This window comes from Helianthus annuus, chromosome 17 (genome assembly GCF_002127325.2).
Source record: "Helianthus annuus cultivar XRQ/B chromosome 17, HanXRQr2.0-SUNRISE, whole genome shotgun sequence".
Lineage (NCBI taxonomy): Eukaryota > Viridiplantae > Streptophyta > Magnoliopsida > Asterales > Asteraceae > Helianthus > Helianthus annuus.
In genome coordinates, this window is record NC_035449.2 from 73602854 (window position 1) to 73669213 (window position 66360).

General features: G+C 35.1%; 4 protein-coding genes and 2 long non-coding RNA genes across 9 annotated transcripts in view; all 6 read right to left on the minus strand.

The window, feature by feature from the left end:
• Positions 1-231, minus strand: part of LOC110921703 — a 1580-nt gene extending 1349 nt beyond the window's left edge. The window contains exon 1 of the long non-coding RNA XR_002582550.2: positions 108-231. This is a non-coding gene — a long non-coding RNA (uncharacterized LOC110921703). The remainder of the gene's footprint in view (positions 1-107) is intronic.
• Positions 232-4857: 4626 nt separating this feature from the next.
• LOC110921704 lies at positions 4858-6465 on the minus strand. The gene is made up of 3 exons (XR_002582551.1): positions 6345-6465; positions 5735-5791; positions 4858-5194 (listed from the first exon to the last, which is right to left on the minus strand). It is a non-coding gene; the product is annotated as an uncharacterized LOC110921704 (long non-coding RNA).
• Positions 6466-11315: 4850 nt separating this feature from the next.
• Positions 11316-15275, minus strand: LOC110921701. The gene is made up of 6 exons (XM_035986573.1): positions 15127-15275; positions 14871-15014; positions 14490-14629; positions 13825-14035; positions 13268-13451; positions 11316-11521 (listed from the first exon to the last, which is right to left on the minus strand). The coding sequence occupies exons 1-5, from the start codon at positions 15127-15129 to the stop codon at positions 13284-13286; spliced, it is 666 nt and encodes a 221-aa protein (XP_035842466.1). The 5' UTR covers positions 15130-15275; the 3' UTR covers positions 11316-11521; positions 13268-13283.
• A 996-nt stretch (positions 15276-16271) lies between these two features.
• Positions 16272-40002, minus strand: LOC110924470 (amino-acid permease BAT1 homolog). Of its 2 annotated transcripts, none has more exons than XM_022168472.2 (7): positions 39780-40002; positions 37444-37704; positions 19077-19095; positions 18577-18978; positions 17802-18091; positions 16872-17001; positions 16272-16779 (listed from the first exon to the last, which is right to left on the minus strand). In XM_022168472.2, exons 1-7 carry the CDS (start codon positions 39914-39916, stop codon positions 16420-16422), a joined length of 1599 nt encoding a protein of 532 aa, XP_022024164.1. In that variant the 5' UTR covers positions 39917-40002; the 3' UTR covers positions 16272-16419. The 2 variants fall into 2 exon arrangements, with proteins under 2 accessions (XP_022024164.1, XP_022024165.1); XM_022168473.2 differs by lacking the exons at positions 37444-37704; positions 39780-40002 and adding exons at positions 20161-20421; positions 20533-20796 and having other exon boundaries at positions 16295-16779.
• A 3865-nt stretch (positions 40003-43867) lies between these two features.
• LOC110922221 (lipid phosphate phosphatase 2) lies at positions 43868-47285 on the minus strand. 3 transcript variants are annotated; one of them, XM_035986574.1, is made up of 8 exons: positions 47086-47285; positions 45834-46068; positions 45649-45736; positions 45461-45570; positions 44830-44923; positions 44552-44740; positions 44400-44459; positions 43868-44304 (listed from the first exon to the last, which is right to left on the minus strand). In XM_035986574.1, exons 2-8 carry the CDS (start codon positions 46047-46049, stop codon positions 44111-44113), a joined length of 951 nt encoding a protein of 316 aa, XP_035842467.1. In that variant the 5' UTR covers positions 46050-46068; positions 47086-47285; the 3' UTR covers positions 43868-44110. The 3 variants fall into 3 exon arrangements, with proteins under 3 accessions (XP_035842467.1, XP_022022219.1, XP_022022220.1); XM_022166527.2 differs by having other exon boundaries at positions 45834-46065; positions 47086-47284; XM_022166528.2 differs by having other exon boundaries at positions 45834-46059; positions 47086-47280.
• A 3443-nt stretch (positions 47286-50728) lies between these two features.
• LOC110924592 lies at positions 50729-53842 on the minus strand. Its single transcript, XM_022168587.1, has one exon. It carries the CDS (start codon positions 53840-53842, stop codon positions 50729-50731), a length of 3114 nt encoding a protein of 1037 aa, XP_022024279.1.
• Between the last annotated feature and the right edge of the window lie 12518 nt (positions 53843-66360).

Sequence of the window (66360 nt, forward strand, 5' to 3'; positions counted from 1 at the left end):
GTTCTAAAAAGCAATTCTATCTCAGATTTATCATATTTGACACAAGAAATCGAGATTAGGTTTAACCCCTCATTCTACAAATCATAATTTCAGAAAATTAAACTCACCACTTCACTAATTAGGGTTAGATTTTCAAAAAAGAGGGCTCATGCACCGAATTATCTTGTGATTTAGGCTTCAATTACTGGATTTCTTGAGTTTAGGGTTTTTCACCCCCTTTCCTGCTCCTTGTTCGATCGACCCAAACACCAGACGTAGGTGTTTCTTTGATTTACTAATTAAAACCCCTTTTGTTTATTATTTACACCTTAGCCCCTCCTACTTTGAGAGAGTGTTTTAATTTAGGCTTTACCAATTAAACTAGCTACCATTTAGTCATGTTTCATTAACCAAGTTACATTCTTTATTTATTTGTACTTATTATCCTACTAACATTTTTGGGGCGTTACAAGTCTACCCCCCTTAAAGGAGGTTTTGTCCCCGAAACCTTGCTCATTTCCACTGGACCATAGTCCTTAACTGACCGGTCCTTCTACGTAACACAATTCTGAAATATATTCACATATCTTTAAATTCCGAATTCTTGCCTCATGTTAGCTCCTTAGTGGTGTTCATCGGTGCACGTTTATTCATACATTTCTTTCAAAATACATACCTTCATGAATACATTTACACATGTATACACACATACATACATACATACATACATACATACATACATACATACATACATACATACATACATACATACATACATACATACATACATACATACATACATACATACATACATACATACATACATACATACATACATACATACATACATACATACATACATACATACATACATACATACATACATACATACATACATACATACATACATACATACATACATACATACATACATACATACATACATACATACATACATACATACATACATACATACATACAAACATACATACATACATACATACATACATACATACATACATACATACATACATACATACATACATACATACATACATACATACATACATACATACATACATACATACATACATACATACATACATACATACATACATACATACATACATACATACATACATACATACATACATACATACATACATACATACATACATACATACAGACAGACAGACAGACATAAATACATACAAGCTTTATTACTTGTGCACCTACAATCCCCTTTGACTCATACGTACGTACATTCATATATATACATTCATACATCTATTTACATATACCCGAAAACTTACTTGCAACATAACTACTATTTCATACTTCACCTTTCGTACTTAACTCGAGATACGTCATTACACTACGTTTGTTACCGACTTGTACTATGCACTTTTAATCCCATTTCTAGTTTCTTTAAAACCTTGGTTTGTTTGACCCATTTATAACATGTCAATGCATGACCGCTCTCTAACATATCATTTTCATTCATTTGACCTGTTCATGTCAGGTCATTTCATATTGGAGTATACATTGTACTTACTTCTAATCAGAGCATTCTTACAGCATGTCACTTCATCCTTCTTATATTTAACATCGATGGTTATCTTATTTCATTTCATTCTTTTGTTTAATTTAGTGTTTATTAACCCATAACTCCTTCACAAATTTCTTATTTGTATCAGCATTATTCTGTACTTGGTTCAAATAATATAACTTGTAAGACCAAAGCTTACATAATTGAGAAAACTTACATAATTGAGAATTCATAGGGATCTTTGTATTTAATATAATACTAGCCCTAACTTTCATACAATGTATATAACACTTCAATACTTTAGATATAATAACATATTCGTACTCATAAAACCCTTACAAGGTTCTCAATTGGTTTAATTTGTAACATAACGTAACTTTACCCTTTCCGAGATCAACTTCAATTCCTTATGCATCCAATGTTCTCATACTTTCATTACTTTGCTTTCTCAACGGGAACACGTTTAATAACGTTAATACTCAAACGTATCCATATCGTACATTCGCACATGCTTTTACACGTGCATACATACATACATTCATTCATACATATATACATATGTGCATACATTTATTCCTACCTTCATACGTACTTACATTCATTCATTCATACTTACATACATTCATATATTTTTGCATACCATCATACATACTTGCATACGTGCATATACTCATACATATATATATACATACTTACATGCATTCCTGCACCTCTACGTACATGCGTACATTCATACATATCCCTCATACCTTCATGGATGATAATTCTTTCTTCATGCATTTGTACATACATTCATGCCTACTTACGTACATATCCACATACGTTCATACATTGCTTCATCTTTACATATACACACACTCATCCATACATACACTCCTACATCTTTACATACGTGTGTACAATCATACATAACCTCATACGTGCATACCTTACTACGTAACTTCACACGTGCATATCTTTCATACATTACTTTATACTTGCATGCTTAAACGCGCATAACTTTTGGACCGCTTACCCGATTAACCTCCCGTTTCTTCCTACATGACCAAAATTTGGTCCTCTTTCATATGGACTTGAAATCCTACGTCCAGATACAGAAAATTTCTAGCTTATAAGTTCTTGGCTTAATAATCCTTATGAATTATTCGACTCGTTTAATAAGATTTAAGCACTTTGCCCGAATCTCGCTTGTACTTTTCATGCCTCCTATTTTCACACTAAGACTTCTTTCGTTTTTTCCACCACAACTATATCCATGGTGGATCTACCTTGCTAAAATCAAATATTCCACATTTTACCCTTCGGTTCGACAATTAACGGATTTCCATCCTTACATATCAGTACTTTTGTAATATCATTAGTTTATGTGAGCATACATACGACTGTTCACTTTCTTTCTATTCATACATTAATCGACTTTCGTTAGTAGAATTTTCATATAATTGAGACGTTCATTAATAGTCATCTCATTTCAAATCCATACAACTAAACTATCATCCATCATAACACGTAATTCATCTAGTACGTAACACATTAACTCTTTACTTAATCAATTGTGTCTAATGGCTATCTCATGATATCCCTTTACTGTTGACCGTCAGAAAGTCAACTGTCTCGTTTACATACTTCAAACCTTCGGACATGTGTTCATCTAACTATGGTAGGTCATAATAATAATACCTTGCGTCTCTCATACTCGTATTGTACGACATGTACAATTTACGTGATCCTCTAAACAATACACATATACATTCACATACATGTATTTTCACATGCTAATGCTCCATGATTCTACAGTTAGCAAATTTCATTCGAAACAACTATATAACGTAATTTCAACATATCCTTTACTAGTTAGCTCGTATGATTCACATTTAGCACATATTCGCCTCTTAATCCTACTAAAGCAAATCATTAAATACACATAAGCATCACTACATTCATGTACAAGGTACAAGCCTCAAATGCATAATTCTATCAAAGCATACATTCATCCGAATTTTCATACGAATTCCAACTCCACTTTATGCATTCATCATTCATTTCATGTCATTCATTCATTACATTCGACTTTTTATAAATTTTACGTTATCGTTGACGATCTACGTGATCTTGTTATATCTTCTTATGACTTGACAGGAACACAAAACGGGCATTTCTAAGAAGTATGGAAACTTAAATCATAATTTACAAGCTTCAGTACATCATAGTTCATTACTCCGTATTTACTTCATTCACATTCTCATATTTTCGACTTTACTCATTTTCATTTTTTTTTAACTTTCAGCGTTCATTTGTGTCATTCGACACTTTACTTTTGACTTTTACAAATTTATTTCCATCGTAACCACTAATTGTGGTTATATATATCATGTTAGGTCTTACATGGACCCTAAGTAAACGTTGAAGTGGCTTTCGGAAAGTACTTTTGGCTAAAACATGAAAAACATAAAAAAATCTGGCGGACTAGCTTAACACAACATCATGTTTCCGTTTAACACAAATCATAAGCTTTCCATATAACACATACTTCGACCTTTGTTTACTACACTTGTAATCGTGCAATTCAAAATCTTGATCATCTAAGGCTCATTTTTCAACTTATGTTATTCACATCATTACCTTTAATTCTTTATAAATTCTTTTTCATTGTGATCACGGATTGTGGTCATAAGTATCTTATCATCCTGCTTATAAGGACCCTATGCTATCATCTAATGGTCCTTTGAATCACACGGAACTCCCAAACATAAATACAATAAAATAAAAGAAATTTTTCTGCGGATCACATTTGTAAAGGCCGTCGGCGACGGCTGGTCATACCGTCGGCGACGGGTTCTAATTATGGGTCGTCGCCCACTTTGTCCGTAGGCAGGAAGTTTAGGCGTCGGCTGAATGGGGGCGTCGGCGACGGCATGAGAGCCCGTCGGCGACAGCTTCCCGAATTGCTGAAACGCTGCTGTGTCATTTTTTTTGTTACCTTGTCTATTTCCCGTGCCTATTTCCAGCCATACGGTTCCCGAATTCTCCGTATGACCTCCCTATCTATTCATCTATAAACTTAGCTTTAATTTTTGCATCCGAAACATATTACACATACCATTATTATTACTGAGAACTTAGCGTATTACCTCATTGGCGATCTTGGAGCGAGCACATTAGCACGAGCCATTTGGTTTGAGTTCGAGCGCTAGGACTCTTGCCCGAATCCCTCAAACCTTGGCTCTGATACCAACTTGTAACGTCCGTTTTTGCGTCTAGGAGAAATGACAACCAAAGACGCTAGAAAACATAAACTTTTAAAATATACGAATCTTTCACAACTCAAAAAGGTAAATTACTTACTAGAGTAATTTAAAGACATCAAAAATACAAACTTTGATACATAGTAAAATTTTTACAAAAATTCGGCATGACCCGTTCGTAAAACGAACGTGCCCCCTGTTTATAACATAATAAACTAAACAACATACTACGATCCGTTTGACGTTAAACTACTCAAAGCAAGACGACAAGCTTTACAATTGTACGACTACTAACAAAGTTGGACAAAATAACTAGTCATGGACCATAAAGATGAACATAAGCTAGCGGAAGCATTTGGTATAACATGACATGGGCACGTGCTCGCTCCATTTCGCCGAGTCGCCTAAGTTGAGGATTTACCTACATTCAACAACAATACTTAAAAGTTAGTCATCACACTTGTTAATTATAATTCCTTCGTTTTAGTTCCATCCGCATATGAGCTTTCATCTTTTTTACACATTCGACTACCCAAATACTTGGGTATGGCATAAACACTCTCAATGAGAGTTAAGCATACACATTCGACCCGTTTAGTTGGGTTATTTGCTTTCAACATAAATTCTTCTTTCTATCCGTATAACGGATTAAACTTCTAGCATTCGTTATAGCATTCAAAACCACCCATTCGAAACGGATGGTAGCATTATTCTTATTCGACTTGTTCAACTAGAACCGGTCGACTCGCATAGCTTATCATAACCTTCGTTAGCATAACCAAATCCGCAATGGATTTGCTATTTCGCATTCGTTACAACATAACTTCTAAACCCTCTTCGATATAATTCCTTACATCTAAATCAATTTTTAATCCACAACGGAAAATAGTACGAATTCATATTATCATTAATATTATTCATAAATCCACTAGTAGAGTAAACGAAGTTCATAAGAACTTACCGGAGTTGTGCGCTCCTATTGCCTTTGCTTGGCTTGATAATCCTCTTTTCTTCGACCCTATAAGGTGCATCACATTCACGTTTAGCTTTCACATTATACATTGCTTTCACGCATTTACATCATTACTATAATGTTCATTATTCGTATTCATATTTCATGCCATCATTAGATCATTAAAACTACAATTTCTCATGTTCATACATAACCAATTCGGCTCAAGCATTTCATCGAACACCTTATGTGCGTACAATCTTAACTAGCATAATATACAAGTATAGCAAACGCATCTCTACCAAGTCATTCTAAAATCATGGCAATACATCTCAAACACATAAATTCCTCAAATATTCAGATTATTATAACATCATTATGCATATATTAATCTTACCCATCATACTACATCAAGAATAAACACATGCATCATCATCTCTAATCATATCATCATAACTTCAAATGGGTTTTCTCTACAACTTTCATACAACCTAAAATCAAGCATGATTCTTGTTCTAAAAAGCAATTCTATCTCAGATTTATCATATTTGACACAAGAAATCGAGATTGGGTTTAACCCCTCATTCTACAAATCATAATTTCAGAAAATTAAACTCACCACTTCACTAATTAGGGTTAGATTTTCGAAAAAGAGGGCTCATACACCGAATTATCTTGTGATTTAGGCTTCAATTACTGGATTTCTTGAGTTTAGGGTTTTTCACCCCCTTTCCTGCTCCTTGTTCGATCGACCCAAACACCAAACGTAGGTGTTTCTTTGATTTAGGGATGAGATCGGTACGATACCGGTACCGTACCGGTACCGATACCGTAAATACCGTTACCGAAATTAAGGAAATATGGATACCGATTACCGTACCGTATTTATAGATTCAGTACCGGTACGATACCGGTATCGGTACCGGTATTTCGGTACTTTACCGCATTGGTACCGCTTTGGTGTCATCCGTTGTTTTACCTAAAAAAATATCACGTGCAAACCATCCATCCATTATTAACTGGACTATAGTAATATATAGAGGAATGTAAAAAAAGGTAAACATATTAAACATCCATGGGTTCGACTTTTACCCAATTCCGAGTCACCATCAAGTTTAACAAAAAGGGTTTCTTCAACAATAGTGTCGTCTCCTTACACAACCAAACACAAAGATATTAAAAATAGTAAGAAAAGATATATTGATAATTTATAACCAAACCATTAAAAAATTAATTTACTTCAATGGATTCTATGCTTTTTATCGATGATTATTAAATTCGGTATTAATACCGGTATTTACCGAAAAATACCGGTACCGATACCGTTTTTTACCGATACCGAATTTCGAAAAATCTATTACCGATACCGGTACCGTTTATGATAGGTGCGGTACGGCATCGGTACGGTACCGGTACGGTACCTGTATTTCGGTAAAAAATCTCATCCCTACTTTGATTTACTAATTAAAACCCCTTTTGTTTATTATTTACACCTTAGCCCCTCCTACTTTGAGAGAGTGTTTTAATTTAGGCTTTACCAATTAAACTAGCTACCATTTAGTCATGTTTCATTAACCAAGTTACATTCTTTATTTATTTGTACTTATTATCCTACTAACATTTTTGGGGCGTTACAGTAATGCTCATACAAATTTCAATAAGCACAAAGATAGATTCTGGAATACGAGTTGTCACATGGACAGCACTGAAGGGTTGGAAAAGTGGCAATAAAGTTATCTAAAAGAAATAGATGTTTTCTTAAATAAAATAGGGTGTATCTCTATGAAGATATGTGTAATGAAAAACTTGGGTTTTACCCATGTGTTTAATGTTATAAAATGTGGTGGTTTACTCTGATAAAATATTTCCTAACTACTGATGAAAATTTCCGCTGCCAAATTAGAAAATAACACGATACCACCGAAACTGGCTCGCGGCCGCCCGTTCCCGGGGATTAGGGATCGGGGGTTTCGACACGATACCCAATACTATTTGTTCATTTCTGACCACGGGTTTTATACGAACAATATCGTTACCATACAACTTTTTTGGTTGATTTTTTTTCAGTTATCTTTTAGTGTTTTTTTTCTACATTTTCTTTTTATTTTTGTCAGCAGCCCCGTTCGCAACGCGCTCATAGTGATTTCAAAATATATGTAAACACAGACTAAATAAAAAAAATTGCGGCGAATTTCTTTAAACGTAGTATAATATAATTTACAAACGTTTCAAACCATTCGGTTTGCTACAATATAATTATCATGTTAATAAAATAAAATAATTGTATGGCTGTATTATCCGCCTGAGATTAAAATGTTGTTATAACTTTCATCACTATTTTTTTAAAGTTTGACCTTTCTTTTTACCCTCTTATGTTTCACCTGAGATTAAGGGGTTGTTTGACAACTTCTGAATGGGTAAGTGTTGAATCTGTAAGAGGTCTGAACTATTAAGAGCCAGTATAATTATAATGCTTAACCGTTTAGAGACAAATGTCTGATCAATTCCGATAAGAGGTCTTAACCATTCAGACTCAGTATAATGCTTAACCATTCAGAGGCAAATGTCTGAATCATTAAGAAATCTGCTCGCGAAACAAACAGTCTGAACCATTAAGTGCTAAAACAGTAAGAGGTCTGAACCATTAAGAGACTCATTAAGAGCTAAATATACAGCCCCTAATATGTTGTTATAACTTTCATCACTATTTTTATAAAGTTTGACCTTTCTTTTTACCCTCTTATGTTTATGGCTGGAAACGAGCTAAGTTGAGACGAGCCAGGTTGGGGTAGGCTCGAGCTTGAAATTAAACGAGTCTGCTCGGCTTGTCTCGTTTATTTTATCGGGCTAAAAGTTTGAGCTAGCTCGTGGCTCGTCGAGTCGGCTCGCTAAACTCTTTATTTTTTTATTTTTTTTACACATATTGATAATATAAATGGCAAATAAATAAAAAAACTTTTAACATAAAAATATGTATTAATTTTTTAATATTTATTAGAGACTGAAAGAAAAATTCAAAATACGATATGTATTATTTCTGTTTTTTCCTATATTTTTATAAGTTATTATTGTTATATTAATACTTGCTGGTTAATTTAAACGAGCCAACGAGCCAATTATCAAGCTAGCTACGATCCGGGCCAACCTTGGCTCGTTTACAAACAATCTTTTTTGAGCCAAGTTATTTTCGAGCAAGTTTCGAGTAAGTCGTGAGCCTTTTGAACGACCCTACTAGTTATGTTATTCATTTCTTTTTATACAATTCCCTTCTGAATATTGATGTTTGGCATGAATGGATTATGGGAATTCAGAGTATCTATACCACGAACTCATAAATAAACAAAACACAATAAATATATAACTAGATAGATTATTGTGGGTCTAATTCACAACCATGTCAAAATGTTAAGGATGCCAACCACAATGTTATGTGTTTTTCCCCAACATTTCAAGCGAACAACACATGACCTTATCAAACATAAGATGAATTTTGAAATATGTGAAACATAAACTTAAGTGTAAGCAGGTGGTGGCGGGGAGCCGGATTCAGGTGGAATCATGCTACGAGGAGGGTTTCCCTTTGGCGACGGTGGAGTTCTTGGATCATTTCGGTCGATTCTGTAGTTCCCGCTTTGATCTACATTACCCCAATATCATTACCATGATAATATTCAAACAAACTTTAAAAACGAAATTCATGATATTTTCGAATAAAATAAATCAAGAGACTAAAACTATGTTCTTGTGGTCATCACACCATTAGGACTGCAAGTCATCACAGCCTTGCCAATACATATTAAGTAGACCTATGGTTTTGCTCACAAAAGGCATACAAATGCCGAACCTTTATCGGTTATATTTGTTTGTCTTCACGGTGACTTAAAAAATAAAAAAATATATATATATATTAGTTTTCTATTTTCTTTCTGGAATTTGATTTTCCGTAATGATAAAATCATTTTTCTAATAGTGTAGACTAAATTCTATTAGTGTAGAGTAAGCATACATAGAGAGATGTACTAAAATTCAAAACAAACCTGCGGTAATGAAAAGAAACTGCAAAATGAAGATAGCAACAATGAAGATGAATATGGAAACACTTCTCATATGAATGTAAGCCATGGAGACAAAACAGAACTTCATTCGTCTTCAAATGATTCAACGACCTTTTTAAGTATACAAGTCAACTGGAACATGGACCATTTGACATTTGATTCGAATATTTCTATTTATTTAATAATCATATTAATGATCCCTCATTAGAGTATTGAATGCATCCACACATAATGACGGGCAACAAGCATTTTATAATGTGATCTCTTAATTGCCATTGTCAATATTTATAAACTTATGTATAGTTTTAAATTAGGCATGAGTGCATGACATCTCATTTTATTGTGGTTTCTTTATTCTTTTAATTTAACCTATTACATTACATTACTTGATAATTAACAATTCTCGGTTTTTATATTTGATTCTTTCTTCTTTTAATTTAACCTATTACATTATTTGATAATTAACAAGTAAACTTATATTATACTTGAAAGATAAGTCATCTGATGTAGGCAAATTGGAAAATAATAATCCAACATTTCTGAAATTGACCGATAATAATCCCAAGTTAGTTAATAGCCAATAATAATCCAACCTCGTCCAATTTTTTTTGTAAAATAGTCTGTCGTTAAAATAAACTTAACGGAGTTAAGTGTTTTTCCGAATTACAAACCGATGTTTTAGGGCTTTTGATCAGAACGAGGATACAAGTCGATTGATATAAAACTTACCTCGAAATTGTGTTCGAAATGGCTTGAATTTTGTTAATTGGAAGTTAAACACCCGAATTGAAGCACCGTTTTCGTGGGTTGGGGGCAGTATTTTGAGGTAAGTTTTACATCAACCGACGCGTATCCTCGTTCTAATCAAAAGCCCTAAAAACATCGGTTTGTAATTCGGAAAAACACTTAACTCCGTTAAGCTATTTTAACGGCAGACTATTTTATAAAAAAATTGGACGGGGTCGGATTATTATTGGCTAATAACTGACTTAAGATTATTATCGGCCAATTTCAAAAAGATAGGATTATTATTTTCCAATTTGCCTTTGATGTAAAGGACAAATGATTTACGATAGTATGTATTATATTGATGAAAATAAATCATTATTCAATCAAAATCACATACACCTGACTTTGCGGTCAAGTTATGGAATTTGATCCATTCAACGAGGACAAAATGACAAAGGTAGTAGTGGGTAGATGACGGTTTGTCAAATGAACAAAGATTTTATAAGTAATGGTTTTGTCAACATCCAAATGTAAACATAAAATAGTGTCAAGAAGGACTAGTATTATAGTAATTGGACTATTTCAAATATGGTGTTTGAATAAATTATTTTAGCATAATATTTTGCATCTTAATCGAATTATTAAAGCTCAAGAGTTTTTAACTAAACTGAGGGTTTAGATTATAAAATTATTATGGTTTAAATTATAGAATTATTATGTATTCTTTTATAAGAGTTACTAATTTACTATGGGATGTTGGTAATTTTAGTGTTCTCAATATTATTTTAGTATAAATGGAATTACTGAAGACCAAATGAGAATTTGGAATAAACATTGACGGGCAAGTAAGCTTAGTAGTATGTTGCTACTGAGCAATGGAAAAATAAGCTCAATTGTAATTGTAAATAAATTGATTTAAGAATTCGAAATCGAAGCCATGCGACCAAAACAAATGACTAGAGAACAAGCAGTTTGTTTATGTTTTTGTACATTTCCAGAATTTGGGGTGAGGCTGCAAGTTGAAAAGGAGAACAGAGTTAGCATAACTAAATCAGATGATGATAGCAAAAAACTGAAATGAAACAGAAAACAGTTCGGAAAAGTTTGATGGTTGTCATATTAAGAGGGTGTTAGGGGTTGAGTTTTGAAGGAGCTTTTTAGATTATTGAGTTTTGAAATCGCAAATAATCAGTTTTTGAGTGTTTGGGTTAAAAAATTAAAAAATTGATTATTTGCGTTTAGAAAGTTACAAAACGCAGTTTTCCAAAAGCAGCTCCTCCCTACTGCAACAAAACGCAGTTTTCCAAAAATTGATTATTTGCGTTTAGAAAAGGATTTTCACTTGTTTATTTTTTTAAATATATATTTGCCAAACACTCAAATAGTTGAATATCTGATTATTGTGATATCAAGCAACATAATCAAATCCAAACACTATCTTTCAACATCCTGTTTTGTTACAATTAATTATCTGATTCTGATTATTCAAAACGCATAATCTATTTTCAAAACTCAACCCCAAACACCCTCTTAAATACAAAGGTTAAACATTTGGTTTCATAGTATGGAAACTATATATCATTCATCAAATCAAGCATGCTACTGTCTTATGTTAATCTCCTCCGTAATTATGGAAATGCTATCATTGCTTATATTTAAATAATAACATACCATTTCTTTATTATTAAACTATGATTTGATTTAAACCAGCAAGGGCCCGAAGCATGGATCAAACATTGCACAAACAATGTGTAGATATCTAATGTTTCTTTGACCAAACAAACAAAGATGTCCCAATTTGAGGTGTTTGTTGAGCATAGAAGCATTCAAAACCTATACGCTAGATACGATAAGCAAAATGAACAAAACCATCTACAATTAGCCTAATATACAAGTGAATCTTCTTCTAATCTTAATAAACTGGTTATCGGGTGATGAGTTCACAATAACAACTTTAGGCTGAATCTCAAACAAATAAATTGAATTATCAGTTAAAGGCTTTTTAGAGCGCACAATTTCACATCTGTTTGCTTTTAACTGAATTTCCATTTCTTCTAAGAGGCAATAATAGTGTAACAAAGGAGAAGATATTTTTGTTTTGCAGACCTACAGTGGCCTTGTAAGCATTTTATTACTAAAAGTTTCTAAATGGATTTTTAGATGCTCCATGTACTTACTACTTGAATAGCATTTATTTGCTATCACGTGTGCAGTGTATATCCTTCCTAGATGAAGATGCATCATGGGATCACGAGACTAATCATGCCCTAAAACTTAGAATTCATGTGCACATTTGGATTCATGACTTCAGACACCCCATTTTATGGAACCTTGCTTACCCAAATTTTTGTAAAAATTGTGTTAATTTACGAAAGTCAACACCTTTGACTTTCAGATAAAAGAATGGTAAACCTTTGGATATATTTAAATATTACTGTTAAACTTAAATAAAAAATATGGTTCCAAATGTTTAAGAATGTTACAAGTTGGTATCATCGTACTACTATGGGTGGGCAAAAGTGTTGTAAAGCCGCTCTTCTAAAGACTTTCTTCAACAATTTATGTTTTAGCTGATTGCACAAACATATTAATCGTGGCCCATATAGTTACTTTAATATTCTACAGTGCTAAACAAATGGTCTTATCACTTATGGAGGGGCATCTTTGGAGAGTCGGGGTGATTCCTTTTAGTTGTAAGTTGTATAATCGATTCAAAGAAAAAAAATACAAAAATAAGCATAACTCTTAAGAGACGTACATAGGTGGTACCTGGCTCAACTTGACTTTACGTGGACCTCAATAATATCATCATCTTCCAACTCCAGACTGCTAGGAGTAGCTGTGGGGCCCACTTTATCCCCATCGAAACAGAATACTAAATTTTCTGCCTTATTCTTCACTTTGTCAGCATACATTTTAAAAAGCCGCTCAAACTTATCATCCTACAAAAGCATCAAATAATCCAGAATACTATCATTAGTTTGATTAACATTTAGTAAATAAAGATACTATGTCCTTAGGGTGGGGTTCTAGAGTGAACACTAGTGTATTTGCGAATTGAGTGAACAAATCCTGGCCATTGATCTACACACGTGTATGGCCAGGATCTCATCATCAAATCGTAAAATACACTAGTGTATTTCAACATCAAATCCTGGCCATTGATCTACACACGTGTGTATGGCCAGGATTAGTTCACTCAGTTCGCAAGCTACACTAGTGTTCACTCTTGAACCTAATCCTATGCCCTTAAACACAACCAACTAGAAACATCTAAATTATTAGCATATAGATGTTTAGCATGAAAAAACTTACCTTGTAAATTCGAAACTGCTTCAAACCGTCTTTGTCTTGGATGGATATAACTATTTTTGGTCTTTCTACAGCAGGTTTTGAAGGTTTCTCAATAGGACTTTCAAATTCAGAATTTAATGAGGTATTAAGATCTCTTTTGACAGTTTCTTCAATGGTTTGGACAATATCTTTGGCTGATTCGGTGAATGATAACAGCTCCTGCTTCTTCAGCCTATAACCAAATAATCACAAACATAAAACAATAATAATAGAAGCATAAATAGCAAAAGCTTAAGAGTTAAGTCTTTGATAGATCATGTATTCAGCTGTAGTATGCATTACATGTCAAGATTGGTTACGAAACAAAAAAGTCAAAACTAGCAATCCAAACTCCAAATAAATGATTTCATACTTCTATTTTGTCATATAAAGTAACTATGAAATAGAAGAGCATTATACAGAAGAGCAAAAAAAGAAGACTTGAGTGATAGGAAATAGGATTTAGAAATAACATAAGTTTATACAAACTTCTTGTTCAATCAGTAAACAATCTATAACACCCTTACATCAGCACAATTAATTTCATCAAGGATAGAAAAAGGCCATCCATGGATAATCGAAAGAAAAATGAACTCCTAATCATATACACCACACAAAAGACAATAAATCTGATATAACAACTATACCTCAACTCCTTTATAACCGAATTCTCACATTGTTTCCCCTTCTTAACAGCTACCTTGGGTGACGCTAGCCAATCCAAATCATCATCGTCTTCACCATCATCAATACCAATCACTTCCCCTGTCACTTGCACCTTTTCAACCTATCCAATTATAACACAATAATAAACATTTAAGAACAATAAACGGATACTTGCTAAAGTATAACATGCTTTTTAACAACAATATGCTTAATAATTTCAACTATTGCTCATCTATGTTGCAAAGAGAAAATATATGATTCATATTATTTAATGATTTCAAGCATGATATAAATAAGAAAAATAACAATATATATATATATGATTATTTTTTATACATCAAAATTTCAAAAGAAGATCTTACAGCGGCAGACACAGAAGGTTTCCTGAATTTGGACGGAACAATTGAAGAGCAGTCATCATCATCTTCGCCGTCGAAGTAAAGGAGATCTAAGGGCTGAACACGAGTGTAATCAAACAACGGTTCGAGTTCTTCCACTGTTTCCGTCTGTTACGAATAATAGAACAGTTGCAAGTAATATTCAGATCAAATACGAAACCCTAAGAAGGATTTTTGTTTAGTAAAGTCTGTAAAAAAGAAGATGAAGGAAGAATCGCACCATTTTTTGTATATTGTTCTTGTGCCGATCGATCGCAACTGCTGTGGTGGAACGCTTCACTTTGGAAATCGAAACACGCACAAAAATTTGAAACTTAAGAACGTTGATCGGACAGGAGCGTTTTCTTGTTATGTATCCAGAATATCTGTTTCTAGCTGGGCCTTAAGCCCAAAATATGCTCAATAAGGCCTCAAGTGGCAATAAATTATTATTTATATACTTTTTTTTAACTACCAACGAAATAAGAGCCGGACTCATACGCCCGTGAGCGCAGACAGTGCTGGGTAGCCCAAGCTCACCACCTCCAGTTCCGGGGAAAACTTGCCATCCGAAGGCCCATTGCTGTAAAACCTGATTGATATCGGATTCGAACTTGAGACCTATGACCTTAAACCCAAATTTTCACTTTCCCTCTAATGCCAATTGAGATATAGCTCATTGACTAAAGTATAAACTAATTCTACTAATTTCACTACTAAATCACGCGAGGATTTATTTGAAAAGATCTTAACACTTCACTATACATAGTGGATGTGGAGGAATGGCGTGGAAGTCACTTCACACCAGGTAACACGCCGTAACGTGCGTGCGTGATTCATCATTTTTACGATTATTTTTTGTTTGGCTTAACGGTCCTGCTACTATTTAGTACTTGAAGCCTTGAACTCGATATTTAAGTTTAGGATTTAGTTATCCTATTTGATATTTAGTCAGCTTTACTTATTCACTAATCGACGATAGGAAGCTCTAGCTTAAATAATTTTGTTTCCAAATTATTATTATGTACTACAGGTTTTAAGATGGTACATGAGACATATTAATAACTACATACTAAGAATATGAAAAATAATATTTATATTTATATAAATAACAAAAAGTAAACGACCGGTTTAGTTTACACAGTCCGTTCCAAGTTTCAAATCGAATTGTTAAACCTGCAAACAACCGAAACCGAACCATGGCAAACCCTTTGGTTCTCAGATTGGCCAAAATAAGCTACTTGCTTTGGTTTAGACGGTTTAGTCAGTTTTATCTACTTCATTCATATAACATTTACTCTATGCAATCTCAAAACACTTTTGTGAACCAAGAGGTCAATTTGTCAAAATACGATAATCTAAGTATCTAACAAAAGTACATGAGTAAAAGCCCAAACAAGTAAATCTCGTTGACTAAAAAGTGTACTTTCTTTTTCAAATTCATTATACAAAGGTGAAAAAAACTATTTTCATTACTGATTCCCTACACGAATATAATTGCCACTAAAAAGTTGATATACAAATAACGGTAACATCATACATTGCTAGGGGTACCAACATTTGTTACAGGACCTTTAAACCAATATCGCGCATTCACTATCCAATAAGACACCACGATAATAAAAAGACCACCAACCGCCACAGGGGTATAGTTGAGAGTCTGATCAGTAATCGGGTACGCTACAGGCAAAGAGAAGAGCACCGAAATGGTAATGACCCAAAGAACTGATATCCAACCAATAACAACACCATACCGGCCCAAATTAAAAGGCCCGGGTACAAATGATTTACGGGCCAAAGTGACCCTGAAGAATATCGGTAACGCATAGGCTATGTACAAACCGATCACTGCTATTGATGTCATGGCTTGAAATGCCACTATACTCCCCAGAGACTGCAAAAAACATTTCTTTAAAGTTCAAACAAAATAATCTTTACATATTTTAGATAAATATGTACAAGAAATATTGATGAGTGATGACATACCGTAAGGGCCATGCAGAATGCTATGACCGCGGAGAGCCAAACAGCATATATCGGGACCTCCTGTTGGTTCACTTTATGCCATAACGATGACAACGGCATTGCTCCGTCTCTTGAAAATGCATATACCATCCTGCCAATTGCTTTTCCATGGTTAGAGTTGAAACAAATTTACGCTAGATAATACACAAAATTCAGAAATTATAATCATAATTATAATTATAATTATAAATATTATTAAAACACAAGTTTCGGTTACTGTAGCTTGCGTCACAACGGCGCTACAGTAACTTTCAATTTTTTTTGGATCTTTTTTTACTTTAACCCCTTAATTTTCAGTTTTTACGCATACACCCCTTTAACTTTCTAAAAACTTTATGGAAGTTCATTTTAATCCCCTTGAGTTTGAAGTGCTTATTTTTATATGTGTAGTACGGGATAAATTCAAGTTGGTTTATGTTTCGACGTAAATTTTGTTGGGTCATATATAATACGTTCCCGTGCATATTTTTATGTACGTTTTTCAGTTGGTCTACGTTTTGACGTAACTGCTGTTCGAAATGAGTCGGGTCAAATATAATACGTTTTCATTAGACGGTATAATTTCGCGTTACTTTACGTTTCGATGTTGTGCAACGTGCGGGAGAAATTTACTAGTTACATTTATATTACAAGGGGGGAAACGGAAAACAGTAATTATAGGTACCCTGCCTTTAAGACCAGAAATTTGGAGCTTCTTGGACCTATAACTTAGCTTTAGATTATGCCTAAGCGGACTTTTTATGTTTGGACCTTGTAACAGAAGTATAACTACCGGGCTCAACCCGTCAACCGGGTCTAAAGCAAACGGGCTTTTCAGTCCAGACCCAAGACTGTTTGCCATATGTGAATACTCTGTGTGTGTGTGAGTGATTATTTGATCCTAAAGGTTACCTTGAATTGCTTGTGAGCGAGCTCATGGCACAGAAGAAAATGGCAACAGCCACCACGAGCAAGCAAATGATACCTCCAGTACCACTCCCATACCGTTTCTTGAAAGCTTGATAAAATATCTCGGCAATTGCGTAACCGCCTGCATCGTTATCCGGGCTTAAAAGTTGCGGGATATCGGTAACCGCGAATGTTATTCCAAGCAAATAGCCCCATCCAACTATTATAGAGATGCCAATAGAACTAATGATTCCTTTCGGCCCATTTATATCTGCACTCTTTGTTTCCTCCGACTATAAGAAGAAAAAAACGAAAACATAAGCAAAGATATGCAACTCATAGTTAAGAGAAGAGTAGAATGCCATTTTTGTTCTTGAGGTTTGGCCAGTTTTGCGACTTTCGTCCGAAGGTTTGTTTTTTCGCATCTTGATCCAAAACTCGTTAACTCCATCCATTTTTCTTCGTTAAGTCAGGGGTATTTCCGTCTTTTTTGTTAACTTAAAGGGCAATTCGGTCTATACAGGGTTATTCGGTCTTTTTACATAAAGTGAAAAAGACCGAATTGCCCTCTAAGTTAGCAAAAAAGATGGTAATACCCCTGACTTAACGGAAAAAAATGGATGGCATTAACGAGCCAAATGAAAATGGCAAGATTTAAAATCTTTTGGATCCAGATGCGAAAAACAAACATTTGGAAGAAAGTCGCAAAACTGGTCAAACCTCAGGGACGAAAATGGCATTTTACTCTTCAGAAAATAACAAAGAAAAGAAAACTAACCATATGAGCAGAGGCATCATACCCAGTCAATGTATACTGGCTCATAAGCAACCCGATAAGAAATATGTACGGTTTACTACTAATTCCCGCGTCATTATCCGTATTGAAATGTGTAAACACGAATTCTGCGCTAGCCTTTTCTTTTGCAACCAGGGGTATACAAATCATTAGAAAAAAGACACCTAATATATTCCAGGCGGCTGCTATTTGTCCAAAGAAGGATAGCCATGAAATCGGGAGGCTGTTTATGATGGCATGAACGAGAAGAAGGCCAGCATGAATAACGAGAATCATGTATTTAGAAGCTACGTAACCACCTTCGTTTTGGCCACCGGTGCTCAGAAGAATGATTACTCCAATCAACTGAGCAAGTGAAAAATTAACACTTGTTGTCACAGCCCACTGCAGAGTTACAAAGTTTGTTAAACGGTTAGGTTTTTTTTTTTTTTTTTTTTTTTTTGAAAATACTAGGAGCACAAGATTTATGCTGTTTTAGTTACCTGGCCTACAATGTTGTACCTGCAAAAAGGCCAAAAGAGAAGAAAAAAAGACATTAGTGACCGAAAATACGTACTAATGACTTAAAATCTAAAATGAGCTCACAGTTTCAGTCATTGAATTAAAACATACATGAGAACATATGGACTTCAAACATGTATAACTATTGAACCATGAAGAGCTAAATACTTACACATCCACAAACAGTGCAAGAAAAGATCATAATGATGCTAATACAATCTGGCCCGGTCATCGGGGGATCGAATTTCAATGTTTTGGGCTCCATTTTCAACTTTTCCCTAACTTTAGAGACTTTTGTAGTTATCTTTAATTATCTTTTCGTTATATAAATCCATAAAATCAAGGGTTTTTGTCAACTGAATACAATCTTAGCTATAATTTCTCTTATCTAGATATTATTTTTTGAATTATGATTTTTGGTCAAACCTGTGAAAAACAGGAACATCCTTTAGACCATCCGTTATGGGCTAACTAACACCCCTGCAAGGTGGCCCTTTTGGGTGTGAAACACTGTCCCAGTGAGGCATAACCAGGGCGTGGTTGGTTTCTTTGTGAGCCGAATCACGGGCGTGGACATTTCACTTTTTTTCTCTTATTCAATTTCCATTCGAAACCATTACACACTTTAAAGAAAAGGTGACCGAAAACAATCACTTTATATTGAAACCATTACACATAAATACAAAATCTTATAAGGAACTCAGTTATGTGCCTAGAAAAGTACTCAGAAACATATTATTACTGCTCTCAGTACATGTGCTTCTATCTCTATCTAGCCCCACTACCTCATATAAACAGTACTGCAAGTTTCAGAAAAAAAAAAAAAACCTTAAAGACCCTTGTTTTGCACAAATGACAAATATGCACCAGTTGTTCAAATAAACATATACCCAAACAGGAAACAAATTCCACAAAAATGACATTCATGTCTGGTATCTTATCTATCATTCATTCAAATCAAACTTATATATTTATAACAACAACAGCAACAACAAGCGTACCCAGTATAATCCCGCCTCATACGTATATATTTATATATATAAAAAAATGAAATAGTTTACACACCAGCCAGTGATCCAAGAGGCAAAGGGAGCCCAACTATGACCAGCAAGTTTAGCACTCCAATAATACAAACCACCAGAAGTAGGATAAGATGAACAAATTTCAGCCATAGACAAACCCACAGCCATGGTGAACACACCAGCCACTAACCATCCATACACCAACACAACTGGCCCACCAAACCTCAACCCACTATTATACAATGTTGTTATCCCTGTAACCACTGATATTATCGAAAAAGAAAACGCAAAATTTGACAACACCCTGCAAATTCCCAACACAAAAAAAAAAAAAAAAAAAAAAAAAAAAATCAAGATTGAATAGGATAAAAGGTTTGATGAATCAAAAAATGAAAAGGGTTTGCGAGAATATTACGAAAGATCACGCTTGAGTTCTTGTTTGTATCCCAATTCGTTTAATCTTGAGTGACCGGAATCTTGTGGGTGTTTGCCGTTAATTTGGATAACATTTTGTGAACCCATTGTTGAAGATTGGATGAAAATTGCACAAGTGTTGTTGAGTGAGAATTTTGTGTAGAGTGTTATCAGCTGTTTGTAAGAAGTCTTTGTGGAATAATGGGGATGATTGATTGATATTATTATTAACTGTTGAGAATGAAATTAAATGAGTTTTATATCATCAATCTTTTGGGTGTGAAATAATATAGAAATATATGGATGGAATCTTGTTATTTAATGGGAGTATATGGTCAAACAATGTGAAGGGGCCAACTTGTGAGAGAGATGTCATGTGAGGTTTGAACATGTGCGTTGATCAACACGTTTGTTACTACAATAAAGATCATATCATTCTTGTGATTTTTATATAATATTTATATAGGGAAAAGATCAAATACAAATAATCTTAATATACTAAACATACAAATTGAAGGAAAACTCAAAAAGACAAGGTGACATTTTTTGTAATTACCACCAACTATCAAAGTTACTATACAAATGTGAACTCAACCAAAAATACATAAAAACACATTTTTTTAACATTTTTTATTAAAAAATCACTACATTTTGTTAGCAAAAAAAAGATTTTTTTTTGCTGCTACTAAAAGTATATTTGTAGAGTAACTTTGATAGTTATTGATAATTACAAAAATGTCACCATGTCTTTTTGAGTTTTCCTTCAATTTGTATGTTTAGTCTGTTAAGATTATTTGTACAAGAACTTTACCCTATTTATATAATATAATATGTAACTAGCTAACATTATTTAACTAGTTTTATAGATCTTTGTTTAACGGTATATTATAAACTCGTTTATTACATGCGTTGTATAAATAAAATATTATTTAGTAAGTAAACGAAGATTTAAAGATTAAATAGTGAACAAGAAAACCATGATTTGAATGTGGAAGAAAATAAGGAAAACGACGGTTAAATTGCACAAAGAATGATGAAACGACTATCAATTGCACAAAAAAAATGATGAAACGACTATTAAGAGCGTAGTTTTGTGAGGTTGGGGGTGTCTCAGCTCACGTCAATGTTTTGCTTAGTAGTGTAATTTTTCGGTATTTAATCCAAAAATTTTATAGATATTGAGTTCGTCCCCACCAATTATATTGCCTACAAATTTTCGGCCCCCACCAATTTTCTTGTCAAAAAATTTATACTTATTGTCGTATTGAATTATAATAAATCGTGTAGAACGGGGCTATTAATAAATTTTTAAACTTGATGATGATGTGTGTGTGTGGGGGGGGGGGGTGTAGGTCTTTTTTTGGTTAAAAATAATATATAGTTTTTTTTTTTTTTTCGTAAGAACTAGGGTTGTTCATGAGTTGAGCTGAGCTTGGGTAAGCTCGGGCTTGGCTCGATTATAAGTTTCAGTTTTTAACGAAATACAATATAAGCTCATTAGCATCTTTATCAAACTTAAAATATGTCATGGATATCCAAGTGCACACCTAATTACACACATATAAAAACAAACTTTTTACAATATATCATATCTATATAAAAATAGTATATATGAAAAGTAAAAATAATCAAAAGACAAACTGAGACAATGCGGCTTATTACGAACCGAGCCGAGCCAAGCCGAGTTAGGCTCCCTTTCAAACCGAGCTGAGCTAATCCGACTCAATTTCAGACCAAGCCATATTGAGTGAGCTTTTCCCGAGCTAAATCCGAGCGAGCTCCGAGCCACAAGCTTTTTGGACAGCCCTAGGCTAAGAACGGTCTATTTGAATGAATGAAGAATAATTAGATATTTGGAGTTATTATTGTTTGACGTGACCCAAACATATAACCCGAAGCATAGCGATAGGAAAGTATTTTTGGGTCTCATGACTTTCGGCCCCCACCAAACTTTTGCTCAAGCTCTGTCACTGATGAGTCTAGAATTTCAAAAGAAGCAGGACGCGAGTCATGGATCAAGTTAGGATAATATAAAAAGAACGAGAAAAAGTAAGATTAGAATCCTAGAATTATTTCAAGTGACATTATATATTATATACTATTATTTTGTAACACTTCTATGCAAGTTAGTGTTGTATTCTAGGCTTTATTAGTATTTTATGCAGTAAGAGTATTATACTTTGTGCTTTATTGCTTGTACAAATGGCTTTATTTATACACTCTAATTTAAAAGATATGTAAGTTTATGGTGTTCGTATTTCATGCTTCATTATGTTAAGGGTTTTGTAAAGTTTTGTGTTGGGTACACGTGGCTTATGAGGTGGCACTCTCTTCTACAGTTGTCCTCTATTTTAGGATTCATCTCCTCTTAGGTGGTTTCAATATTAAATGTTTTGAGAAACGACGGTAGGGTTTCTAGAGAGAAACAAAGCAAAACGGTGTCGTCTTGATGTTGTGGTCGGCTTTCCGGCCACCCGTAGCGGCGGTGGACCTGTGCGATCTTCTCTATATCTCTTTTTAGCCGACAACCATTTGCTGGCAAGGGCGGACCTAGTAAGGGTCCAGGGTGGGCGGGCGCACCCCCTGAAAAAAAATATTTAGTGTATTTTATAAGGTAAAATTCTCCCCGCACCCCTTGAAAATTTGGTTAAACCCCTTATCCGCACCCCTTGAACCCTTGAAAAGTTGGTTAAACCCCTTATCCGCACCCCTTGAAAATTTTTTCTGAGTCCGCCACTCTTTGCTGGACCTATTAAGGTCTGGTTTTGTACATAGAGAACATGGTTTTTAGAGAGAGAAACATCTCCGTATTTGCCGGCATCTCTAATTTCATAATTTGGCAGTGGAACTTTAGGTTATTTCGGTGGTTTGGATATGTTAATTCATCTGGGGCGAGACTTGGAAATTGACAGGATATTTAAAGCAAGAGAAAGTCAATATGTTCACATGAATAAAATGGGTCATCAAATTAAATCCTAGATGTTTAAAAGATGTGAACCATAATAGTTTTCTAAAGTTCGACGCCGCCGCAACGCGCGGCGGGTCAAAACCGTAGTTACATTTAAGTATAAAGATATAAGTAAGTTTCATTTTCATTGAGATATAAGTTAGTTTCTTTTCTTTGAATAATACAAATTTAATGGAGAAAGCAAGCTACTTTAGACTTTAGAGTTTTAACTATTTTGCGTTTGACCATGGAATAGTCTTAATTGTTTTTCCTTGTGTGAACGAATGGAATAATGTTGTTTATATTACGTAATCATTGCTACGACCGAACAAGTATTCCAGTCACTTATTCCAAAATTAGAGGTGAGAATCACTTCTCCTGTCATATATTTATATGTTTGTACTTTTTTTTTGGACGGCTGCCATAGATTTGTATTTTTCCATTTTATAGTTTTACAAATACGATGTAACATCCTCGTTACCGATTTATTATTTTGCTTGTTTTGTCTCTACCGTCTCAAACATTTAATTTTGGAAACCAGACAGATATGATATCATTTTTGTTTAAACACAATCAACTACGTTGTTTTCTAATGAGACTCGTACTTATAAACAAGAAGATACACTTTATCTGACCCGTTCACAAATGCTATGGAAATCATGAGACCACATCCAACGCTTGAGAAAGAGGGCCGCTCGTTCAGATGTAGCAAAGGAGGTGGATAAGAGAGACAGCGGCATGAGGACGTGACAGAGAGAGGTTGTAGAGGCAACCCCTTGCACAAGGGCGTACCCATGGGATTGTTGTGAGTGGGAGAGGAGAGAGAAGAGGAGGATGCATGTGGAGGAGGAGGGAAAGGATGGGTGCGCAAGGCCCGCAAGGGGACGTCGTAGAGGGCAGGGGAGGAAGGGCGGTGGTGGCATACAGTCTTACACATTTGACAACTTCAACTGAATTATATGTTAAGTCAGCCGATCACGTACAAGACATTGGATTTGTGCGAATCATAAGCGACAATGTGAGCCATTGATCTCCTAAGATTAATAGCTCAAAACTATGTGGTGGCATTTTCGTAAATATAAGGTTCAAACAATTGAAGAAATAAATAGAGAAAAAGTATTATGGTCCTTTCTCACTTAAATTCCTTCCCCCTTGATTTTCAAATGGCTATAACGTTTTAATACGTTAGTATTTTTTTTTTAATCTTACACCGTAACGAGCATTGCATTATCTATAATTCGAGCAACATGTTGCTATAGTTTTCTTAAAAATATTTACAGGATTTTGAATACGCATTATGTGACAACGTGATTTTGAATACCCAACACATGACTACGTAATTTACTCATTACGTTGATTATGTGATTTCATTATAGTATGTGAAACACCCACTAAGTGATTACGTAATTAGGTAGCATTAGTTGACTATGTATTATTACGTTACTACGTGATTCTGAATACCCATTTCGTGATTACGTTATTTTATTATAGTATTTTATGTGAAACCACACTGAGTAATTACATAATTACGTAAAAACAAAAAATATGTAATACATAATATTTCATATGGAATACATAATATTTCAGATTTAATCACGTATTAAGGACAAATTATATACAAAATATTAGGCAAATCAACCTATAATAACCACATAATGCAGTATATTAGAGATTTAATCACGTAATAAAGCATAAACAATCAAGTTTTTATTTATGAATGCGTAATCACGTAATAAGCATATAATTGTAATAACATCAATTATAACAAAACATATTGAATACGTAATCATGTAATGAATTTATATTGAATGTGTAATCACGTAATGGTTTATGGTGAATGTGTAATCACGTAATTGATATTCAAAATCACGTAGTCGTGTGCTGTGTATTCAAAATCACGTAATGGATTAGTGGGTATTCAAAATCCTGTGATTTCTTTAAGAAAATCATAGCAATAGGCTGCTCGAATTAAAGAGAATGAAATGCTCGTTAATACGTTGAAATTTAAAAAAAAATATATTAACGTATGAAAAAAGTTACAGTCGTTTGAAAATCAAAGGTGAAAACTGTTCACTTAATAAAGGACTAGAATACTCTTCTTGTCAATAACACTTATCATCTTCTCCTTGTCACGTATGCTTGACATGGAAAATTTATCATGTACAGGATCTAGCCTTTATATGTTAATCAAGTAAATAATAGACTAATGGAGTTTCACTAGTGATAATCTTAAAATTACATGATTCAGTAACTTTGACTATGTTTGGCAAACAACAAACGTGTCTATTTCAAGAAAATGATATGAAAAGGAATACATTTGTATCTATTGGGTTTGACATCTCACTTACATCAAGTTAAATAGTTCATATAGTTTTTCCTTAAACCATATAGAGAGTGTTTGGGGTTAAGTTTTGAAGGAGATTTTTAGATTATTAAGTTTTGAAATCGTAAATAGTTAGTTTTGAGTGTTTGGGTAAAAAAAATAAAAAAATTGATTATTTGCATTTAGAAAGTTACAAAACGCAGTTTTCCAAAAACAGCTCCCCCCTACTGCAACAAAACACAGTTTTCCAAAAATTGATTATTTGCGTTTAGATAAAGATTTTCACTTGTTTATTTTTTTTAAATATATATTTGCCAAACACTCAAATAGTTGATTATCTGATTATTGTGATATCAAGCAACATAATCAAATCCAAACACTATCTTTCAACATCACGTTTTCTTACAGTTAATTAGCTGATTCTGATTGTTCAAAACATATAATCTATTTTCAAAACTCAACCCCAAACACCATCATAGAACATCAAACTTAACCTTATAACTAAAATTTTCTTTAATTGATTCTGATTTTGAACCTATATTATTATTATTATTATTATTATTATTTTATTGTGCTTAACTTTTTTGTATACTTAAATCAAGCACAAAGACTTTTATAACACACTATTTTACCACTTGGTTTGGTTTGTAAAAAAACAAAATGTATCAAATTACAAATACTAGTTACAATGATATATAATCTTCTAATTTGTTCATAATTTTTTCAGATGCCCTGCTCAATCATCGGTTCAATTAAGATGCCCTGCTTAACCTTTTGATCTTATTCTAGAGTTTAGATGCCCTACTCAACCATCGGTTCAATCAAGATGCCCTACTTAACCTTTTGATCTTATTCTAGAGGAAAAGTAATCCACCACTATTAGCGGTCACACATTCTCTCCATCACAATCTTTACTTACCTATTAAAATTCCATCTATTTTCTAATGAACATGTTCTTATAATGACTGAACTTCAATGGTTTTAATGAATATGTTCTTCTAACGAATGAACTTCAATAATTTTACATTTAATTTACATAATAGCTAAATAACCCAATGAATATGTTCTTATAATGACTGAACTTACATGAAATTTACATAATAGCTAAATAGTCTAATGAATATGTTCTTATGATGACTAAACTTCAATGATATTAATGAATATGTTTTTATACTGACTGAACTTCAATGATTTTACATTTAATTTACATAATAGCTAAATAGGTTTAAAAACATGTGGTTAAAACTAAAGTGGTGGGAATCATATAAGTTACTAATGGACAAAGTGATTATTAAATGGGTCGTATTATTATTGGCACACCTTGCTTTCTTAAATTGACACTCTCAATACAGGTCGTACAGACCTATATGACCCGTATAGGGAAATAACAATTTCCAACGTCAGTCAAAGGCTAATAATGTCTTCTCGTGCAAACCCTATACGAGTCGTATAGAGCTATACGATCCGTATTAAGTATGAGGTAGTACGGTGTCACTCAACAGTGACATAAAGTAATGGATGTGATATTACATAAGCCCTATACGACTCGTATAGGGCTATACGAGTCGCATTGCACTCTGGTGAATGATTGGTTTTGGCATTATTTCTCCCTTTTAAAGGAAGAAGGATCAGCATTTCGTTCATTCTTCTTTCTTTCTTTCCACAAAGGATTCAAACATTTGATATTTTGATGTCTTGGTTCAATCTCAATTACGTTTTTGGCAAATCGTCCGGCAACAACACGAGCACATTTATTCCTGAAAGTAGTGTGGTATAGTATTTATTAACTAGTATTGTTTGTTTTGTTTAAGAAATACTTAGCGCGCCGTTGTTTTAGGAGGGGTCTATTGTTCCTGATTTTTACGACGGGAGAATAATGATGATCACGCGGAGGAGGTCATGTCCGATTTTCGTTCTTATCACAAGGAACCGTTTTTGCCAGACCTGAACGAGGTAAGCATTTATTTACTTATTTGTATTAGGCGTTAAATTTACCATTATCTTTTATCCATTGGTTTTTTAGTTTGTTGTGCCTAGAGGGCCGTTGTTGCAAGACCTGAACGAGGTAAACATTTATTTACTTATTTGAATTAGGCGTTAGATTTACCGTCATATTTTAACCATTGTTTTTTTTTTTTCAGTTTGATGTGCCTAGTGGTGATTACGGTTACAGGTTTCTGGGTTATTGTCACACCCGAAAAGTGTTACACGATTTTCAGAGATATCGAAACAAAATAATTCAACCTGAAAGTGTTACACGATTTTCAGAGATATCCAAATTATCACCAATCACAAAACCAACAGGATTCGATCTTATATCTCTTGAGTTCTTGATTCCATAGTTATTTTTAAAATAGCATACAAAGCATAAGCGAACATCCAAATTGAAAAGCACCCAACGATTAAAATTCTAAAAATAACTTAGGATTAGTGGGGGATTAGCCATTTTTTTTGGGTACCAGAAACCAACTAACATAGAAACATAATCTTTATATGTTATATTATTTTAACAAAAAAGTTCTGTTATGATTTGTATTAAAATAATATATAACTTGTTTCTTGTTCTCATTTATAAATTACTAAACTTGTTTTTTTTTTTTTTGTTTAACTTAAAACTTGATTAAATGTATTAACAGGTATGATTTTGTGTTGAAATCTGTCCCAAAATTGAAGGTAAACCAAAACTAAACATTACTAATCTATAACTAGTTCGCTCACAAGAAATGCCTGTATTAGCATAAACAAAGAGTAGGAGATTGGAGGATGCTTGTAGTCCTGATACTTGCTCTTGGTTTATTTTTGTTAGATTCGTCACCTTAGTCATAAAACTAATTTATAACTAGTTCCATCACCAATCTATAAAAATTGATTTGCATATTAAAAAAATATATTTCAATCATAGTTACACTTCGCATTATTTAAGCTTTTATCACTTAACCACATACTAGCAATTAAACCTAGTCCATTTTCATGGGCTTACGTTATCTATACCATCTTTAAGTTTTTATCACATAATCAGGGCCGGCTCTGGGCACGGAAAACCCGTACCGACGCCCAAGGCTCGAAATTTTAAAGGGCCCGAAAAGTTATGTGGCTGAACCCCTATAACCCATTACCAGGGCCCTAAATATAAACTTGCTAATAAAATTTAATCCATAAATTATTTATATTCTTATATTGATATCAATTGTAAAACATATGTCTTTTATATTGTTCCACAAAGTAAGATTATAGATTATTTTGTATGGTAGTTGCCATTTTTGTATACATATAAGTTGTAGTTTGGTTTTGTAATTAAATAGGTTCTTTTCTTTGAGAAATCAAAATAAAAAAATATATATATATGATAATTAAATTACTTGAGAAATCAAAATAAAAAATATATATGATAATTTATTACAAAGCAAAATTTGGAAAGAGAAATTAAATGCAGTGTTATGAATGCAATCATTTTATGGCCCAACCCAATGTTTATGGGCTTTAGGCTTTTAGGGACTCTATTGTACTAGTTTATATATATGATGTATATGCTAGATGAATGAGATGATTTGAATCATTTTTTGTCTATTTCTCTCTTGTTTTATCACACGTTATCAGCACGACGCTCTTCAAATTCCTTAATTTTGTAACCGAATTTCCATTCATTTTCTTTATCTTTCCACCCTTCTGATTTGTCATGATTTCAATAACCCAACCCGAACCATCTTGACCATGGCCACCGAACCACGTCACTGGTCGCATTCGGAAACATGATCGCCGTGTTTGAGAACCCGACGGTGGCAGAATTCATGAATGCTGGATTGATGTGCGTATAAACACATCCGACTGAGAATCGGATATCGATCAAGAGCCGTATACAACAATTGAGGTAACATATCGAACCAACTTCCGTGATTTATTGCACAATACGTATATTATACATATATAGATATACATTATATAAACTATTCAGTATGGTTCTGTAAATTGATTTTTAGTTTCCGGCCAAATATCCCCATATAATTTTTGTAGTAGACGAACAAATAAAGTAGAAAGTGTTATTTTTACATTATGTGATGTAGTCTAAAAAAAAAGAATTATCTTTTCCAGCAACCGGAAATCGTTTCCGGAGAAAATGACCGTAACCTATTGGAATCTGTTAGTTGGCCGAATTTGGTGGAATTGTAGGTCAAGGAGTTGTTATGGTCAAAGCCCAGCAACTGATTTACTCGGTCAAAAATTCAACCAAGTCATTAATTATCCCAATCAATTTAAAAGTTGTTTCAAGCTCAAACTTTTATCATTAAGTTCTTAACCTTCTAGATTAAAAAGGAATTAATACATATCAAAAGTGTTAAAATAATAATAAATGATATATCCATGAAAAGTTGGTGTTTTGTCAACTGGGTTTTATAAACTATTTTTATATATAATTGATAAACGCATTAAAGTAAATAAATCATAATGTTAATTTTTTTTGGGTTCTCTACATTGTAAGATCTGTTATCGAACATTATGATTATTTTATTTTTTGCTGTGCAATGATATAGGTTGTGACATTTAGCACAACTAAATTGGTCTTAAGCTAGTTAAGTAAATTAGTTAATTATAATGAATCGTAAGTTTTTGATCATTCAATTTGTTACACTACTATGCATTGTCAACATATTAGTTGTATGATTATTCTTATCGTTTTTGTATAGCTGCAAAACAAATATTGATAGATATTAATATAGTCAATAGTTCACACACAAATATATATATATATATATATATATATATGAAAAATAGGTAGTGGTATCTTAGCTTAAACAAACTACATAGATAGATGATGAACCATCTTTTGAAGTCATTGTTTTTCTCTGTTATAGCACGGGAATAAGTTATATATGTTAAAATACATTTATTATTATTATTGTTATTATTATTATTATTATTATTAATTATTATTATTATTATTATTATTATTATTATTAGGGGAATTGGCCTGTAATAATCTCATCTAGACCTTATTGGCCATTAATAATCCCACCTCAGAATATTCCCCCCACCAGTCCCACCTTTCACCGGTTTTTCCTACAATGGTCCCCGTTAAAAAAACTTAACGGAGTTAAGCTTTTTTCGAAATTACAAACAGTTTTTTTAGGGCTTTTGATCAGAACGATGATACGAGTCCATTGATGTAAAACTTTCTTCGAAATGGTGCTCCAAGTGACTTGATTTTGGTTAATTGGAAATTTAAACACCCGGATTGAAGCGTCGTTTTCATCGTTTGGAGCACCGTTTCGAGGCAAGTTTTACATCAATGGACTCGTATCGTCGTTCTAATCAAAAGCCCTAAAAATCTGTTTGTAATTTGGAAAAAAGCTTAACTCCGTTAAGTTTTTTTAACGGGGGACCATTGTAGGAAAAATAGGTGAAAGGTGGGACTGGTGGGGGGAATATTCTGAGGTGGGATTATTAATGGCCAATAAGGTCTAGGTGGGACTATTACAGGCCAATTTCCCTTATTATTATTATTATAGAAGTATAGAAACGGCAGTGGTCTTATTATGAAGTTATCTCATGTTACCTTTATTCATAATTATCATAATTAATATTATTAGTATTATTGTAGTTAAAAGTTCATATAAGTAGAAGTGTAAATGTATAACAATGCAATTGTTTAATGTGTATATATATATAATAGCCCAATTGTTTAACTGTTTTATTATCGGTTTTTCTTTATTCAACTAATTAAGTAATAATTAAAAAGAATAAAGAAACATAAATTCAAATAAATAACATTTTGTAATGAGGTTAGTGAGAAATAATATCACAATTAATACTTTTCAATTATATTTTACAATTAATAATATTCCATTCACCCTCGTAAGTTACATTTGATTGAATTTAAGTTATATCACTATTACTAAATTCAAATAAATTCCAAAAGAAAAATAGTAAGAAAGTGGACTAGTGATAATGTGCCTCAAAGAGTATACCAAATGAATTATAATTCAAGAGTCGAAACATCTACGATATATATTAACAATAGTACCACAAAACAGCTTTCAAGAAAAATATGATTCGAGGTATTCTTCCACAATCTCATATTCATATTTTCATACCAAACCAAATAAGTTAGCATTGATAGAAAATTGGAGAAGAAAAGGAAATCAAATCATACCTTGATCTTTGTTCATGTGAGATTTTCAAACAAAACTTGTTTGTGTAACATTGATGGATTTCAGGTTCCTTGTAGATCGATGTAAAAAAAATGATATAAAGATATAATTGGTTAATGTCGTCGGAGGAGAAAAAGGATTATTTGGCCATAGTAAAGGCCACACGTGTGGATGATCATGGTAATATAAAAAAAATGATATCAATGGCTCAAACAAACTTAATATGAGTCAGTCACAAAGAGGCAGGTACGAGAAGGGGAAATATAAACATTCGCTTCAAATGTGGATACAAAAAAAAAAACCCTTAACATACTCATGTGAATGCATGCATTATACATATGTGTATCTAGAGCAATCACAAATTGAGATGGCAAACGCCCGATATACAACACAATTAACACTATAACAAAACATAAGAAATATTTTTACCAGGTGTAGTTGTCTCGGTAGAGACACTATTGATTTTGAAGAAATTTATTAAGTTTCAACTATTTTAGGATAAAAAGTCATCACTTTGGAATGATGTCAAAGAAAAATGATACCAAATATGAAATATCCACAATATTTCATTAAATCAAATATGGTGAGTAACCAGAAGTTACTAGAAAAATTATACGTTTACCACATGACATGACTAAATAGGTCATCAACATAGCATCACGATATGCCAAATAATTAAAAGTGCTAACTAGCACTACTAAGTAATCTAACAGCCTTGCTACCAAAACACTTATTATGTATGCAATGCATTTTCTTAGCGAATCAATCTTTCAGCCATCCAAAAAGAAATTCCTACTATCCCACTTATATGTGGACCATGTAAATACTCATTGGTCTTAAGTGATGCATCCATATTTTAGCATGCTTTTAAGTGTATATGGTTGAAAAGGGATTTTGCCTGACAGTATAAAACGTTGATCTTTGACATTGTTTAATGTTGAACCTTGACAAACAATTGTAGAGACCATTATTGGGAACAATATGAAATATATAATCGAGATAAATTTTCATATTTACCGACTATCTAATCAATTCAAAACCAACTGCTAATCATAAATACTCCCCACAACAATTGGTCTCTAGAAGAGAACCAAAAGTTATTTTGGTTATGCAATATATGTAAGTACCAAAATGGACATGTTTACAACATCTATACTAACTATCCATTTAACAAACCAATATTTCCAGTCTTAGGGGGAGACAAGATAAGGAAAATAAAAGACTGGTAATACAACTAAACAGAGAATGCATCATATTAAATCTCGACACCAGAAGTGGTCAATGTTAAATTGAAGTCCAAAAGGGCATGACTTTTCAAATAATAGCAAATGAAATACCAGATGCATTCATAAACACAAATAGCTTGGCAAAAGTCACGTATACCAGCACTAAATTCACCTGCTCGAAATAAAGTAATCACAAAATGATTACCGTATCAAGAAAATGTGGGAGGTAAATCGGTTCCAAAAGACAAAACCCACAAATACAAAAAGAGCAGAGTAATACAGTTGGTGTAACCAGAAGAGGTTGCATAGGATACCCCAGAAGTGGTAGAATATAATACCCCATATGTGGTTGTATACAAAACCCAAGAAAGGGTTGCATACGAAAACCTTAAAAGAGGTTATTGTTAAAATCCTAGAGGAGATAGTGAAATTCTGATATAGGATAATGGAGTTCCAGAAGAGACTCGGTTACCAAACAAGTATGAGATCTCAACGATTTATGTACAAAAAAAAAGTATAATATGGAACCGTAATGAAACACGTGTAAAATGATATATTTGAATATGCTATAGCAATAGATGTAATCGACGAAAACGATTACGTATATGGAAACTGTGCAAGAGTGTACGCACATAAATAGCCAAAATGGCTAGATGACTTAAATGCCAATTAAATTCGCTCGATAAACTAAACGTTTTCGAACTAGCAGTTCGAACACCCATAGATGTCAAACCAGTAGGTTATAACTGGGTGTCTTTAAATAAAAAGAAACGTAAAGAATGAGTTTTGCGATGTAAGGCATGATTTTTAACATAAAGATTTTTTCCCAAATCCCAGTAGTTGATTATGTGGAAACGTATACCCTGTAGTGGATGCGATAATCTTTAGATGTTTAAGAGGCCTCGCAATCTCAAAATGACTTCAAATAAAACTTATGGATGTCGTCACTGTATACATGTACGAGGCAATTACAAATGACATCTGCATAAAATCCCCGAAGGATTAAAAATGCTCAAGTCATTATTTAACAATAACCCCATATGTGTTATATAAATCTTAAAGGGACTCGTCCTATGTGGTATAATTGACTTGGTTGATACTTTGAAAAGAGGGGGTATAAGTTTGATAAAATGAGCTATATATACTTATCAAGATTTCACTCTTAGTGTTCAGTGTAATTGGAGTTTACAGAGATGTTGTAAACACTATCGAAAGGAACTGTCAGTGTTCAGTGTAATTGGAGTTTACAGTGATGTCGTAAACACTATCGAAAGGAACTGTCAAACTATAAAGTGAAAATTCTGAAAAGATCTTTATACCGTGTAGTTATTCTCGACCCACAGTTCTAGTATATCACAGTTCGAATATATATGTACTATTTTTGCTCATCCATCAAACTACATCCATAAGATGTTATATGGATAAAATTCATTTGTTGAGTACGCCAATGGTTGTCGAATTGCTTGACATATGGAAAGGATTTTATTGTCCCTAAGAAGAGGATGGATAAATAATTGGTCCAAAAGTACCATACTTAATTGCGAGCAGAACAATGGTGTATCTTGTAAACGAGACGACACCTGATATTGCGTTCTTGATAGATGTATTGGCAAGATTACAGTTCCAATTTAATATGTTGCACTCTTTTTCCCTTTACTAAGTTTTTCTATTAGATTTTCTTAGTAAGGTTTTTTGATGAAGCAACATATAGCATCAGTTTATCTTATAGACACTGAAGTATCGACTTAACATCATCCTGGAGCATGTTGTTAATTATGTATAATGCGCAATGCACTCTTTTTCCCTTAGCTACGGTTTTGTCCCATTGGGTTTTTCCTAGCAAGGTTTTTAACGAGGCATAATTACAAAGCGTATTAAATGATATGGGATTCGAGACATGATATTTTTCATGAGAAAATATGGAGTCACAACTATCGGATTATGATAATGAAGGATATCTATTAGACCCCCACAAAGCTCAATCTCAATCTAAATATGTTACTAATGGAAGTCAATGATTTCAACATATTTAAGACAGGTGAAGACTAGAGTCAATAATAGGAAGCCAAATTGTATTATTTGAAGACAGTGTAAGCTGAATCAGAAGAAGTTGAGTTGTACTATTTAAAGGCAATGCGACTTGAATCAAAAGAAGCCTAAGCAAAGAAGACTATACCAAAGATCAAGTCAAGCGATTATTACTGAAGATTGAATTCCACAGACTAAGAGCTATATGTAAAATTGAGGGGAGTAATATACATGTACTCTTTTTCCTTAACTAAGTTTTGTCCCACTGGGTTTTCTTAGTAAGGTTTTAATGAGGCAGTATAACTAATCCTGAAGTGTCAGTTAATATCGGTCCTGAAGAACCGAGCCAATATCTTCCAATGTATAATGTTGATGGTGTATAATATAAAATGTTTGAGGGGGAGTGTTATGAATGCAATCATTTTATGGCCCAACCCAATGTTTATGGGCTTTAGGCTTTTAGGGACTCTATTGTACTAGTTTATATATATGATGTATATGTCAGATGAATGAGATGATTTGAATCATTTTTCATCTATTTCTCTCTTGTTTTATCACATGCAGAAAATTGTTGAATTGTTGGGTCCAGATGGACCACATAGGTTTTAGGTTTTGGAGTGGATTCTCTCAATTCAGTAGATTATTGTTGGACCCAGCCTTAACTTTTCTCCTGGCAGTAAGTCACAAAAATGAAAATAACCTCATGACTTGTTAAAGACAAGAACACGAAACGAAAACTAACAGGTCTTATTGTGTCGACCTGTTTAAGACACGAAACCTGTTAAGGGTCAAACACGAACCTGTTAAGATCGTGTCGTTTCGTGTATGAAATTGTCAGCCTAATTATAATGTTGATGGTGTATAATATAAAATGTTTGAGGGGGAGTGTTATGAATGCAATCATTTTATGGCCCAACCCAATGTTTATGGGCTTTAGGCTTTTAGGGACTCTATTGTACTAGTTTATATATATGATGTATATGTCAGATGAATGAGATGATTTGAATCATTTTTCATCTATTTCTCTCTTGTTTTATCACATGCAGAAAATTGTTGAATTGTTGGGTCCAGATGGACCACATAGGTTTTAGGTTTTGGAGTGGATTCTCTCAATTCAGTAGATTATTGTTGGACCCAGCCTTAACTTTTCTCCTGGCAGTAAGTCACAAAAATGAAAATAACCTCATGACTTGTTAAAGACAAGAACACGAAACGAAAACTAACAGGTCTTATTGTGTCGACCTGTTTAAGACACGAAACCTGTTAAGGGTCAAACACGAACCTGTTAAGATCGTGTCGTTTCGTGTATGAAATTGTCAGCCTAATTATGAGTTGATATTCAATCCTTAAACCTAAAACTTTAAACAAAATACATTATGTATTCAGATTCCCTTTTTGAGCCATTGTAACTGTCTAAAATCATTAAGATCAGAAAGAAACAACCATATGTAATAAATTACTTATACATAAAACTATAAAAACAAAAAGGAAAAACAGTACTGCATATCCTCAATCTGATCCAACCTAATAATATAAACTGGTCCATCACACATGACATAACTCATCAATTTGCGCATGCCTAGTTTAAGTGTATTTAATTCACATAAATCCTATAACAAAAGTTTATAGATATCTGGATCATTAAAAGTGAACGAGATCATAAATTCAAAATATAGATGAACAAAACCACAAAGACAGATTTATGTTCTACATTATAGGCCATGAGAGTGAATCTATGATCAGAAAATGTCCATATACCCAAGGGCCAAGGCTAAACCAGTTGGGTCCGTTCTAGATTGACAGTCACACAACAAATTTATGCAAAATAATGCTTATGTTTACTATAACATGTTTGTCCAAACTATGATTTATCCTTTACCTCAAAAACATACACTATAATATGATAACAACAATAACAATAAGGCAGCAGGGTATGGGGCGCCACGTACCCTTGCCATCTCAGCCCCACACCATCGATTTCAAGGTGGGGCGCTAGCATGTTAATGAGGAGGAAGAAGTGTTCAGGTGGGGCCCACATGCATTTCAACCAATACAATCTTTTTTTTTAATTTTGTTTAATAGGGGGCTTTATACCATACCATGCAAGTTAAAGGAGGGCGTTATAAAGCCCCCTGGCTGACGTGGATCCTAGGTGGCGCTGACGTGTCCTGATAAAGCCCCTAGGGGCTCCATCCCACACCCTCGAGCCTAGTTGGTATGAAAAGAGGATGAAAGGACATACCAGCCAGTAAGCCAAGAAGCAAATGGGCCCCAATCATTGCCGCAAAGCTTTGCGCTCCAAAAGTAGAGGCCAGCAGCCGTGGGGTAAGCAGAGCAAATCTCCGACATTGATAGCCCTACCATGAGCGTGAATAGGCCTGCTACGAGCCATCCATATATCATACTAATGGGTCCTCCAAATGTGAGGCCGGTACTGTATAATGTCGTTATGCCAGTCATCACAGAGATGATGGAGAATGACACTGAGAAATTAGCGAGCAACCTACACATGAGGTTGTTAAAAAAAAACTTTAATTTAGATTAACAGAGTTATTATTGAACATACTGGATTGAAAATTGATAAATGAGATAACTTATGCCTCTTAAAAGTCAAAATGTTCTGCACCTCAACATATTTTCTAACTTTTTGTTCAGAAAAAAATAGTTCAGGTTGGTTTGGTCATTAGACTATGGGTAATACTAATGGGTTCACGCCCCCTCCCACATCATCACCCAGGATGTGAAACACCGCCACCTGGGGCGCTTTTGGAGCGTTTTAGGCGGAGGGGGTGGGGTAAACTACAAGCGTGGATTCTGGGGATGGATTTTACAACGGAAATCTGGGAAGTGTCACTGGGTGTCGGGAACATCCAAATGGTCATATGACCGTTGATATTTAGAAAAAAAAAATATATTTTCAAACCTTTAAATACCAACCATTATACAAAATCTCTACATACAAATCCTACCATTTTTCTCTCATCCTATACACACGATCTCCAAAAAAAATTCATCTCTCAAATGGCGCAAGGGTACGTTGGACCGAAGAAGAGGAGATAGCCTTGGCTTAGGGGCTGTTTGCCAACCTCTAAATGGTTAAGTGTTGAATCAGTAAGAGGTGAGGTCTGAACCATTAAGTGTTGAACCAATAAGATGTCTGAACCATTAAGAGCCAGTATAATGTTTAACCGTTCAGAGGCAAATGTCTAACCAATTCAGATTAGAGGTCTTAACCATTCAGACCCAGTATAATACTTAACCATTTAGAGGCAAATGTCTGAACCATTCAGACATCTGCTCGTGAAACAAACTGTCTGAAGCATTAAGTGCTGAACCAGTAAGAGGTCTGAACCATTAAGAGCCTCATTAAGAGGTAAACAAACAACCCCTTAGTTTCCAAGAAGAAATGCCGCTTGCTACATCGAGATTGTTTTAAAACGCGGTCTTTGAACAATTCCGTCAATTTGGGTCAGACCCACCGCAACTTGGGTCTAATTGTTTCAAGGTTTTAGGACATTCACGCAAAGTCTACAATATTTAATTACGTCTTCAACGAGCTAAAGAATGGCGAGAGCGACCAAACGGAGGATTGATTGAGGTGGCCCATGTTGAGTAACAAAATCGCTACGTGCATTAGAAATTTAATCACGTTTCCACGTAGCATCATCATCATCATCATACTCAGTAAATCCCATCAATAGTAAATCCCACGTTTCGGCATAGCAAATATTGAGAAATCTAATTTAAGTTGTTTTTTATTTAAAATATTTATTATTCATTTTAATAAGTAGTTTTATTTGAATTATATAATTTTATTGTAATTAAAATCTTTTATTTTAAAAGTTTAAATTAAATTAAAAATAATTTAGTTTTGTGGAACTTTGGTGAAATTTGGGGCGGCATCACACAATCTGAGGAAAACCAAAATAAGTGAGGAAAAAACTGATATAGCGCCTACGTGTCACAACTCACACGTGGTGACGGGGCCAGACTCTCAAAATCTAAATCAGTGGAGTCGGACTCTTAAAAATTCAATACTTTACACTAAAAAACATTTTTTTAATAAAATTTAAAAAATAAAGCTCCGCTCATGATCACATGAGAAAATCCGGGAAAAATGGGACGAGGTCTCCCTATGGCCTCCATTCACAATGGTTAAGTGATAAATTTTATATAATTAAAAACTTTTATTAAGTTATGTATCTTGTTTGTATATAAAAACAATTACTAGAAAATTAAAAAAAAAAAAAAAACTTATGATGCGTGACGTCTCCAACTATTATTCCTGTAGATTTGTCATTTAACTTCCCTTGGCTAACCGGCTACCGGTTGGTGAAGCTACGAAACCGCCATTCCGGCGCAGCCATAATCTCTCTTTCACTGCTTTCTTTTCTATTGCTTTTTATAAAGTTCAAATTCCATAAACAAATTCTCTAATTTTACAAACGAGAATCAAATACGATGATGTTCCGAATTAAAACGTAAATCGTTATCACAGTTAATATCCGATGACCTAAGCCTAAATCCGATCAAATTGAGTTTATAAAAAGAGTAGGTAGGAATAATGAGTTGACTTACGAGAGTTTGCGATCTAGTTCTTGCTTGTAACCGAGCTCATTCAATCTGGAATCATCATCGGCGATTTCGTTACTAACTCCGGTGCCGTCACAAAGCTGGTGATACTGGCCTGCTTCATCTCCGTTTCTAATCTCCATTTTTCTAGTTGTATTTTTGGAAATGGTGGAAGTGTGTGTTCATACGTTAAATAAGAGGGAAAGAAAGAGACGACACACATCTATTGAGGGGAAAATAAGAGATCTAAATCAAACCGGTATAAAAATATCAAATACTAAAAGTAGATCACGACAATATAGAAATAACTATAAAAAGTTAAAAAAAAATAAATAAATACATTGTAGCAATATTTAGGGTGAGTGGAGTGGGAGGTAAACCCCGCAAACGTGTTTACTGATCGGTAACACCGTCATCGATGGAGGTTACCAATCGGTGAGGAATTAGAATTGGTGAAGGTTCACCGATGCGGGGAAGGCAATTTGTCAGGGGAAGCCGCCTATTTTCATTTATTATGTTTTTTTAATAAAAATAATAGTTTACCTAATCCAAGATAAGTACACCACCGCCAACATTTTTGAGCATTAAGTAAACAAAATAAGTAAATTGACGTGACACTGTTTGATTTGGTGAATGGGGAGTTTACCTATTCAAAATAGGTAACCACTCCCTTTACCTTAACACACTAAAAACATTATATTTAGTGTACTTTTTAACATTTTTTATAGAATATTTGTAGGGAATCTATACGGTTATAGAAAGATTAACGTACAATTTGAGTCCATAAGGTTTACACCTAATCGCATATACAACCCTCATTTGACAAAAAAAGAACAATCAAGTCCTTGTGGTTGTTAATTGGAATCAATCAAGTCCTTATTGTAAATGACCGTTAGTTGACCGTCAAATTATAAAACGTTGACAAGAGCAAACTGGTAATTTCACCTGAACTAACCCAATGTCAATCATATCACTATTCTATCTTCCTTTACAAGTTTCTGCGATCTGAGGAAGTAACATGTACGACATTTCGTTAATTTCACTTAAAAACCAAGTATGAAGTTAATACAGTTCAATGATGATGTTGATTTGTGAACTTGCACTTGGATTAAGGGTCCAAAGTTCAAATCGTTGGGTAAGGATCCAAGTGTGAGTGCTTGTTCAGGGTGTGACAACAGTTAATTTACGACCCTTAATTACGCGCAAAACAAATATTAGGACGATTAAAAGTAGTGTAATTAGATGTAAATTAACTTAATTAGGCCTTTAGTATGAGTGTGAACACCTATTCGACTATACAGTACGCGTGTGATGATCTGCGGAAAACTGTTGAATATTAAACGGTAACGAACTGAAACCAAACAAAATACTGACAACACCGACAAATACGAATTTCCCACGAATATTTTATATTTATGATTTTATTTTTGTGAATATATCGTGCTTTCGAACGTCACAAGACGCAAACGTGAACGAAAAACGCGACTGTAAGAGCGCACTGGCAATGAAACGGAAGCATCGGAGACGCGTATTACCTTCAAAACTGAAATTTTACGATATATTTAGCTTCGTGATTAAATTTTAATAACCGCCGGTGAAACTGGATCGAAAAAGGATTAAAACGACAAACGACGCATTTTACGCGATTTTTAACGTAACCAATGAACGAACGCGCAAACATCGACTACCGACCCTAATTTACGTGTTTTAGTATTAAAATGATGTTATACGACACTTTATGGAGCTCGTGTTTGAAAACGGGCTTTAGGACTACGTTATTGGGTCGTACGGAAGACTTATACGTAAAATGGGCCTTGTGTAACGCTTCGCATATTTGTACTTTCCCGCTTTAGCAAGTATTGTTGTACATTCTATTTTTAGACACTTATACTCTTGTTGTATTCTATTTCGCATATTTGGGCGCTATGGGGTGGGTTTTTTCTTCCGGCGTGATCTCCTTCGCGGCGTCATCTTCTCCAACATGTTTCCCCCACTCACACACATATATATACATACATATGTATGTATAATTGAAGGGGTTATATAACCCCTTTACCACTACACTCTCTTTTGATATAACGCCTCATAAAGCCTTTCTCTTATGCATTTCGTCACATGTCGCATAACGCCCCCAAATGGGCTTTATAACACATAGTCTTAGTAGACATTGCCAAACCATAAACAAATATGGTAAGTTTCACACTTACACTATTAATTACCGTATTTAATAAGCTGACAATTATATATATTATATATATAAAAAGTAAACCATTTGCATTCAAACATCATATGCAAGTATACGTGTGTATGTATATAGAAGAATTAAGTGTCATTTACGTCTCTTTGTTTTGTTCATTTTTTGTCATTTTAGACTAAATTTCAAAATTGCACCATTTTCCTCCCTAACATTCTTGAAACGTGTCATTTCTGCCCAAAAAATTAACCCGGTTAAAAAAACTCATTACTCAGTTATCACAGAGACGTAAATGACACATAAAGTATAGGGACGAAAATGGCACATAACTTTAAGAATTATTATTATTATTATTACTATTATTATTATTATTATTATTATTATTATTATTATTATTATACAGTTAGGGAGAAGCATTTGATACCGGGTACCGGTACTGAATTTCCCGTACGAATTATTTTCGGTACCGATTTGGTACCCACTTTTTGCCGTTTTTGGTTCGGTACAGATATTTTACTGAATTTTACCTTAAAATACTGGTATCGTACCAGTATTTTTGCTACCAATACAGAGCTCATCTCTACACCCATACACAAAGTCTCTTTCATCCCCTTACATCACCACCACAGCCACCGCCGCCACCACCAAACAACCATCATCACCACCAAACTGTATTGGGAGAGAGAGAGAGAGAGAGAGCTAGGGGGAGAGAGAGAGAAAGAGAGAGTTGTTATGATCTAACATGGGTTTGAGTTTTGTTTTTACAGGTGGTGGTTGTCTGGTGGTGGTGATGTAGATATGTGTAAGGATGAACTCGGTACCAGTATCGAAAATCGCCAAATAAGGATTACGGTACCTATAATATTCGGCACGGTACCGGTATTGAAGGTAATATTCGGTAAAATTCCAGTACCGAACCAAACGTACCGATACCAAAAAATGCAAAAGTTGGTTCCAAAAATAATTCGGTACGGGAAATTCGGTACCGGTACCCGGTATCAAATGCTCATCCCTAACTGTGTGTAATAACAATAATAATAATAAATTTAATAAATAAAAAATTCTTAAAGTTATGCGGCTTTTTCGTCCTCTACTTTATATCCCATTTACATCCCTGTAATAATTGAGTTATGGGGTTTTTTTTAACCGGGTTATTTTTTTTGGACTGAAATGACACGTTTCGAGAATGTTAGGGAGGAAAATAGTGCAATTTTAAAATTTGGCCTGAAAGGGCAAAAGTGGACAAACCACAAGGTATATAGAAAGAGAGGGGGAGACAGAAGGAGGGAGGGAGGGGGTGGGAGCGCTACCACTACCACCAATATCTAACCTCCATTGCGACAACACCACTAATGGAACGTCCCGATCACATGTAGCCGTTACGAAAGTGATGAACAAAATCTTTAGTGTGCATTTTTTTAAACTTTCAAAATTAACCTCTAAACTCTAAAGAATTACAATTTACACCCTGTGGTTTGTTCCTAATTATTATAAACCCTAAAGTTTTATAGAACAATATAACCAATTAAACTAATACAAATGTTAGTATCATAAGATTTATTTATTGAAGAAGCGTACATTATTTTTAAATAATATTTATTATATATATAGTCGGTATATAACGAAAATCAATTAATCGACTTTTACAAAGTATTATACCCATTTAAGATCCGACATATTAATTCAATATCTATAATCAACATACTAAAGACTTTCATTATCAACATCCCGCTGCAACGCGCAGGATAACGTTAACTCGTTTATTTTTATTTTTTAATAAACTATTTAGTTTTTAATACAATACGAAATTAATTTAATAAGCTACAACTTTTTACACTGAATCTCACTTTTTACATAACATATCATAGCTAATGCATTTCCAGGTTAACACATAACATGATTTTGGTTCAAGATATACCATCAGTCTATTACTTGTATTCACATCTAGTTTAAACCTTCAAAAGTCTAAAAGATTTTATTCAATGAACAAACCTACACACACATATGTGCATACACGGTACGCAGTTTTTTTAACTACAGTCAACGTTTCCATCCACGAAGCTAACTGGTTCTACAGAACTGAGAAGATAAGCAAACAGTTAACACGCGTTTTAACCAACATCTTCTCCCACGCGCGTTTTAACTAACATCTTCTCCCACTCTCCATTTCACCCAGGATTGAACTCATGTTGTCATCTGACACTCCCATGCCCCTGTGTGAGTAAATGCGCACGCTCTCAATCTCCGATGGTGTCACATTTAGACCGTTAACATTGCCAGGTTGCGTCTCATTTCGGGACTCTGCTAACATCTGGAAATATATGTGAGGTCCCCATCCTGCATACCGACCATAACAAAACGTTTAGGGAAAAAAATAAGAGTAATAATTTACAACTGGATCATTTAATGAACATTAAGATTGGAGGGTGTACCATCAATGTCATATGGTGGGGGGAAGAATTGCAAGTAACAAAATGAAGCAACTGTTATACCTGAACATAAGTCGAAAAATATAATAATCAATTTAAACATATTTAAATAACAGAAAGACAAGTTTTAAAAGCAGGTGTTTGTCAACACAAACCTAGAAGACCTCCTGCAAATACATCTTGCCAATGATGCCAATAGTCATCAACCCGTGAAACGCCAACTAAGGCTGCAACAAGTAAAGGGAAGACAACGATACAAAGCTTTGCCACGTGGCCCCTACGATCAAATACCCGAATCTTTCCTGCCATGTACCAGGAGAGAAAACCAAGACCAGCAAACGACCCTACACGTTGAACGATAAACATTTTTTAAATTATCTTGTGGCTAAAACTAAAAACAAGGAGACCGTCTAAGTGGGAATAAAAAACTTACAAGATGTATGCCCGCTCGGAAAACTTTTATGTCCTTCTTTAATGACGGATTTTAATCCGGTACAAATGACTTTACTGGTAACAGGATCAAAAACCTGGTGTATAATATGATGGTAAAAAACAGATCGAAATTGGTAACATAAACCAAAGAGTAAAATGTCATTTTCGTCCTTGAGATTTGGCCAGTTTTGCGACTTTCGTCCAAAGGTTTGTTTTTCCGCGTTTGGATCCAAAAGGTTTGAATTTTCCATTTTCATCCGACTCGTTAACTCCATCCTTTTTCTCCGTTAAGTCAGGGGTATTTTCTTTATTTTTGTTACTTAAAGGGCAATTTGGGCTTTTTCACTTTATGTAAAAAGACCGCATACCCCTGAAAAAAACTGAATTGCCCTTTAAGTTAACAAAAAAGACGGAAATACCTCTAACTTAATGGAGAAAAATGGATGCAGTTAACGAGCCACATGAAAATGGCAAGATTTCAAACCTTTTGGATCCAGATGTAGAAAAACAAACCTTCATATATGAAAGTCGCAAAAGTGGCCAAAGCTCAGGGACGAAAAATGGCATTTTACTCTAAACTAAACCTTATATCCTTCAAAAGGGTGAAAACCATTAGGATTATGAGAACTAACCCCTTTGCCATCGGGAAAGCAGCGCCAGAAGAAGTCTGGACGGGGCCTACCAACAGCATCTTTAATTGCATCGGTTAAGACTCCCGAGATAAGTACCGAAAACAGAAGGCCTGGTGACACATGAGGAGATATACTAAGTCACAAAACTTGGCAGGCAAGAAAGTATATATTTTATAGACGATATTTACCGAGTACGGCTTGATGCAGATCGTACACATCTTTTCTAACAAAGTAGTAAATGAGTATGACCATAAGAGGCAATAGTACGGCAATAATCTGTTAGATACAAGACCAGAAACTGTTTAGTATAGATAATTGAAGGTGTCGTGGTGACTCCTGTGTGCTTGTGTAATACGTATTGAAGACTATTTACCGGAACCGCCCACAAGGGAATGGTGTTCTCTTGCAATGGGTATTTAAGGTCGTCCATCATATCCGCCCCGACGAAGCGGTGGAATGGTTCTATGACATACAGTATAACTTCTAGGATCATGAGAAATAGTAAAACAAGCCAATCGTGCATGTGAGCCCGCACCACTTTAGCTCCATGGGACCTTATAGTATGGACACCCAGTTGGATTTCTGGCATCTCCACTCCCCTAAGTCTTGCAAACCAATATGTTAGAGAACTACATGTTACTCAAATTTCATAAGCATATACAGCAGCCAACAGTGATATACTTTATTAAAATATAATACATCATATGAAGGTAACATTAATGAAAGCAGAGTAAGTGGTGAAAGGATCTCTACATTGAGGTTTGGACTTCAGCTCCTTGAGCATTAGAGTTCCTACAGTTGTTGGTAACTAAAAGCTTGTAATCTATGGATCAAGGAAGCAATTATTATTTGTTGAGGTTTCGAAGACACATTTGTTCCCTAGCTCAACTAGCTATCGTTTGTATTAATATTTCAAATTCCAAGTGGCACTGAAGCTAACGAGTACCGGTTTATCTAAGACGTGTACCTTATAGTTGAAAAACCAAGAGACAATACGGTATTATTTAGGAAACTTGGTTGAGCCAAATTTTGTTAAAGACTTTCCGCTCAATTACTAATATACAACGGTGAATCTAACATACAAAATGTGGATTACAACCATAGCTAAATTATCAGCTCTTTTTACAGCAAGAAAGTTATAGCATCAAGCGAAATGCAAATACACAGATTTCATCAGTATAACAAGCCTTGCCTATGCAATGAGCACACGTTCGCCTTTTATACTAAACAAAATAGTGCATAAATTGCGCAATGCGGTTATGAGTCTTAGGTCTATTTAAAGTATTCTTAAAAAATCTAAAAACTTCCAAATCTAACTTATTCACATGATCCAATAAAACAAAATTACTATCTCAAACAGTTACTACCAAAATTCCTCTTCTATCTTCAGTTTTCTGTACTTAATTGGCGAACATCAACAATGGAAAACGCTAAATGTAATTGCGCCTGAACAGCCAACCAAACACACTAGAATTAAAGTTGAACAATGCCTAACAACAGGCTAACATTAACCAAAATTCAAGTCCTGTATGCATGCAAAATCAACAAAATTTTAGTTCGTAACGAAGAATGATAGAATCTGTAAGCTGTCGTGCGAATACAGTTAACAAAATAAGCATCAATACCTGAAATTCTTTGAAGAAATGAGAAGAGTCTCTCTCTGCAACTGTGTGAGAGAGAGAGAGAGAACGGAATTACTGTAGCTGAAGCGTAACAGCGGGGATAACAGGGGCGCAAAGAGTCAAAAAAGAAGAGACCGATTGAGACCTGAAAGGCAAAGGCATGCAAAATGTTCCGAGAGAGACAAATGACTTTACTCTAATTTGAATCCAATCATAATTCTAGACGGATAAAAAGATCCCCCATTCCACCACTTTTTTATTATCGTAAAGGATACCAAAATAGACGGACACAATTTTCACGCCTTTGCATTATTTATTTATTTATTTATGTGTATCCATAAATTAATTAATATAAATACTAAAATCTAATCTTCTAATCTTCTAATACTAATAAAAAGATCCCTTTAATGCTACATGGCATTCTTTTATAATTAAAGATTTCACTAAAAGTCCATGTGGCAATTTATCATATTACCTCAAACATAATAAATAATAAGTAAATTAATATAAAGATTATTAAATGATTGAATTTAATATATATATATATATATATATATATATATATATATATATATATATATATACTAAAATAATCTTATATTCATGATTATATCTCTTCAATATTCTTAATTCTTAATATTAGTTATCTATTTACCTATACTTTAATATAATATCTCTACTTTAATAACTAAAATTATACTTATCAAAAGAAGATAAGATAACCAAAAATATATACATCCATCATTACTTGATGTAACCAAAAATTTCAAACTTTTATTTGTAATTTGTTATTATCATTTTCACAAATGTTAAACATATATATAAACAATATATATAATCTTAGATAATGAACTAATTCCATTCTATCTTCTATTTGATAACACTTTTTAAAATAACAAAATATTAATTTGAAATAAAATATACGAATCCTTTTGTATTCAAAAACAAAATTCTTACTTCATAAACGCATCATTTAAAATGAGTAATATTATATTTTTCTTTAATTTTGTATGTATAATTAAATATCAGGGTTATATGTATTCACATCAAAATTTATATTTATTATGTGTGATGCAAGAAATAAAATGAAATATAAAAAAGTTCAAAATTTATAATTGCTATGTCTTTCAAACGCAACCAACCTCAACAATAACATATTTATTTTTAAAAACTCATTCAAGTTTATATAAACTCAAACACACATTTTTTCCAAAGAACTCGATCAACTCCATGATTATCTTAAAGTCTTTCATTTTCTAATTTTCTATCCTCAAACGCATGTAACACATGGGTCTATAACCTAGTATATGATAAAAGTAGTCATTTACATAATTACATGCTTTTCAGCTTTAATTAAAGATCTCATTTTTGTATAAAGCAAAAGACAGGTTTAAAAAGTCGAGTTTTATTTGTAGTTGTTACGTTCTCCTCGTTGGAGCTTACACAAGTGTTATTTTTTGTTGTGTTTTTCTTGAGAGGTAAATAGGAATTTGAGAACATATTTTTTGAGTTTTAACATTCATAAGAAAGCTCCAAGTTATAAAACCTTAGAAGAATGAATGTTGAATAAGTGAAACCACTAGGTGGTGTTACGTTTTTTGAAATGTAACAGAGCGGGTGTGTCGCCATATATTTGGGTTTTGTTGGTATGAACCACTGGACCATTTTGTTCGGTTTTGACGTTTTGTACACCACTGATGCAATTTGGTAATGAGCGGGTCAAAAACATGGATCAAGTATAAAGCCATAGATTTAAGGTGTGATATTGTTACTGCAAAGTGGGATGAGTGGAGTGCTGGGAAGGTCGATCTCAAATAAATGGTGTGAATATAGATGTGATATGAAAGTGACAAACCAGGGTTGCATATAGCGTAAAAGAGTGGAGTGGGCCCATAAATAAAAAGAGTGGAGTGATAAGGATTGAAATTGAATGAACTTGAGATTGATTAACAATGGTCAAGTCCTATTAACGCTCAGGGAACTTAATGATTGAATAAGCTCTGAAAGTTCGTTAATGGTGGTTAAGAGAGAATTAAGGAGGGAAACTGATTATTATTTCACAAGATACCCTATACTATTACAACTATTACTATTTATAACCCCACCCCAACAACCCTACAACTGTCAGCTAACAATCTTTGTAACCGTTCAACTAACTAACAACCCCTGTTGTAACCACCCACTACTAACAACCCCTGTTGCTAACCTCTGTTACTAATACCCTCTGCTACTGATCCACTGTTAACTAATCACTGCTACTAATCCACTGTTATTAGTAACCCCTGTTGTACATTTATCCACTGATAACATCTCTATCCACTGCCCTTTAGCCCACTGATCATTTATCCGTATCAATACCCTCCCGATAACCTGATCCTTGACCCCAAGGATCAAAATTTGGAAATTTCTGCATCATCATCTTAGCATCTTTCCAAGTTGCATCTTCCACCCCCACATGCTTCCATTTAATCAACCATTGCACCAACATTATATTGAATTTTTTAAGAACCCTAGTGTCCACCACACTCTCAGGTTCCCTAACAGTGGTTTGCAGCACTTCTTCATTAACCACCACTGTTGAAGTAGGCTCAGGACCATAATACTTTTTTAGCAATGATACGTGTACTGTAGGATGAATAGCAGACCCAGCTGGTAACTGCAACGTGCACGCTACTTCTCCTACCTTAGACAAAATCAAATATGGTCCAAAATATTTGGCTGTCAACTTTTGATTAGGCCGCTGAGTCACTGACTGCTGTCGGTAGTGTTGTAACTTCAAATATACCCAGTCTCCTATTTGGAAACTCCTTTCCGTTCGATGAGCATCAGCCAACTGTTTCATGCGTTGTTGAGACTTCTTCAAATTTTCTTTCAAAATATTAATCACCTCCTCCCTAATTACCAAACTTCTATCCACTGCTTCATTGTTACTTTCTCCCGGTAAATATGGTAAATGTATAGGTGGAGGCTGACCATAGATGACCTCAAATGGAGTGCACCTGATAGCTGACTGATAAGTGGTATTATACCAATATTCTGCCAAGGGTAACCAATTAGCCCACTCATGAGGTTTTTCAAAACATATGCACCTCAAATAACCCTCCAAGCATCTGTTCAGCACCTCCGTTTGACCATCTGTTTGGGGATGGTATGAACTAGACATCTTCTGCTCTACCCCTTGCAGTAGCATTAGTTCCTTCCAAAAATTGCTAATAAACACCTTATCTCGGTCAGATATAATTGATTTAGGAGGGCCATGTAACCGATATATGTGATCCAAATATAGCTGAGCCACATCAACTGCAGTAAAAGGATGGTGTAAAGCGATAAAGTGGGCACCCTTGCTTAACCTATCCACCACCACCAAAATGACATCTTTACCCTTGGATTTAGGCAACCCTTCAACAAAATCCATCGCTATATCTTCCCATACCCCTTTAGGAATTGGGAGAGGTTGTAACATCCCAGGATAAGCCACTGTTTCTGACTTACACTGCTGACAAACTACACAATTCTTAACATAAGCTTTCACCTCTTTGTGCAGCTTTGGCCAATAAAACAGTCTAGCAATTCTGCTAGTAGTAGTATGAATGCCAGAATGCCCTCCTTGTCCTGAAGCATGCATCCACTGCAGTATTTGCTGCCTTTAGGTTGTAGAACTACCAATGACCAACTTGCTCTTCCTTCTTAATTCTCCATTGGACCAACTATAATAACAGTGAGACATAGGATTCTGTTGAATATCTTGAATGATTTTTAACAACTCCACATCATTAGACCACTCCTCTTTAATGGCTGCCCATATGTCTGTATGAACAGATGAGGCTGCTAATTGTAATATTTCCCCATGATTCACTCTTGATAATGCATCAGCCACTTTATTATCGACACCTTTTTTGTACATAATTTCAAAGTTGAATCCCATCAATTTAGATAACCACCTTTGCTGGAAAGGCGTGGAAATCTTACTATCCAACAAATATTTCAGACTATGTTGATCTGTCTTGATCACAAAGTGAGCATGAGCCAAATATGGTTGCCATTTTTGGACAACATAAATGATAGCCAATAATTCTCTCTCGTAAGTGGACAAGGACATATGTCTTGGAGATAAGGCCTTACTGATATAAGCAATAGGGTGACCTTTTTGCATTAAAACAACACCTATTCCAAAACCAGATGCATCTGTTTCTACCACAAAGGTTTCTTGAAAGTTTGGCAGAGCTAATACTGGGGGTTGACACATACTCCTCTTCAAATGTTCAAAAGCTTGTTGAGCTGCTGACGACCACTGAAAAGAGTCTTTCTTAAGCAACTGAGTTAAGGGTTTGGTGATGCTTCCATACCCTTTCACAAATCGTCTATAATATCCAGTGAGGCCCAAAAATCCCCTCAACTCCTTAATATTAGTTGGTACCGGCCACTGTTGAATTGCAGAAACCTTTGATGGATCAGTTGCAACTCCCTGTTGAGATATTATATGCCCCAAATACTCCAATTGAGTAGCTCCAAATTCACACTTGCTTTTCTTAGCAACCAACTGATGTTGCCATAATACAGATAGGACATCTTTCAAATGAGATAAATAAGTATCCCAACAAGGACTATATACTAATATATCATCAAAGAAAACCAGTACATATTTCCTCAAATATTGTTTAAAAACCTGGTTCATTAAACCTTGAAAGGTAGATGGTGCATTAGTCAGCCCAAAAGGCATGACCAAAAACTCAAAATGACCATTATGAGTTTTAAATGTTGTTTTATGGATGTCTGCATCATCCATTCTGATCTGATGGTACCCAAACTTGAGATCCAATTTAGAGAAAAATTTTGTACCATATAATTCATCCATCAAATCTTCCACCAATGGAATAGGAAACCTGTCAGGAATTGTAGCCTGATTCAGTTTCCTATAATCTATACACATCCTCCATGTACCATCTTTTTTCTTGACTAGAACCACTGGTGAAGCAAAAGAACTGGTACTGGACCGAATTACCCCTTGTTCTAACAAATCATTAGTCATTTTTTCTATCACATCCTTTTGCACCACAGGATATCTATAAGGCCTAAAATTCACCCCATCAGTTCCTTGTTTCAATGGAATTCTGTGATCATACTTGCCCCTAGATGGTGGTAGAGACTTTAAATCTTGGAAGACATCCCTGAAATCCTCCAATAGCCTTTGTAACTGGTGCTGTTGCTCCTTAGACTGCTGAGTTTTCTGTAGTACCATTGAAGTACTTGTATTGCACCCTTCAATAGCATATACCTGTACCATAGACAATTCAGCCCTCTGCAGTTCCATTTTCTTCAAACTCCCCTTATTAAGTTGAGAAAACTTCTTTCCATACTGCCCTCTCAAAACTACCTTCTGACCATTAAACTTGAAAGCAATAGTTCTGTCATTATAATTCATTTTAATACTTCCCAGCTTTGTAAACCATTGTACCCCTAAAACCATATCACAATCTCCCAAAGGCATTACATACACATCAGCTGTGAATTGAATTCCTTGCATAATCCAGCAGAACCCTTTTACCATCTGATCACAAACTTCTTCATGACCATTTGCTATTTTGACTAACATAGCCAGACCTTTAACCATCCTACACCCCAACTGTTTGGCTAATGCCATATCCAAAAAATTATGTGAGCTCCCCGTATCCATTAACAATTGCAATTCATATTTCCCAAAATGACCAGTGACCCTAATAGATTTATACCTATCATTTCCTTCCACTGCATTTACTGAGATTTGAGCACACTCCATCTCAACTTCATTCTCTTCATCTCCATCCTCTTCTTCTAGCCATTCAACCTCTATGTGATACAGCTGAGGTTTCTTATTACCCCTGCATATATGTTCTTGTGAATACTTCTCATCACAATTGAAACATGAGCCCTTAGACCTTCTTTCATCCATTTCACTTTTAGTTAAGGTCTTCCTAAACACATTCCTTTTAGGATCCAAACCCACTGACTTACTAAATGGAACTGGTTGTTTATTGTTACTTGGGTTAGGTAAGATGGGTGGTTTGAAACCAACCCTTCCCTTCTTAGCTTTAATAGTGGCTTCTTGTAGTTTAGCCACACAAAAGGCTTCTTGAATATTCTTAGGATTGAATATTCTTACCTGCAATTGTATCTCCTCTTCTAATCCTGCCATGAAGCAAATTAAAGCATACTCCATTGGCAATTGAAGCCTACTAATAATTGCATCAAACTTGTCATGATACTCTTGAACAGAACTGATTTGTTTCAAGTTCTTAAGATCAGTCATAGGGTCATCAAACAGCTTTCCAAATCTGACCTTCAAAGCTTCTATCAATTCCACCCAAGTCAAAACTTCTCCTTCAATTCTTTGTCCAGTAAAAGATTGATACCATTGTAATGCTTTTTCCTCAAAATGAATGGCTGCCAGTCTGACCTTTGTTGCATCAGACACTCTATCCAACTGAAAGAATTGTTCCACCTTAAACAACCATGAAGTTAAATCATCAGCTTTAAACCGAGGAAATTCAATTTTGGTCAATCTTGCTGCAAAATTGAATCCTTCTTCTTCATGTTGCGGACCCTGTCTTTGGTAATCTCTGCCATGGCTTTGGTTATTGACTATTTGAGTCAACTGTAAGGATAATCCAGTCACCATGTTCCTTACTTCTTCTAATTCTTTTGTGTTTTCTTTGATCCGAGTGTTCATCTGCTGACTGCTTTCAGCATCATCGGTATCATTATGGCCATGTCTCTTTGTCATCTTTGAAAATGGAATTGATCTGAACAAGGATCAATTGGAAAATGAATTGAACGAACAACAATTGAAGGAATTCGATCGAAACAATGACCGAATTCAAGAATCGAAATTGAACGCAACAAATTCCCCAATTGACTGATTAGGGTTCAAAATTGAATTGAATCGAGAGTGTCCAAGGATAGACAGCTCTGATACCAATGATAAGGATTGAAATTGAATGAACTTGAGATTGATTAACAATGGTCAAGTCCTATTAACGCTCAGGGAACTTAATGATTGAATAAGCTCCGAAAGTTCGTTAATGGTGGTTAAGAGAGAATTAAGGAGGGAAACTGATTATTATTTCACAAGATACCCTATACTATTACAACTATTACTATTTATAACCCCACCCCAACAACCCTACAACTGTCAGCTAACAATCTTTGTAACCGTTCAACTAACTAACAACCCCTGTTGTAACCACCCACTACTAACAACCCCTGTTGCTAACCTCTGTTACTAATACCCTCTGCTACTGATCCACTGTTAACTAATCACTGCTACTAATCCACTATTATTAGTAACCCCAGTTGTACATTTATCCACTGATAACATCTCTATCCACTGCCCTTTAGCCCACTGATCATTTATCCGTATCATGGAGTGGGCCCATATATTTACCATTAGTCGTATACAAACTGATATGGTGGTGGTAAAGGGTATAGTCAAGGCGGTGATGAATCGGTATTCTGAGTTTTGACCGTGGGTTTTGCTGGCGACAGGAGCAGATCTATGTACAGGGTTCCGGGTTCATCCGAACCCGTTGTGTTTTGAATTTTAGTTGAGTTGCTATCTAAAATATGGAGTGGGCCCATAAATAAAATATGGGATAAGCTAACAATGATGAAGAAGTCCGGTGGTCAAGGCTTTGGTTTTTAAGAGCATTCACATCCATACCATCAAATTATGTGTGTAGAGTTTTTATAATATAAAAAGTATAAAAAGTGGTTGTTAGTAGAGGAGGGAGAAAATATCATCTGTATATTTGGGGGGACACTGTTCATCCCCTATAATTTTTTAATATATTTTGAAAGTGGTTGTGAGTGGAGGAGAGAGAAAAAGTAATGATAAAAGTATAAAAAAATATTTAATTGAAACGAAGAGAGAAAATGTAGTGTTTTTTAGTGTAATTTAGGGTGAAAACAAGGCCGTCTTTGAGGGGGTGTGGCGTGGGCGACGGCACGGGGCCCAAATCCTTCGGGGGCCCAAACTTTTTAAATTTTGTATAGAATTTACGTTGTATAAGCTAGAATATATATATATATATATATATACTGAAGCAAAAAATGACACAGACAAGCTCTGGTTGGGGTGGTTATTGCCTTGCTTAGACAACAAGGAGACAATGGTTCTAATCCTGGTGTCTCCAAATTTTCTATTTTAGCTTCATTTTTTAGTTTTTTTAGCTGTATATGACATTTAATGGCTAATTTTGTCAACTATATCTTTTCTTTAATTAATAAATTACTAACTACGCTTAGCTAGAAATAACTATTTAAATTAGTTTCACGTAAATTTTAGTGATTAAATAATTGATGACTTTATAATACATGGAAATTTGCGAATAGGGCCCAAAATTTTTATCTAACACAGGGTCCAATTTTTTTTTTTTTTTTTTTTATTATTTTCGAAGACGGCCTTAGGTGAAAATATAATAGAATGGATATGAATGCTCTAAACATGCTGTTCCTTGTTCGATCCTTGTTACCGACTCTTTTTTAGAACTGCTACACCCAAACAAACCCGTTATGATCTCTCTCTCTCTCTTTTATTCTACCTAAACAATGCCCGTTGGCTTTTAGGGTCTTTTGGTTGGCTAATATTGGTAAATGATAAACAAATGGAAAGGGTTTGCTCTATTATGTTTTCTTGGTAATGGAATGAAACTTTTTTTTTTATTATATATAAAGACCATATGTGTATTTATGGGTTCTAATAACGTGTTTGGTTGGTTTGTAAGATAACATGAGTCTAATGACTGATGTTTTTATTTATTTATTGTTGTATCATATTTTATTATGTTTTATTATGTCATGAACCTTATCCGATCCGAACCCTCAAACTGATCTGAAATTTTAGTGTCCGGTCATATGAAATTGGATCATTTAAATACAGTGAATCCACTGAAAATCCTGAATTCATCACTAGCTCAATGTGGAGTTCGGGGAAGGGTTGGGGGAGGTCCGACCCTGTGGGAACACCACCCCCCGATTTTAGGGAACTTTTTTTCCTTAGCTCTTGGAGACCCTTCACCGGATTACGGGAAAGTGGGGAGGAGTTTGTTTGTTTGTTTTTTTTTTTTTAAGGTTTTTGTGTGTGTTTTGCAAGGGTTTTTTTTTCATTTATAAATTATATAAATATATATATTTTTTTATTTTAAATATTTGATAACTTGGTTGGTGTAATAATTTTAATTAGGTTGGCCGAATAATTTTAGTTAGGTTTGTGTAATTTATGTAATTTGTTTTATATATTTTATGTGATTGATTAGAATTCTTTTTATTTGTTTTAAAGTTTTAATTGATTTAAAATAATTTGGTTTTGGGGAAAAGTGGGACGACAACGCGCATTCTGGGAAAATTCAAGGAAAAGTAGAAAAAAACTGATGTGGCGCTAATGTGTCACACGGAAAAGTCTGGAGAAAACTGAGACACCACATAGCCTAAAAATGTAAGAGTATAAAGATAAAAATTACTTTAAAAATAGAAAAAGAAATATATATATATATATATACGAGTTGACGTTAACCCGCGCGTTGTAGCGGGTTATTGATTATGTACGCATTACGTATTGATCATGGCTTTTTATAGATCCGACCCAATATAATAGTCTGATCAATTTTGAAAGTTTTGTAAAACAATCAGCCCACTCCTATTAACAAATCCAGTTAATCTAAAATTAATTAATTTGAAATGGCCATGCATACATTTTGTTTAAGATGAAAATAGATCATGTTTTTTTTATGTACCTGTGTTGTGTTCGATGGTGGAGGAGGAAGGCATGTAAGCATCATGAATTTATGGCATTCTTTCTGCTTTAAGTAAGTTTGTAATGTTAGAAAAAATAAATAATTACAATTCTCATTCTTATATCTCAAATCCACATTGAAGAGCTGACGTGCAAAAGTAAAGGAGGTAAACTATAGTGGCAGAAAATCAAAAGTTACAAAAGTAGCTGGCACAAACCCCTCTTGTAATTTGATATATATAATAATTTTACTTCCTAGAATCAAGAAACACAACAATTACACATTTACATGATGAATTTAACGTTGAATGAATCGAACATTCGAACCAACAGTTACAGTTTTGCATCCGGTATTTATAATTGTTTATAATTGTTGGAATTTTGGCGAAGCAGTGCATTCACAAACAGAATCAACGCAACCCTTGAGCGAATATTGGTGAAGCGTTGTGATGCGTGTGTAGTGTAATATATTTTTAATGTATAATTAAGCCCTTTTTACACCTTTAGCCAAGTTTTAAATTTATAAAACACGATATTTACTAACACTAAACACACATATGGGCAAGTGCACCCATCGTGGACGTAGTATAGTGTTGGTAAGATACCGAGGTCGTCCAAGGACACAAGAGCTTTTAATACCGGTTTATCCTCAACGTCTAATCAAATCAAAAAGTGAAAAAATGTTTTTAAACTAAGAAAATAAAAACTAACTAAATAAAATAAAAACAGATAGACAAGATGAATCACTTGGATCCGACTCGTGTATTAGTATAACATTTGATTATTTTCGCACTTTTGCACTTGTTTAAGAGATTATCTTAGTTATTGTAGTAGGCCCCTCTTTTGAAGGCGACGTTACCCTCAACCCAGTAGTTTGAGTCAGCAAGGATACAATCCTAAAGGGTCGGATTATTGGAAGATAATGAATTAAGTTATTAATGCAAATTATGGTAGGCCCCGCTTTTGGCGGTGACGTTACCCTCGGCTAAGTAGTCTGAGTCAGCAGGGATACAGTCCTAAATAGCCGGGTTATAGTATTAATAGTAGTTAACTTATGAGGGGGTCAAAGAGTTTGGATCCCTGCCATCCAATACCTATGGGCATTGAAGGAGATCCTACTAAATTTGACCCAGGTCCCAAGCAGGACCTCTAAACGCTGAACAAGGACAAGACCCTTACCAAACTGTTCCCTTAACCCCCGACCAGGTAGCCAACATACCTCCATATAGACCGTGGAGATATGAATGGTGAAAATCTTTTATTTTATATAGACAGTAAAATAATGCCAAGACACCACGGACAAACGATAAGGAAAGATCACCTTCAACATAAGCAACTAGTTATTAAAGTCATTAATACAAAACCAAATAAAAAGTGCAAAAGATTAAAAATAAAAAGTATTATACTAAACACTTGTCTTCACCAAGTGATGTAAGAGACTTAGGCAAACATGGCCTTGATTGTCAAGAACTCTTACGATCAATCTTGGATCCCGAGACGACTCACACACTCTACGATGGACAATGGATGATGGTGGTGGATGATGGTGTTATGGTGGTGGTGGGTGGTGGATGGAGTGTGAGGGAGGTGGTGTGCCAAGGGATGAGATGGAATGAAACCAAGCACCCCTATTTATAGGCTGAATAGAAGGCTGGGCACGGCCCCGTGTCCGCTGGACACGCCCCCGTGCCCGTCTGACACTCTCTCTCCTCATTAATTGTAATTCGCAATTACAATTAATGCGTCTGCTGTACTTTCACCACGCCCCCGTGCTCACTGGACACGGCCCCGTGGTGGGCAATGGAAGCTTCTACAAGTTTGTCTTTTATGCTGCTTCTTGGGCACGGCCCCGTGCTGGCTGAGCACGGGGCGTGTTCAGGCTTCTGTTTTCTCTTCTTTGCTTTGGAGGATGCCGTTGAGGGTCCGGGCAGTCTACTTTTATTCCTTTCCTTGTATTTATGCTAGAATTAGTTGTCTTTTTGCTTCTTTTGTGAATTTGAGCTCATTTCATCCTGAAAATACAAAAGGAAGACAAAAACACTCTTTTTCCAATATTAGTACTTAAAAAGGGTTAGTTTTATGCCTTAATTGATGTGATTTATATGTTGCATTTTACACACATCAAATACCCCCACACTTGAACTTTTGCTTGTCCTCAAGCAAAACTCTTTAAAATGTGGCTTACACTCCCAAATGGAATAGGTAGAAGAGAAAGTTTTTGGCTTGTCATAGAGTGTCGGGAATCCAAGATCTTTTTAGGTTTTATTTTTATTTATTCACAATCCTGTTCGTTATGATTTATTGAGAACGTCTCATAGGATAAATTACTTATTTGGGCATAACATGCCTTTTTTTTTAAAATTCCATTTATATACAAGTTCACATACCTCACGGGATAAATCACTCAACACTCGGCCGTAGGTGTATTTTTAGTAAATCACTCGAGAGCGGCATGGAACTCACGCCTTCCATAGGCTTGCCAAGCAATCAATCCTCCTCCTTTTTAACTTTTTACCTTTGTAAATATCAAGAGGACTTTTTAGGTGAAGGGTTAGGCTTGGGCTAAAGGTGGGTGGTTGGGTTAGTGGTTAGTAAAAGGGCGAAAAGCGTAAAAAGCGTCGGTTTTCGTAAAAAAAATTTTAGTGACTTTTTATTTTGAAGTATTTCTCCAAACAAGCTTTTGTTGGTATAGCTTTGTTTGTTTTTAACTTCATCATATATATATATATATATATATATATATATATATATATATATATATTTTAGTCACATAAAAGAACGAGCTTGCGAAAAACCGAGCTTTGTTACTAAAATAAGGGGTGAAAAATAAAAGGTTTTTGGTGGGTAAAAAGGGTTTTAGGGTAATGAAATGAAAGGTTTAGGCTCAAAGGGGTTAACTAGGGGGATTTTGGGTAGGTGGTAAAAATGAAAAATAATGGTGTAGAAAGAAAAAATGGTTAGTCCTAATGCCTCCATCATTTACTTACTTGGGTTTAAGTTGGTAAGGACCGGGAATGAATCGTCGTGGCAAGTTCTAGAGTTGTAAGAACCAAGCGGCTATTTACACAAGAAACGAAAAATGAGCATTTAGTCTAAAGATGTAAATTTGTATGCTCAATAAAGGCTCAAAACTCACTTTTGTGGGAATGGGTTTTTAATGTGATCAAGTATATATAATCGAATTTTAACTAGACTTGTTATGCCGTTTCGTAATTTTCTTATGTTGGTTCTTTGTTATCACGGCGCTCTCGGTTGTAAATTTCATAAAAATATAACCTTATTAAACTTGTAATTCCTAACTTAAACTTAAGACAAGTAAAAATGAAAGGATTTTTGAAAAAATTTGGGGTGTTTAGCGGTTCCAATAGAGTTTTGTGTAAGGCTTGTTGTTAGGACTTGCAAAATTTCAAAGTGTTAGCTTCCCCCCCACACTTAAATTACACATTGTCCTTAATGTGTCCCAAAAATAAATTTTTAGGTTGATTGGATGTGTGGTGTGGTGTTAAAAAGCAAAGAATTATGTTACTGGCAGTCTGAACACGGCCCCGTGTCCACTGGACACGACCCCGTGGCGAACTGCCAGTATTGAAAACTTACAGAAGATGAACACTGGGGCGTGTCGGCTGGACACAGCCCCGTGTCTTGCAAATAATTGCAGGTCAGTAACCAAACAGCAGGTCTGGGAGATGAACACGGGGGCGTGTCGGCTGGACACGTCCCCGTGTGGACAGTCTGTGAGCCTGAAAAACAGGTTTCGTCTCCCGGTTTCTCCATTTTGGGCCTGTAAGTGCTAAGGTTTAGCACTCTAACCCTTGCATTGTACCTGTTTCATCACTTAATACCACACCAAGCAAACATAAAACATCCTACATTACCATAGTTAATTGTCTCCAAACATAAAGTAGAAAAATAAAACGGAAATAAGAAGTAGTCAAGGAAAGTAAATTGTTCAACAAGTGGCACGCAGGCCATAAATTGTTCGGTAGAAAAGGGTACTTAAACCTGTGGGCTCACCATTAACCCGCCCCTTATCTCTTCAAACGTCCATGTCTTCACCGCTATCATCACCTCCATCCCCATGCCCCGCCATGTACTCCCGGATGCTACCGATATCATCTTGTATATCGTTGATGTTGCGCTCAATAGCTCCAACCCGGTGGTATGTGTTGTTGGCGAGGTTGTAGGTGTTCCTGGTACACATGAGGTTTTCCTGCAAAAGATCATGTAAGCTTTGAAAGTTAGGAAAACCGCCTCCTTGTGAGGAGGATTGACCCGGATCACCATGGGGTTGGTACTGGTAGTGGGGAGGTGGTGCGTGGAGAACTAGGGCCCCTTGTGGGCTCCATGCATAGCCTTGTGTCCTTTGGAAGCTCACCGTCCCGTCTTCCGCCTCATAAAGTAAGTTCATGGCTCGGCAAATGTGGTAGTCAACTCGTCCCGACCATGGACTCCTTTCAAAGGACCTTGGAATTCTCGTGAAATGCTTGAAAAGACGGTACACCCATCCCCCGAAGAAGATAGGTGTTGGAGCGTGAGCAAGGCGATTGAGGTGCATGTTTCGTAACAAGAGATATGGAACATCGAGAGGCTTCTGGTTGTGAATGCAGTGAAGGACAACCAAATCTTTCAACCCTACAACGCCACTACTATCGTGACGCTGGTTTAGCGAGTAGGTGAGGAGCCTGTGAATGTAGCGGTAAAGCGGGTCCCTCAGTTTGGTACTCTTGGTGCTACTAGGGTTGTAGATTCCTTCACCGATCTGAGCCCATGCGGCTTGACGTTCATTTACATCCAAGTCTCGTAATCCCCCGGTATTCTCCTCATTTCCCGATTCCTCTTCCCCGTACAGTCCTATTATAGCTCCAAACTGTGCCATGGAGATCGAGTACCTTGTCCCGCCACACCGAAATGCAACCCCTTCATTGTCAAACGGGTCACACCTCGAGGTGAAATTGAAAGTACTATAGAACTCCATGGTGCATTGATGCACCGACCGAAGCCGAGTGTTCAATGCAACTGCTAGTGGCCCTGTCACGATGTTGTTGAATCGGTCTAGCTGGTTCACCATGGTTAACAGGTCCGTGCATGCTCGCCTAGGATACTCCTCGGGTCTTGTTTGGAGTGTCTCATATCGTGCCCTAGCGTCGAGTTCGCTTGCGTTGAACCTTGTGAACTTTGACATCTGAAAGAATACACCAAAAGTTAGTACGAAACAAGGATATTTGGAGCGAAACTGCAAACAGTGGGCTGGACACGACCCTGTGTTCAGTGGACACGGCCCCGTGTCCAGGTGTCTGTAACCCAAAAAGTTCATTTTTCGTCCCGGTTTCGAAAACCTGAAAATTTTTATCCCAATAGCAGCGGTTTCCCCCGAAAATGAAACCCTAAGTGTCGTTTTTCCCAAAACAAACCTTTTACCCTTCCAATTTTGTCTTTTTCGGTTCAAAAACAAGGGTTTGGGGTTTTTGTGGGAAATCGAACGAATCTATCAACAATACATGTTTATTTACTTTCTACTACACTAATCTAAACTACTACTAACAGATTGCATCAAAAATTTGAAGTTCGATCCGGATGAACACGAAGAACCCTAGATTTTTCCCAATTTTTGATGTTTTAACTACATGCAAGTAACTAATCTAACTACTAAAGATGATAGAATCATACCTTGATGTTGTTAAACGTGGTAGTGACGTCGGAAATCTGTGGAAAATCGCCTGGAACCAGAGCGTTTTCGGCAATACGGGGCGTGTGGAATGAGGTAACTGTTATGAAAAGAGGGTTTTATCCCGACAGTTGCCTCGACATGGCCCCGTGTCCAGCGGACACGGCCTCGTGCCGAGCAAAGTTTTTTTTTTTTTTTTTTTTTTTTTTTTTTTGTGCTCGTGTGCATGCCCCTTTTTCCGAAAATGGTTAGAAGACTTACCGGTTTTTTGACGTACACTTGCCTGTTCGTAACATGTCGGGTACGAGTTTATTCGTTAACCGTTTGAAGTGAGATCTCCTCTTCCTCATCCTCAATGGATCCTCGGTAGAGTTTTAGCCGTTGGCCATTGACTTTATATGGTATCCCATTTCGAGTTTTAATTTCTACTGCACCGTGCGGAAAAACATGGGTGACGGAAAAAGGTCCTGACCATCTAGATTTTAGCTTACCAGGAAATAATCGAAGTCGTGAATTAAACAATAGAACCTGATCTCCTACCCGAAATTCATTAGACTTAATATATTTATCATGTAAATTTTTCATTCTTTCCTTATAAATTTCGGAGTTAGAATATGCATAATTCCTTAGTTCGTCTAATTCATTCATTTGACAGAATCGATTTTTACCGGCAATTTCTAAATCTAAGTTCACATTTTTTATTGCCCAGTAGGCTTTGTGAGCTATTTCTACTGGCAAGTGACAACTTTTTCCATAGACGAGCTTATATGGGGTTGTGCCTATAGTGGTTTTATAAGCGGTTCGAAAGGCCCATAAAGCATCGTCTAATTTGTCGGCCCATTCCTTTTTATTTAGTCCTACGGTTTTTTCAAGTATTTGTTTTAAACCTCGATTAGTCACTTCGGCTTGCCCATTTGTTTGAGGGTGATATGCTGTTGAGACCCGGTGATAGACCCCATACATTGTTAATATTTTTTCGAGTTGATGATTGCAAAAATGGGTACCTCTATCACTTATCAAAGCTTTTGGTGTCCCGAAGCGAGAAAACAATTTTTTTCAGAAATTTTACCACTACTCTTCCATCATTTGTTGGGAGAGCCTCGGCCTCCGCCCATTTAGACAAGTAATCGACTGCCACAAGTATATATTTGTTTCCTTTTGACGGCGGGAAAGGTCCCATGAAATCGAGTCCCCATACATCAAAGATTTTACAAACGAGAATGCCATTTTGAGGCATTTCGTTTTTGGAAGAAATATTACCTGATCTTTGACAAGCATCACATGTCTTTACAAGGTTTTGTGCATCCTTGTAAATGGTTGGCCAATAAAACCCTGAATCAAATACCTTTCGTGCGGTACTTGCGGCACCATGATGTCCTCCGTATGGACCTTCATGACAATGACGGAGAATTCTTCGTGCTTCATTACCATGGACACACATTCGGATGAGCTGGTCGGCACACATTTTGAAAAGATAGGGGTCTTCCCAAAAGTAATGCTTTACATCAGCAAAGAATTTCTTTCTTTGATGATGTGGCCATCCTTTGGTGACTATACCGCTAGCTAGGTAATTAGCATAGTCGGCATACCATGGCTCTTGTCTACACTCCATCATCTCCAAGGATTTTGTCGGAAATTTCTCATTGATTTGCTCGTCCCTGGTTGTTTCCAAAGCTGGGTCTTCTAGGCGCGAGAGATGATCTGCAGCAGTGTTTTCTGCTCCTCTTTTGTCCTTGATTTCGATGTCGAATTCTTGGAGGAGTAGAATCCATCTGATCAAACGGGGTTTTGCGTCTTGTTTCTTGAAGAGGTACCTGATGGCTGCATGGTTTGTATAGACTATAGTTTTAGAAAGAACAAGGTAAGAACGGAATTTATCAAAAGCAAACACCACTGCTAGTAATTCTTTTTCTGTAGTTGTATAATTTTCTTGTGCATCATTAAGCGTTTTACTAGCATAATAGATTGGGTGAAAATGCTTTTCTTTTCTTTGTCCCAAGACTGCTCCAACAGCAAAGTCACTTGCATCACACATGATTTCGAAAGGAAATTTCCAATCGGGCGCTATCATGATGGGTGCATTGACTAGCATTTCTTTGAGGGTTAGAAATGCTTGATTGCATTCCTTGTCAAAGATGAAGGGTGCATCTTTTTCAAGTAATTTTGTTAGAGGTCTTGAAATTTTTGAAAAGTCCTTGATAAACCTTCTATAAAATCCGGCATGCCCTAAGAAACTTCTGATTGCTCTTACGGAGGATGGTGGAGGTAATCGAGAAATAGTTTCTATTTTTGCTCGATCAACTTCCATTCCTTCGCTTGAGATTTTGTGACCGAGTACTATTCCCTCTGTTACCATGAAATGGCATTTTTCCCAGTTAAGGGCGAGGTTAGTTTCCTCACATCGGGATAGCATTCGTTCAAGATTATCGAGGCATTGGTCATATGAATCTCCAAAGATGGAAAAGTCATCCATGAAGACTTCCATTGTCTTTTCTATCATATCATGGAAAATGGCCACCATACAACGTTGGAATGTTGCAGGCGCATTACATAGACCGAATGGCATGCGTCGATATGCGAAAGTTCCGTAGGGACATGTGAAAGTTGTTTTCTCTTGGTCTTCTGGTGCTATCGGTATTTGAAAGTAACCTGAAAAACCATCTAAGAAACAATAAAATTTATGACTGGATAGTCGTTCTAATATTTGATCAATGAAAGGTAAAGGAAAGTGGTCTTTCCTTGTTGCTTCATTCAATCGCCTATAATCTATACAAACTCTCCATCCTGTGACGGTTCTCGTTGGTATTAATTCATTTTTCTCATTAGTTATTACCGTCATACCTCCTTTCTTTGGGACTACTTGGACGGGACTTACCCACGGACTATCGGAGATAGGGTAGATTAGTCCGGCGTCAAGCAGCTTGATGACTTCATTTTTAACCACTTCTTGAACATTGGGATTCACTCTTCGTTGTGGTTGAATCACTGTTTTGTAGTCATCATTCATTAAAATTTTGTGCGTGCACATGGAAGGGCTTATTCCTTTAATATCTACAAGCTTCCAAGCGATCGCGTTTTTGTGTTTTTTAAGCAGATTAACTAATTTCTCTTTTTCTATGTTACTTAATTTGGAAGAAATAATTACAGGTAAACTACCATCTTTGCCTAGGAAAGCATATTCCAAACCTTTAGGAAGTTCTTTGAGCTCAATGGGCGGGTCTTTAGAAGACGCCGTATTTTGTGGCTCATCTAGATTAAGAACCTTAAAGGTTTGTTCTATGGCTATCTCTTCCTCGACAAAGTGGTCATCTTCTTTAGTTATATCGGGTGGTTCAGCTTCATCTTCAATTAGGGGGTCATTATTGCCAAAAGGATATTTCATTGAACGCTCAAGATCTATGCTCCTTTTGAATGCCCCTAATTGAAGAGGTAGATTGTTGAATTTCCGGTTTTTCAATGCTTTATGAGTTTGTACAAAAGGTTTTCCCAAGACTAGAGGGGCGTCATCAAGGATGACGAAGTCAGTTGGGATTACTAATTGATTTGTGTGAACCAAAACATCTTCAACTACACCGATTGATCTTATCACTTTTCGATCGGATAGAAAAATGGGTATTTGAAGTGGAGTAAAATCACTAATACTTAATTTTTCAAAAATGTAGTTAGGCATTATGTTAACACAAAGATCTTTATCAATGGTGATATTACTAATAAATGAATTTTGAAAGAAACATGGAACCGGTGTAATGCTAATTTCAAAAGGGTCTTCTTTTATTAGCGAGGTTTGATCATTAGTTAACTTAACACTTACTAATTCTTTGATTTTAGCACTAGTGTTGAACTCTTT

Bases quoted from the DNA above. Each gene is read 5' to 3' on its own strand.
- LOC110921701 (XM_035986573.1), bottom strand. The intron at 14,630-14,870 runs GTAAGATCTTCT...ATAATTGGATAG, and splicing joins AACCTTCTGTGTCTGCCGCT to GTTGAAAAGGTGCAAGTGAC. The intron at 14,036-14,489 runs GTATAGTTGTTA...ATTTGGTTATAG, and splicing joins TCGGTTATAAAGGAGTTGAG to GCTGAAGAAGCAGGAGCTGT.
- LOC110924470 (XM_022168472.2), bottom strand. From the start codon at position 39,916: ATGGAGATTAGAAACGGAGATGAAGCAGGCCAGTATCACCAGCTTTGT. The intron at 37,705-39,779 runs GTAAGTCAACTC...CCTCATGTGTAG, and splicing joins GAACTAGATCGCAAACTCTC to GTTGCTCGCTAATTTCTCAG. The intron at 18,092-18,576 runs GTTAGTTTTCTT...TTCTTCTTATAG, and splicing joins ATGATGCCTCTGCTCATATG to TCGGAGGAAACAAAGAGTGC.
- LOC110922221 (XM_035986574.1), bottom strand. From the start codon at position 46,049: ATGCCAGAAATCCAACTGGGTGTCCATACTATAAGGTCCCATGGAGCT. The intron at 45,737-45,833 runs GTAAATAGTCTT...TGTATCTAACAG, and splicing joins TTCCCTTGTGGGCGGTTCCG to ATTATTGCCGTACTATTGCC. The intron at 44,924-45,460 runs GTTAGTTCTCAT...ATTATACACCAG, and splicing joins GCTTTCCCGATGGCAAAGGG to GTTTTTGATCCTGTTACCAG.
- LOC110924592 (XM_022168587.1), bottom strand. From the start codon at position 53,842: ATGACAAAGAGACATGGCCATAATGATACCGATGATGCTGAAAGCAGT.